We start from the raw sequence: 60,948 nt of genomic DNA, 5'->3' as shown, positions 1-60,948 counted from the left end.
ATGTGATGAAAGAAATAAAACCTGAAATAAATCATTTTTGTCTTTCATATGTAAATGCAATTAAGCCTTTGTCAAAGAACACTACTCTTAGTCTTACAATGACTGTGAGGGAATTTACTCGAAAAACCAATGTRTATGTCCCAGCAGTGTTGAGTTGTTCTCTTGATAAAACACAAACTCTTTATTGATCTGAGTTACCAGCCACATTGATTTGAGTAACATGGGTGAATACCAAACATTCACCACCTTGAAATTCTATCTACATGTTAATAAAAACACAACACCTCTGACATATCATTTACATTGTTCATGGGCATGGAGTGTTTAATTGAATTATTATCCAGGGTAGACAGAAATGCATGCATAATGTACTTTAAAAAAAAGTATGCTACGCTCCTTGCAAATGCTATGTTCCTTAGGCAAATGCTATACCCCTTACACTTGTCTATGAAAACACTAGACAATTAAACAATTTTCTAGCTCAAACAATGGATGTTTTACACTTGCCTCTATATAAGACGTAGCCAGAACAGCACAGATCACTGTTTCTTTCACAGTGCACAACACAACACAACAAGCCTACCRTTGGCTAAATTGTTTGCATTGACTCTTTATCAGAGAGCCTGTCTGACAGGCATTATAATAGAACCCACTTGAACTCTTCTTGAACATTTTTATAGTGCAGTATGAAGTCGTTTTTATTAGGGTACCCCCCCCCCCCAAAAAAAAAACAGGCGGTACCGTCTCCCTAATAATGTTCCTACCATGCCCCTTCCTTTTAATTTCTCCCTCTCCCCCTCTCTTTCTTCTTCTCTCTCTTTGTTTCTGTCTCTCTCCTCTCAGACATGTCTCTGTTAACCTTGGCCCTGATCTTCCCTGTCAGGAGCGGCCGCTCCACAGCCCCACCACTGCTTTGATTTATCAGAATAGACTGGACAGGACACAGGTCTACATTGGTTTACAGCCCTGCCCTTTTCACACTCAACTGTATTTATTTTGTAGGTATTATATGTTATACATTGTGAAAGTAGATTTGAACAGAAAATCTAAGGAATCTAAGAAGAATTCAGGATTTGGCTATTAGGGGAGAAATCACTCTGGTATGCAGTTCTTCTCCTGACACTTGTGTGGAGTGCCGCACCAGTGCACTTTTCACATGGGAGAAGAGAAGCGGCATGTGACATAAAATTGTCCTGTGATCATCACACATCAGTAGTGTTGCTTGATAGTCTACCACCTCTCCTGTATGAACCCGATGTAGTTGGAGTGATAATCTATGCCTCCTGGAATTTAAAGTACCTGGTACCTGCTGTGTGCTAACCCTTGTATGGTTCATTGTCATCAGGTTGGCTAAGGCTGCATAAGCCTTGTTTTTGTTCATGTAGCTTCCACTGCATCTCTGAGGAAGAAGAGCCTCTATAGGAATTATATGATTGCTCCCCATCTCTGAAATACCCATATCACACCACATGCAGGCTTCAGTGTTGAGTGCCTTTCTCCTTCCTCTTTCTCCCTTTCTTTCTTTTCTCTCTCCCCCTGTGAGAGCATCTGGGAGAGGTCTTAATTAACGAGTAACTGATCTGTTAATGATTCATTCCTGCTGAGCTCCTAATGAGAACGGAGGCTGGAGGAGGGGGAAGAGGAGGTGGAGTAGAGCAGGGGCTGTCAGCCCCAACCAGCTGATGATTAATACAGGGACTGCTGGGCTTTGTCTCCTGAGTCCTGCATGGTGTGCTACTGGGTTGACACATCCTCTGACACACACACCTGTGATCCCTCCCAGTCAAGGACACAGTGACTGCATTTGTTCTGAGCAATAAAAAGAGCTCTGTTTGTCAGGTCTTTCATTGCGTTAGCAACGATCCTCCASAGGTTTTCTGTGAGTGAATTCCGAAGCCATAAGAATATGGATTTTAAGCATTGTAAGAAATGCCTCATCAGTATTGTACTGATCACCAAATCCAAAATGACATCCAAAGGTGAAGGATTTTGCAGGGATTTGGCTTTTATTGTTATATTACATGGAACAACACCGTGCGCATACATAAGTGGAACAGGCAATTTCTCCTTTGTTTGTTTTAGCATTACTTTGGAATTTTGCAAGGATTCTGTGTAAAAGAAGAAGGAATGACAATAAGGCTGTTCCCTATAGAACATTTCTCACTTTGCACACCTTGTCAGCCTCACATACAAGACATACAGTATTTACCACTATGTGAGGTCATTGATAGGAAGGGTCAACAGTTCCCTGTTTTCTCCTACTTCCTTCTGTACTGCGACACTCAAAGGCAGATAGAAGGAAATCAAGAAAAGGCCACGGTTCCAGTGTATCATCTAGAGCTGTACCATACTGATTCACGCTGCGCAGCAACATTAATGTAAGCTCTCGGGATCAGGCGGCTTTGAGAGGCTACCACACTGCTATTGTACATTGTCTTTATCTTGTCTCCACAGGAGTGTGATTACATTTTACATTTGCAATTTTGTAATTTAGCAGACACTCTTATCCAGAGCGATTTACAATTAGTGCATTCATCTTAAAGTAGCAAGGTGAGACGACCCCCCCCCCCTTTGTTTTTACACTGCTGCTACTCGCTATTTATTATCTACAGTATGTATAGTCACTTTACAAATTACCTAGACTGTTTATACCTGGTTCTAACATGCAGTCTTTGTCCTGATCTTGAACACATTCTAATTGTGCCCACATTTTTATACAAGTGTAGTCGATTAAAGGACGCATTGTGATCTTGTCTGTTTACACTTAAAAGATCAGGTCAAGATCAGGACGAATGACGCATGTTAACGGCGGGAGCTGGAAAAAGACCTATCACTCCAGCTGGTGTGTGTGTGACCCATACTGTGTGTGTCACTGCCCTAGTTTCAGTGGATCCAGTGGGTATGTGGTTCTCCTGTGTGGACTGGGCAGTGTGTTCTTGTCACTCTGTTCCATCAGCACCTGAGCTCCCTGTTGTAGCCGTGGAGACCGAGGACAGTGTGACCTTCAGAGAGACAGGGATCAGATTAGAAACCCTAGGCTGAGAGACAGCCTTCAATTATACAGCTGAGAGACAGGGAATAGTGAAGGAAATTGACTTGCATTAACATGCATTGACATTGTCAGTGAGCCTGTGTGTTAGTTTGTGCGTGCGCAGGTGAGCGTATGTGTGTATGTGAAGAGGTTCGGTTGGTGCTAGTGAGATGTGTTTTTTCCTTGAGGATCCACAATCCCATGGGACTACTCTCTTGCCCTCTGACATTTTTCTATGGCTGCCCCAGCACCTGTCACCGTGGTGATAAGGGGATCAACATTGATTCCAATTACTGTTCAACACCTGGCTGGGATCAGTCACAGGTCATCAATATCCTCTATAGTGGACAGGGGATGAAACAAGGTTTAGATGTTCAATGAGATGATATACGACCACGGGGAGGCAGTGGATGGCCAGAGCAGTTGCAAACTCAGTTTTTACTCTGCTGTCACAAATATGTTTTTAATGAGTGTGCACCCCTGACTCCTCTGCAGAGGAGAGACAGCCCTGTTCTGTAGGTTCAGCCTGACCTCAATATTTTCTGAGAAGCAGCGGGGCTGAACAGACCTAAAATCACATACTGTAACGTAAATAACCTTCACCCTCTGCTCTACATCATCCATCTGTATGTAAGCCTGGTTTTCCTGCATAGAGGTCATTCCTGCTTCTATCCACAATACAAAGGGGGATATTAATTACTGGTGAAGCAACGACTTTCTTATAATATGGGAATATGTTTTTGTATGGACATGTCTTCAACAGACAAAAAAAAAAGAAACATACAAGAAAATGGGAAAGGACAAATAAAGAATAGTATTTACACCAGATAAATATTTATAGGTAACTGACAAAATAATGAAAACACTTAATGAGGGATTCAAAGTATATTGACAGCAGATACTTCCACATTCCCCTTGACTTTTTCAAAATGTTGTTAGGTAACAGCCTTATTCTAAAATATATATTTTTTATCCTCATCAATCTGCACACATTACCCCATAATGACGAAGAAAAAACGTTTTTTCAGAAAAGTTTGCTACTTTATTAAATAATAAAAAACATATCACATTTACATAAGTATTCAGACTCTGTACTTTGTTGAAGCACCTTTGGCAGCAATTACAGCCTTGAGTCTTCTTGGGTATGACGCTACAGGCTTAGAACACCTGTATTTGGGGAGTTTCTCCCATTCTTTTCTGCAGATCCTCTCAAGCTCTGTCAAGTTGGATGGAGAGCATTGCTGCACAGCTATTTTCAGGTCTCTCCAGAGATGTTCGATCGGGCTCAAGTCCGGGGTCTGGCTGGGCCCCTCACGGGCATTCGAGACTTGTCCCGAAGCCACTCCTGCATTATCTTGGCTGTGTGCTTTGGGTCGTTGTCCTGTTGGAAGGTGAACCTTCACCCCACTCTGAGGGCCTGAACGCTCTGGAGCAGGTTTTCATCAAGGATCTCTGTTATCTGCTCCATTCATCTTTGCCTCGATCCTGACTAGTCTTCCAGTCCCTGACGCTGAAAAATACCCCCACAGCATGATGCTGCCACCACCATGCTTCACCGTAGGGATTGTGCCAGGTTTCCTCCAGACGAGATGCTTGGCATTCAGGCCAAAGAGTTCAAGCTTGGTTTCATCAGAACAGAGAATCTTGTTTCTCCAGGTCTGAGAGACTTTAGTTGCCTTTTGGCAAACTCCAAGTGGGCTGTCATGTGCCTTTACTGAGGAGTGACTTCTGTCTGGCCACTCTACCATAAAGTCCTGATTGGTGGAGTGCTGTAGAGATGGTTGTCCTTCTGGAAGGTTCTCCCATCCCAACAGAGGAACTCTAGAGCTCTGTCAGAGTGACCATTGGGTTCTTGGTCACCTCCCTGACCAAGGCCCTTTCCCCCCGATTGCTCAGTTTGTCCGGGCGGCCAGCTCTAGGAAGAGTCTTGCTGGTTTCCAAACTTTTTCCATTTAAGAATAGAGGCCACTGAGTTCTTGCGGACCTTCAATGCTGCAGAAATGTTTTTGTACACTTCCCCAGATCTGTGCCTCGACACAATCCTGTCTCAGAGCTCTACGTGCAATTCCTTCAACCTCATGGCTTGGTTTTTGCTCTGACATGCACGGTCAACTGTGGGACCTAATATAGACAGGTGTGTGCCTTTCCAAATCGTGTCCAATCAATTTAAGTTAACACAGGTGGACTCTAATCAAGTTGTAGAAATATCTCAAGGATGATCAATGGAAACAGGATGCACCTGAGCTCAATTTCGAGACTCATAGCAAGGGGTCTGAATACTTATGTAAATAACGTATTTCTGTTTTTTATACATTTGCAAACATTTCTAAAAAACATTTTTTTGCTTTTGTCATTATGGGGTATTGTGGTTACCATGGCTATGCCCCCATAGGATGACAATTCCTCCATCCACAGGGCACGAGTGGTCACTGAATGGTTTGATGAGGATGACAACGATGTAAACCATATGCCATGGCCGTCTCAGTCACCAGCTCTCAACCCAATTGAACACATGGGAGATTCTGGAGCAGCGCCTGACACAACATTTTTGCCATTGCTTCCCTCACACAAGCTCGGCTTCACCAATTTGCTGCATATTCTTGGGTAATTTAAGGAAACCACACTGACAATACTCACCCAGTTTCTCCATGATTAATGCACAAGTTGATGTGCATCATTACATTTGACTGTTGTATTTACTGAGGTCACACCAGCACTATCTATGACCTGAGGATGAGGACCAACAAGCCATACATCACCAGATACACATTACACACATTACACTATGTGCTATGTACCTCAGCATAAAACTCCAGATCCTCCATCCAATCAGTCCATAATGAGGTGTTCTACTGGTCCATCACATTCACATTCACATTGACAAGTGAGATTGGAGGGGATTCACCACCCTCTCGGTGAGTCCATTGACTCCAGTTTGTTAGTCATTGAGTCCAGTGAGTGTCAGTGGGGTCCTCTGACACCTGTTTGTCTAAGGACTCACCTCTGAGCTGATGACAACACCTCCCTGCCAAGAAATGTCACCATGAAATGTCAGGAGCGGCTATCTGAACAGAGGAGAATGTCACATGCTGTCCCTGTCCTGTTGTGTTGAGCTGGAAGCCACACAGGAAACAGGGGGGAGGGGAAAGTGTAACATTCTGCTTTATAATGGCATCTCATTGTAATTGGCTGTCTGCCTTCCTGGCCAATGGTAGTCATTGGTCTTGATGGAAGCCTCATCAGACTGTATGATAAGGGAGCGGTTGTCCATGTTCCTTTCCCAGTCACTGTCAGTGGGACAGGTGTGGTCTTCACTGCCAAGGAAAACAAAGAGAGGGTACATAGCTCGGATAGTGCATTCAACACCTTCATGATTATAAAATGGAATCTGTCCCAGTTTCCGATCATTATTTATATTCTCTGCAGTATACAGACCAACCACAGTTATGTGTTGCGAGGTACCTGTGTTGTGCGTCCATGGCCATAGAGGTGTCCTCATAGATTTTCAGCATGGTTTCTGTGCGGTCATCATGAAGCTCTTTGGGCTCCTGAAATCTGGATTGACCAGTATTTTACTTGTTATATATTTGACATTGAATTTCTGTATTTTGTATCGATGGAGTTGTGGTTTGTAAGGGAACTGTATATCATTATTACCTTGGTTCTAGGCGCTCTTTAACCTTGGCGATAGACAGGATGTATGGTCCAATCTGTCGGGCGATGGTGGTCAGGTACAAGTTCTCCTGCTTCAGCTGCTGCAGGTCGTGGAGTTGTGCTAGAATGTGGTCGAACACAAATGCCATGTCAAAGTACAGAACAAAGCACATGCATCACATCCAAAGATGGGATTAGATCATGATGCATGTTACCAAGTCCACATGTACATACATACAACAGATGGATGTTTAGTTTATGGGTAAACCATACCTTCATAGATCTCCTGCTCATTAGTGACCCTCTGAAAGGTCTCCTCCCAAATCTAAAGGGAAATAATGTTTACTTCCTTTAATAAGGTCAAATCATTCACAAGGCCAAGTCATTCATGTGTACAAAACATAGGATATATTAAAGGATCTATAAGCTGCTTGACCTCCTTAACATATTGCTGGTGTTAGATATGGGGCCTGTGGATGTACCTCTTCAAACAGAGCCCTCATGGTCTCCACAGAGGAGTACTGGGAGGAGATCTGTCCGTCGATGTGCAGGGAGCGGTCCAGGATCTCCCCCATGGTGTCTGTGTTGATGAGGGAGTGGTGTTTGGTCAGGTCCCTGTGTAGCTCCTGTACCTGGTCCTTCATGTTTTGGATCTCAGTCTGGAGGGTCTGGGTCAAACACACATATGAATGTACGCACGCACGCACCAACACTGTCACAGACACCCTATCACAAGTGAAGTGGCCAAGTCACTCTACCCATAGTTGTTGTCATTGTGGTCATGTCACTCACCCTGTAACTGTTCTCATAGTTGCGGCAGTGCTCAGTGAAGGGTGTGTCGCCCCCCTCTGCCAGGAGGACCTTGGTGCAGATGTAGCGGTGGGAGGTGGACTTTCTCCCCGCGGCCGAGCCCAGGGGCATGTCACTGAGGGACGGGGAGCGGCACGACATGGAGAGGGGGGAATGGAGCCTGATGGTGGGGAGATTAAACCACAGGGCATCATTCATTGGGAAGCCTCGTTCTAAGTAACAGTTATTTATTTAAGGCTCTAATTATATACTTACATAAAGAATGAATCAGAGAGTACGTTTTACAGCCTATCTATCCCATTTTATATAAATATACTGTCCCTTAAGTTCAATATTATATTCAGGTCTTCTCACTGCTAATGTTCCAGAGGGAGTGATTCATAGTTGAAGCGTGCACCTCAAAACCATAACTCAACACAGGCTATTCAGATAATGGCATTCTGAAGACCATGTTTACAACTAACAATGTAAAACATTTGCTTGCCGAGTTCCAGTTCAGAAAATTACTTTGCTATAACATTTTGAACAATAGAACCATTGCTTCATATACTGTATTTGCAACAAATGGAAATTATAAATATTGTAGACTGTACTTGAGTCGCTTTTGAGACCTGGCTGAACTGGAAACATAAAATTCTCCCCGTCTCCAGTGAGCTTTAAGACAAAGAGACAACCAGGACAGACAGACAGCGGGCCCTGACCTGGCTTTCTCTCACTCCTTACCACCACAACTACCACTGGAGTAATAGATAGCTATTCATGTAATACTGTAGACCACTTTAACAGACYTTCCTAACACTCAATATTACAATTTTAACCCAATGTTTGCCATAGTTTATAATTGTCCATGAATGAGGGAGGGCTATGTATGTTACCAATGAAACACGGAATAAACTCTGGAATATATAACAGGTGGAAATATCATGAGCCAGTTAGTAAAGACAGATATTCTATAATTACAGAAAAGTTTATGGGCACACAACTGGGGAAGACATGCAGCTTACCTGGGCTCTGGAATGCTTTCAGTCCTGATTTCTTGCCTGGCACATGCCCTGATACAGCAGTAGAACTATCCCGAGAGTGAGTCTCTGATTGTTTGCTGTGAGTGTCTCTTTCTCACCCTGCCATACGCATTTAGTCCTCTGAGCATCCACTTGCTGCCCCCACCACTGATACCAATTTAAGACATTGGCAAAAGCAGTGACATCAGTGGCATGGAACAAATTGGCCCCGCCACTCCTGTGTGCCTAGCTACCAGATGAATCCTGGAGAGTTCTGTGAAATTCTGATAAAAATAGTGCCAGGCTGCTCAGTGCCGTCCCCACCCACTCCGTATCCTACATGGAGGGGCACTGGTTGGGAGGGTGGACTGTCAGTATGTTGGGGGTTTGGGAAACGGGGGAGTTACAGACCTGTGAACAGTTGGGAGTGATTGATGTGGAAAATTGGTCAGGGAGCATGCGTCCCTTGTGTCCACATGGACAGGGACAGAGTCTGCATCTGAATGAGTTTGTGAGAACAAATGGCTCCATTTTGAAAACAAATGAATCTCTATGTCTGTGTCAAATACCTACAACTATAGCTTACACCAACTAGGAATCAAGGCTCTGGAAGGGGACATTTTGATTCTGTTAAAACTCTGGTAACAGCTAAGCTCAGTGCAAGCTCAGTCCTTGAATTTGGGTCCAGTCATCCTCACTGTATCTTATACTTCAGCCAAATACATTGACACCCCAGTATGTGTGTGTATTGAGAGACATACTGTCATGTGTGTCAAGGTTTGCTTGGGATCCAGACTGTGTTGTGATATCCAGACAGACACAGAGCCTTGCTGGAAAAAGCTGTTTCCTGGAACCCTGGCTTTGCGCTGGTCACTCTGGCCCAGCCCACTGTAATCACCCGTATTTCTGGCACGGAAAGGACGGGACTAGCGCCCGCTATAACAGGAAGACCGCCACCAAAAAGGTGAGTTACGTAGCCTAAGCATGTCTGTGGCCAGAGTTTACAGGCAGACAGGATAAGTGACATAGTGGGGCTCATAATGGCGTCTCCTTCCCTCTCTCTGTGGTTATCACCATCTGCCAGTTGTGCTTCCAAGAATGGTTTATATTATATCTCATGTTTTAATCTAAGGAGATTTTCATATCTCATATTTTATATGTGCAAACATTTGGGTCCAGAGATTTGGTCTCATTAAAAAGCCCCACTTGTACACTGAAAGACAGAGATTAGGGAAGAATATTTTGCACAAGAGTTAAAGGCCAAGCAGACTCACAGGGCTGCAATACTAGTTGCTCCGGTAATGGAGGCTGGGCGGCGCTGTCCCAGCAGCAGTAGGGGCTCCAGACAGCGAGCAAACTCAACCCTGTAGTCTGTGTTAATCTAAGGGGAGAGAGAGATCATCTGGGTCAGAGCACCTAGCACCTTTCTTTGAAGGAAGAGACAACACATTTACTGTGTGTATAGTATTAAATGCAAATTCTACATGACACCCTTACAAAAAAAGATTTCAGTCAGTGTGCAGTATAACTGCAGTATGTTGCAAATACTGCATCCAAAATAACTCTTTTTTTTTTTTTACTGCAGTTAGTTACAGTGCAGTTAAACTGCAGTACACTGCAGTTATTCTGCAATTACTGCGTCCAAAATACCACAGACGACTGCAGTTACTGCACTTTTACTGCAGTTTCAAAACGGCAATAATTAGTAACATTGTTTTGTAAGAACAGCGTAGACAAGCCACACTCACTTTGCTGCTTTGCACTGGTCGCAGTTGATGAGGGAGCTTCACAATCCTCCTCAGCCTTTCCATTAGTTGCTGTGGAGGAGAGAGCCACCATATTTGATGCAAACCTCTGGTTAATTTACCCATTCTATCTTTGATTCTCTTCAGAATATAAAGTGCCAGTACTCACATATCCCATGTCCAGAAACTCAAACTTGTTGGCTGAGCTGAGAAAGGCTGAGCAGGTGACCAGGTGGCCCTTGGAGAGGGCATCAGAGAGGGTCATAGGTCAACCACACTGAAGGGCTCGTGAATAATAAACTGTTCAGGTAATAACGAACAATCTATACCACTGTCAAATGTATTTATTGGTAGCAACTAGGTAACAACTAGTTATTGGCCTACACTGTTAATTACAGGCCTGGGGATATAGAGATATGATGATCTAACCTGCAGGGTTGGCAGGAGGGCAGCAAGGTGTGAGAGCTGCTCCTTTAGCGCCTTCTCCTTTTCTTCATGTTGGCTACAAACACACACACAACATTTCCACTACACATCTATCACCTCGATGCAGAGGGTTATGCAATACAGAAACCCATACTTCATGTATCCAGGTCTTTATCTATGTTCTGCTCTCCGTAACAAACACATACACACCGACAGACACTGAGATGGAAACACACAGCCTGCCATAAATAGCCTTTAACTCCCTTCTGGGAATCCAGACAGTCACTGGGCCGCTTCCAGGCAGCGAGCCGAGAAAGATGGAGAACACGGGGCACAAAAATCTCAATGAAGATCTCTACACAATGCAACTTGATACACTCTCTCCCATACAGACTTCAGAGGCAGTAATGTTGCAGTCCAGTGGCCCCCAGGATCTAGCTTCCTGCTCCACTAGTTGTGATGGACTGCTACCAGAGAGTAAATATCAATACCAGAGGTTATCTACACATTTTCATTGATTAAATGTAACCGTGAACTGCAGCTGTGGACATGGAATGATGAGTAGTTGTGTTGAAGCAGTCCTTACTCTGTTTGCCTAGTCATTATTGTTTGAATTGTTTACTGTGAAGTCTATCTCATGGGGCCAAATAGAAACTAGCCTACACCAGGGTGTGACATATAACCGCTGCAATACACTCGTATTGGTAAATGAGATTTGCTAACTATGTACAACTGTACAATGTAAAGCACATTGAGGCCTAGGGGAAATTGCTAAATTCAATCCATGCCTATCAGATTGCCTATCCATAGTTTTTCTGGCATCAAAGCAACAGTTTCATAGCAAAGTAATGCAGTACCTTTGAGCCGCTCGCAACAGAATTTTCTTCCTCTCAGCCAGTCTTTCCTGTCAGATGAGAGCAGAGAAAAAGTTAACCAAAAGGAAAATGGATATGAAAACGTCTGCTAGTAGTAGGTCTACTGTGAAAAAGACTGTTGGCCTTGTTTGCCACCCTCCATTTTTGAAAATAACTGGGGATTTAACTTCTAATTTATTTCCTCTAAAATGTAATTTTGTGGTACACATTGTCTTGTAATTGTACCAGTATGGGTTTGGTCCATTCATGGAGTTTTTGTTGAGAGCTGAATACCCTTGCAATCTTTTAACAAAAAGAGCAAGAGAGTCACCCAGTGGTGAGGCACCATCATAGCATCTTCAAAGTTATATATTCCATGTAAAGGGCATATCACATATTCAAATGTGGAATCAAATTTATTGTGTTGSACTTAGATAGTTAAACTTCACAATGTTTATTTAATACATTCAAATCTCAATAACAACATAATCTTTTTTTTCTTCAGGTGACCTGAAAAGAGTCCTGTAGTGATGTCTTACCTGCATACTGGTGAAGATGTTGCAGATTGCATTCTCCTCTTCCTCCATATTGGAGCCCACTGCCCCTATCATGGCCCTCAGCATGATAATAGCCTCACGGGCCAATGTCTGCAGCTCCTTCACTGCCTACAGAGAAAGCAAGGCTCACACATGGTCATGGTATATATTCTCACTCACCTGTAGCTAAACCACACACATGATCATATGCTTTATCTCAAACTCAAGACCCACCCGGTATCTTTTCAAAATCGACAACATAAGCATCCTATATTATGTCAAGTAAAATATAGCATGGAAACAGAGTTGCCGAGGGAGATTCATACTAAGCCATGGAGTTGTGAGTGCGTTAGGGGAGAGTGGGRAATGTTGAGCCACCCTTGTTTATATGTGACCATACACAAAATGTATAATTTGACCAAATATTTAGGAAGAGGTCATCATTTCWTGGAGTCTGTGAAGGAAGAAACCACATTGAAAAAGTGGTAAGCAAACTTAGGTCCCCAAAAATGTATTTTCACCATGTCAAATGAGGTTTCATGATGCTTGTATCTAAAACAAAGTAGATAATTTAAAGATTGTTGTATACATCAGTTGGGGACTTGGGTTCTCTAAAAGCTTCAATATGAGGTCCTAAACCTAGCATGCTGTAGCTGTGTGGGCTAATATAAACTCAGCAAAAAAAGAAACGTCCCTTTTTCAGGACCCTATCTTTCAAAGATAATTCGTAAAAATCCAATAACTTCACAGATCTTCATTGTAAAGGGTTTAAACACTGTTTCCAATGCTTGTTCAATGAACCATAAACAATTAATGAACATGCACCCGTGGAATGGTCGTTAAGACACTAACAGTTTACAGACGGTAGGCAATTAAGGTCACTGTTATGAAAACTTAGGTCACTAAAGAAGCCTTAGGCATGCTGCAAGGAGGCATGAGGACTGCAGATGTGGCCAGGGCAATAGATTCCAATGTCCGTACTGTGAGACGCCTAAGACAGCGCTACAGGGAGACAGGACGGACAGCTGATCGCCCTCCCAGTGGCAGACCACGTGTAACAACACCTGCACAGGATCGGTACATCTGAACATCACACCTACGGGACAGGTACTGTATGGCAACAACTGCCCGAGTTACACCACCAGTGCTCAGACTGTCCGCAATAGGCTGAGAGAGACTGGACTGAGACTTGTAGGCCTGTTGTAAGGCAGGTCCTCACCAGACATCACCGGCAACAACGTCGCCTATGGGCACAAACCCACCATCGCTGGACCAGACAGGACTGGCAAAAAGTGCTCTTCACTGACGAATCGCGGTTTTGTCTCACCGGGGTTGATGGTCAGATTCGCGTTTGAGCGTTACACCGAGGCCTGTACTCTGGAGCGGGATTGATTTGGAGGTGGAGGGTCCGTCATGGTCTGGGGCGGTGTGTCATAGCATCATCGGACTGAGCTTGTTGTCATTGCAGGCAATCTCAACACTGTGCGTTACAGGGAAGACATCCTCCTCCCTCATGTGGTACCCTTCCTGCAGGCTCATCCTGACATGACCCTCCAGCATGACAATGCCACCAGCCATACTGCTCGTTCTGTGTGTGATTTCCTGCAAGACAGGAATGTGAGTGTTCTGCCATGGCCAGCGAAGAGCCCGGATCTCAATGCCATTGAGCACRTCTGGGACCTGTTGGATCGGAGGTTGAGGGCTAGGGCCATTCCCCCCAGAAATGTCCAGGAACTTGCAAGTGCCTTGGTGGAAGAGTGGGGTAACATATCACAGCAAGAACTGGCAAATCTGGTGCAGTCCATGAGGAGATAAACTGTAGTACTTAATGCAGCTGGTGGCCACACCAGACACTGACTGTTACTTTTGATTTTGAATTTTGTGTTTGAATGGGTTTAAAATGTAGTGGTAATATTTCATTCAATACAGCAATTTGTAGGGGGCTTATTGACACGTTCATGTGCTAGATGAACTATGAAACTGAAATTTGTGGCTTGCTAACTGGTTGTAGTTATACATGTGCCGATACATGTGCCGCGTTCAACCAGTTAGCAAGTTGGAAATTTCGGACTTTCCTAGTTCCTACTAGTTTGTGAACGCAGCATAATTTACCCTGTCCCGCAGCTCAACTTACCTCATACCCGGGACCACTTTTTTTGGGCCAACTATGTTTTATAAACTGTAATGTTTACATTAATTCTGATTATTTCCAGGCATACAGCACATCCTGACATATATGCAGATACACTATATATACACAAATTAGTGGAATTGGCTATCTTAGCCACACCCGTTGCTGACAGGTGTATAAAATCGAGCACACAGCCATGCAATCTCCATAGTCAAACATTGGCAGTAGAATGACCTTACTGAAGAGCTCAGTGACTTTCAACTTTCCAGTGATGTTGCCGATCAAGGACGGGTCTGAGGAGCTATTTGGCGTCGCAGMTAGCGAACCTGCTAGCTAGCAGGACATCAAGCTAGCGAGGTGTTCTTGAACTCAGCCCGCGACGCGGTTAGCCATTGTGGCTGGGACCGTGGATTGTCCTGAGTTTCTGGCTGTCTAGATCCCTGCTGTTTGTTGTTTTCAATTTTCCCCATGACCTGCCCTGTCTGGAACTGCGAGGAGTAACAGCCTAACATACGTTGCTAGCTACCATGACAAAGACCAAAGCCGGCGGGAGTACCGTTGAGGACAGTGCCAGTGGTGTCTCTCTATCACACGTGAAGGATCTTTTAAACTAACAAAAAGATACCTATAAGCAGTTGTTACAACAACAAGAAAATAGTTTAAAGTGTTTTGTCCAAATACTGGTGAATTCAACTAATAAAATAATGGTGACTTGACCAGAGAGGTCCAGGACCTGCAGTTCTCCCAGGGTCAGCTCGACGAGTTGAAACAGTAGAACGGCAAGATGACAGCAATCTGTAAGTCATTGAGAGAGGACATCAGTTCTGTGTGTGAATCCATGATAACAATGACAGATAAATTAGACTATCTCGAGGGACAATCAAGGCGAAACAACATGGTTGTGGACGGAATTGCAGAATCTCCACATGAGACCTGGATGGAGTCTGAGGACAAAGTGAGGGAAATTATCTCTGAGAAATTGAAGATCGACCACAGGAAGATTGAGGTGGAGCGCACCCACAGGATTGGAAAATCCACCACCAGACTCATTGTCCACCCTCTCTCCCAGAAGCCTGGAAGGGATGAGAGAGCCAAGCCTATGGGTTCGTAGCCTCAACCCCACAGTACACACACACACCAATTGATTAATGGACTGCTGAATGTATATTTTTTTCTCTTGCTTTGCTCTTTTCAATATTATGTCTATTTCTGATAAGCTACCCAGGAAAGGGCTGAAAATAGCCCATATTAATAWATGTAGCCTTAGAAATAAGGTTCATGAAATCAATAACTTGCTAACATAATATAACATTCATATATTAGCCATTTCTGAGACTCACTTACATAATTCATTTGATACATCAGTAGCAATACAAGGATATAACATTTATAGAAGAGACATAAATGCTTATGGGGGAGGTGTTGCTGTATATGTTCAGAGCCATATCCCTGTAATGCTTAGAGAAGATCTTATGTCAAGTGTTATTGAAGTGTTGTGGTTGCAGGTTCACTTGGCACTTCTAAAGCCTTTTCTTTTGGGGTGTTGCTATAGGCCACCAAGTGCTAACAGTCAGTATCTAAATAATATGTGTGAAACGCTTGATAGTGTATGTGACGTAAACAGAGAGGTCTACTTTCTTGGGGACCAGAATATTGACTGGTTTTCATCAAGCTGTCCGCTCAAGAGGAAGCTTCTTACTGTAACCAGTGCCTGTAATCTGGTTCAGGTTATTAATCAACCTACCAGGGTGTTTACAAACACTACAGGACAAAGATCATCCACATGTATCGATCACATTTTTACTAATGCTGTAGAACTTCGTTCTAAAGCTGTATCCGTACCCATTGGATGCAGTGATCACAATATAGTGGCTATATCCAGGAAAGCCAAAGTTCCAACAGCTGGGCCTAAAAGGGTGTATAAGAGATCATACAAAAGATTTTGTTTGTGACTCTTATGTTGATGATGTTAAAAATATTTGTTGGTCTGATGTGATTAATGAGGAGCATCCAGATGCTGCACTTGATGAAATGATGAAATTGCTTCTTCCAATTATTGATAAACATGCACCTGTTAAGACACTGACTGTTAGAACTTTTACGGCTCCATGGATTGATGAGGAATTGAAAAACTGTTTGGTTGAAAGAGATGGGGCAAAAGGAATGGCTAATAAGTCTGGCTGGACATCTGACTGGCTTACTTACTGCAAATTTAGAAATTATGTGACTAAACTCAACAAAAAGAAGGAACTTTATTATGAAGATAAGATCAATGATATAAACAATGATGGAAAAAAACTTGAGTAAATTAAATTATGGGCAGAAARACAAATTCAACTCCCATCTTTCATCGAATCAGATGGCTTAATCATCACAAAACCATTTGATGTTGCCAATTATTTTAATGATTATTTCATTGGCAAAGTGGGCAAACTTAGGTAGGAAATGCCCACGACAAAGAGTGAGCAATTATATTCATGCATAAAAAAAATAATAATGAAAGAATAGCAGTGCAAGTATGAATTTTGTAAAGTTAGTGTGGGAGAGGTGGGAAAATTATTGTTAACGATCAATAATGACAAACCTCCTGGCATTGACAATTTAGATGGAAAGCTACTGAGGTTGGTGGCTGACTCTATAGCCACTCCTATCTGTCATATTTTTAATCTGAGCCTARAGGACAGTCTTTGTCCTCAGGCCTGGAGGGAACCCAAAGTAATTCCGCTACCCAACAGCGGTAAAGCGGCCTTTACTGGTTCTAACAGCAAACCTATAAGCTTGCTGCCAGCTCTTAGCAAACTGTTGGGAAAAATTGTGTTTGACCAAATACAATGCTCTTTTTCTGTAAATAAATTAACAACAAACTTTCAGCATGCTTATAGAGAAGGGCACTCAACATGTATTACACTGATACAAATGGTGTACCGCAGGGCAGCTCTCTAGGCCCTCTACTCTTTTCTATTTTTACCAATGACCTGCCACTGCCATTAAACAAAGMATGTTTGTCCATGTATGCTGATGATTCAACCATATACGCATCAGCAACCTGTCACGATCGTCAAAATAACATTCGGACCAAGGCGCAGCGTGATATGGGTTCCACATCTTTTTATTTGTGAAACGCACAAAACAAGAAAAAAGCAAACGATACGTGAAGCTATGGAGTGCTCACAGGCAACTACACATAACCAAGATCCCACAAAACACAGTGGGGAAATGGCTGCCTAAATATGATCCCCAATCAGAGACAACGATAAACAGCTGCCTCTGATTGGGAACCATACCAGGCCAACATAGAAATAAAACAACCTAGATTACCCACCCTAGTCACACCCCGACCTAACCAAAATAGAGAATAAAAAGGCTCTCTATGGTCAGGGCATGACACAACCACAACTAATGTAGTCAATGAAACCCTTAACAAAGAGTTGCAGTCTGTTTTGGAATGGGTGGCCAGTAATAAACTGGTCCTGAATATCTCTAAAACTAAGAGCATTGTATTTGTTGAACAAGTTGAGCAGACTAAATTACTTGGCRTTACCTTACATTGTAAACTGTCACGGTCAAAACATATAGATTCAGTGGTTGCAAAGATGGTCATAAAGAGATGCTCTGCTTTTTTGATATCACACTCCAAAAAGCAAGTTCTGCAGGCTCTAGTTTAGTCTAATCTTGATTATTGTCCAGTCGTGTGGTTCAATCAGAGGGCTGATATAAATACTATGCTTGCCAGTCTCTCTTGGCTAAGAGTTGAGGAGAGACTGACTGCATCACTTCTTCTTTTTATAAGAAACATTAATGTGTTGGAAATCCCAAATTGTTTGCATAGTCAACTTACACACAGCTCTGACACACACACTTATCCCACCAGACATGCCACCAGGGGTCTTTTCATAGTCCCCAAATCCAGAACAAATTCAAGAAAGCGTACAGTATTATATAGAGCCCTTATTGCATGAAACTTCCTTCCATCTCATATTGCTCAAATAAAACAGCAAACTTGGTTTCAAAAAACAGATCAAGCAAAACCTCGCAGCACAACGCCTCTCGCCTATTTGACCTAGATAGTTTGTGTGTATACACATTGATATGTAGGCTACGTGTGCCTTTTTAAAAATCTATGTAGTTCTGTCCTTGAGCTGTTGTTATCTAATGATGTTCTGTATTATGTCATTCTGTATTATGTTTCATGTTTTGTGTGGACCCCAKGAAGAGTAGCCGCTGCTTTTGCAACAGCTAATGGGGATCCTAATAAAATACCAAAATACCAAGTGGCACCGTCATAGGATGCCGCATTTCCAACAAGTCAGTTCATCAAATTTCTTCCCTGCTAGAGGTGCCCCTGTCAACTGTAAATGCTGTTTTTGTGAAATGGAAATGTCTAAGAGAAACAACGGCTACAATGCAAAGTGGTAAGCCACACTAGCTCACAGAATGGGACCGCCGAAAAACCGTCCTCGGTTGCAACACTCAATACCGAGTTTCAATCTGCCTCTGAAGCAACGTCAGCAGAATAACTGTTCGTCGGGAGCTTAATGAAATGTGTTTCCATGGCCGAGCAGCCGCACACAAGAGTAAGATCATTATGCACAATGCCAAGCGTCAGCTGGAGTGTTGTGAAGCTTGCCGCCATTGGACTCTGGAGCCTCATTCTCTGGAGTGATGAATCACACTTCACCATCTGGCAGTCTGACGGACGAATCTGGGTTTGGTCGGATGCCAGGAGAAACGCTACCTGCCCTAAAACATAGTGCCAATTGTAAAGTTTGGTGGAGAAAGAATAATGGTCTGGGACTGTTTTTCATGGTTTGGGCTAGGCACCTGAGTTCCAGTGAAGGGAAATCTTAACACTACAGCATACAATGGCATTCTAGACTATTCACTGCTTCCAACTTTGTGGCAAAAGTTTGGGGAAGGTCCTTTGCTGTTTCAGCATGACAATGCCCCTGTGCAAAGCGAGGTCCATACAGAAATGGTTTGTCGAGGTTGATGTGGAAGAACTTGACTGGCCTGCACAGAGCCCTGACCTCAATCCCATCAAACACCTTTGGGATGAATGGAAGGTAGACTGCGAGCCAGGCCTAATCGCCCAACATCAGTGTCCAACATCCGTGCCCGACATCACTAATGCTCGTGACTGAATGGAAGCAAGTCCCCGCAGCATTGTTCCAACATTTAGTGGAAAGCCTTCCCAGAAGAATGGAGGCTGTTATAGCAGCAAAGGGGGGACCAACTCCATATTACTGCCCATGATTTTGGAATGAGATGTTCGACGAGCAGGTGTCCACAACCTTTTGGTCATGTAGTGTATCTTTGTTAGAAAGAATACTGATGCTGAACGTAAAAAATGGCTCAATATCTCCCCTACAGAGGAAAACTGTGATTTTCAGAGGTGGTGACTGTGACATATCAATGTAATCCCAGCTAGCGCACATTTGTCCTTGGAAGTTGTGGGAATGTATCTTTTTGGTTTCACATTTGTTATGGGAACAAAGCAATATGAATTCTGACATACTGTAGTAGTTACAATTTTGCATGTTCTAGGAACTTTATTTTTAGGTTGCAGGGAAGTTGTGAGAACATTTTACTCTGGTTCCTTGAGAGGTTTTATTAACACTGAGAACGGAAATTATAGGTTATTTCAAGGTTTTTGAATAACCTTCTTAAAACTTTCATTGAATGTTTCAATAAGACATTCAATAACATTGCTAACTTACTTTCAGTTAACTTGTTTGAACATATGGAATATAATTTCCTTAGGCATTAATCATGCAAACACATTTTATTTTGACATGGGATCAATGAGCTTCGAACATATAATCTTCTATTCTCTATCCATGGAATTAGTCCACTGTGCCACCAGAATGGAGCTAGCATACTGTATTTTTTTACACATACAAAGCTGTTCATTTCAGTCTATCCAAATAGACCCCATTTCAAAGGAAACAAGCACTCATTAAGATCAGGTGTAGTCAATTAGTGACTGCGGCCAACACACATGAACACACTTAAGATTGTTTTTATGGAACATTTTCTTCACGTTCTCAGAATGGAATGTATGTTTTTAAAGAGTAACTCTCACCCCCAATTTCAGCCTTTGCCCAATACCTTTAAATAAAATTAAAAATGCATTCTGGTGAGTTGTTGGTGGGGGAAATTGCTTATAAATATGAATTTTGGGGGTGGGTAAACCTAGTTGTACCTGATCCCAACACTTTATCACTAAAGCATACTTACCAGAAGTCCACTGGCACGTTCTGAAAATACAATTATGTGCATTGCATACAAAACGGCTCTGGACAGTTAGCTCACAGTGGCACAACGCCGAGTTCCTGACATCTATTGCCACTTGCGGTGTAAATTTGAATACCCCATGGGGGCAAATTCTTTTTTGGAAATGTGGGCTCACATTTATTGCGGTATTGTCACGTTCCTGACCTTAGTTCCTTTGTTTAGTCTTTGTTTAGTTGGTCAGGACGTGAGCTGGGTGGGCATTCTATGTTTTGTGTTTCTATGTTGGGTTTGTTGTTTGGCCTAATATGGTTCTCAATCAGAGGCAGGTGTTTGTCATTGTCTCTGATTGGGAACCATATTAAGGTAGCCTGTTTTCACTGTTTGTTTGTGGGTGATTGTTCATGTTCGTGTGTTCATCTGTTCTGTGTTCCCATGTTCAGGACTGTAGCGTTTTCGGTTCCTTCTGTCAATTTTGTTGTTTTTGTTCGTCATTTAAATATCCTAATTAAAATATGGATTATCATCACGCTGCATTTTGGTCCTCCTCTCTTTCACCCGAAGACAGCCGTTACAGAATCACCCACCAAACCCGGACCAAGCAGCGTGGTAACGGGCAGCAGCGACAGCACAGCGCAAACGTACTCAGGACTTCTGACATGGGAGGAAATCTGGACAGTAAGGGACCCTGGGTTCAAGCTGGAGAGTATCGCCGCCCTCGTGAAGAGCTGGGGGCAGCTAAAGCCGAGAGGCGGTGGTATGAGGAGGCAGCACGGAAACGAGGCTGGAAGCCTGAGAGTCAGCCCCAAAAATGTCTTGGGGGGGGGCTAAAGGGAGATGTGGCGAATGTAGGTAGGAGACCTGCGCCAACTTCCCGTGCTTACCGTGGAGAGCAAGAGTACGGGCAGACACCGCACGGTGTCTCCTGTACGTGTGCTTAGCCCGGTGCGGTACATCCCAGCCTCACGTATCGGCCGGCTAGAAGTGGCATCGAGCCAGGTGCCATGAAGCCAGCTCAACGCATCTGTCCACAGTGCGTCTCCTCGGGCGGTGTACATGGCCCAGCCTTACGCATGGTGTCCCGGTTCGCCGCACAGCCCAGTGCGGGCTATTCCACCTCGCCGCACTGCCTGGCTACGGGAGCATCAACCACGTAAGGTTGGGTAGGCTTGTGCTTAAGAGCTATCCAGCTAGCCTTCACGGTCCGGTATATCCGGTGCCACCTCTCGCCCCAGCCCAGTGCCAACACCACGCACCAGGCTTCCTGTGCGTCTTCAGAGCCCTGTTCCTCCTCCACGCACTCGCCCTGTTGCGTGCGTGTCTCCAGCCCGGCACAACCAGTCCGGCAGTCACACACTACAGCCTCCTGTGCGTCTCAGCAAGCCCTGTACGCCCTGTTGCTGCTCCCCGCACTAGCCTTGAGGTGCGTGTCCCTAGCCCGGTACCACCAGTTCCGGCACCACGCACCAGGCATACTGTGCGCTCAGCAGGCCAGAGTTTGCCGTCTGCCCAGCGTGTCTGAGCTGCCGCCTGCGCGCCGTCTGCCCAGCGCCGCCTGCGCTGCCGTCTGCCCAGCGCCGTCTGAGCGCGCCCGTCTGCCAGCGCCGTCTGAGCCGCCCGTCTGCCACGCGCCGTCTGAGCGCGCCCGTCTGCCGCGCCGTCTGAGCCGCCCGTCTGTCTGAGCCTTCACACGCGTCCGTCATCAGGAAGCCGCCAGAGCCGCTCGTCGCGTCAGGAGCCGCCAGAGACCGCCCGCCAGGCAGGAGCCGCCAGACGCCGCCCGCCAGTCAGAGACCGCCGCCAGTCAGAGCCGCCAGAGCGCGCCGCCAGTCAGAGCCGCCAGAGCGCCGCCGAGCCGACCAGACCGGGACCTGCCAGAGCCGTCAGTCAGCCAGGACCTGCACAGAGCCGTCAGTCAGCCAGGACCTGCCAGAGCCGTCATCAGCCAGGAGCTGCCAGAGCCGTCATTCAGCCAGGAGCTGCCAAGCCGTCATCAGCCAGGACCTGCCAGAGTCGTCAGTCAGCCAGGAGCTGCCAGAGCTGCCTATCACGCCGGCGATGCCGGAATTGCTCCTCAGTCCGGCTGCCCCTCAGTCCGGAGCTGCCTCCTCCGTCGGAGCTGCCCCTCAGTCCGGAGGCGCCCATCAGTCCAGTGGGGTTAATTGGGAGGTCGCCGTTAAGAGGAGGCCACGGAAGCGGGAATTAACTATGGTGGGGCCACGTCCAGCGCCAGAGCCGCCACCGTGGATAGATTCCCGCCCAGACCCTCCCCTATAGGTTCAGGTTTTGCGGCCGGAGTCCGCACCTTGGGGGGGGTACTGTCACGTTCCTGACCTTAGTTCCTTTGTTTTCTTTGTTTAGTTGGTCAGGACGTGAGCTGGTGGGCATTCTATGTTTTGTGTTTCTATGTTGGGTTTTTTGTTTGGGTTTGTTGTTTGCCTAATATGGTTCTCAATCAGAGGCAGGTGTTTGTCATTGTCTCTCATTGGGAACCATATTAAGTAGCCTGTTTTCACCTGTTTGTTTGTGAGGTGATTTTTTCTGTCTCGGGTGTGCTTTCATTGTCTGATCTGTGTTCCCATGTTCAGGACTAGCGTTTTCGGTTCCTTCTGTCAGTTTGTTTGTTTTTGTTCGTCGTTTAAATATCCTAATTAAAATATGGATCATCATCACGCTGCATTTTGGTCGTTCTCTCTTTCACCCAAAGACAGCCGTTACAGGTATTGTGTTGGGAAGAAAAGTGCAATCATCACCTTGCAAATGAAGGATTAGGGGCTCAATTCAATCCAACCCTCATTGCAGTATTTACGAAGTAACTATTTTTCCAGTGGTCAAAGTAACTCACAGACTGGTCTTGGGAACTGCATAAAAACCTACAACTACTACAGTACAAGGGCGACCCCTCTCACAGGTATGCTTTCACTTTTCAGAATTAGAAGTGTGTGGGCATGGGATAAATATTGTAAATTACATTATTAAAAATAAATAAAAGACAACTGCTCCATGTGGGATTAGAACTCATAACGACTAAATATGAGCCAACTGTTTTAGCAGACTGCGCCACCAATCAGACATTATGGTAGTGAAAATATAAAAATAATTGACAAGAATATCATTGTCATCTATTTCTTGTTTTGATCGATGTAGCTACGAATATAAACGTATAATTCTGATAGCCGACATGTTTTATTTTTCTTTGTAAAAGCACATAGATGTGTATGAAAAGATAAGCAAAAACTGTCAAAAACGTAAATGTGTCTTACTGCCTTTTGAATTTTGTGTAATGTCAGTAGTCAAGTCAAGGAAGYATCATGCAAAATATATTGGCAAACTCCACTAAGAGTACCAAAACCATTGCCAAATAAGGCGCGCTGTCATCTGCTTTTTTAGTAAGCCTTGAGGTGGTACCACCCAGAACATCTAGAAGGGAGTGGATTTCATACAGAAGCCCTCCCTTGAGATAACGTAGAGGTACCTTCTCAAGGTGCAGCTAGATTTACTACTAATTTACTACTAATAGACAAAATAAATATATACAAAATATCAAAATGAAGACCAGAATTGACGTGTTTCACGATAACTAAAACATCTGGTTTTCTGTGTAAAAAAAATAAAAATCATGAAAGTTACTCTTTAAATAACATTCTTAGAACGTTCTCTGAATGTTACTAAAGTTTTCTTGACGTTTTTCTTGAACTTTTCTTAACGTTTTCGGAACAATTTTAGAACATTAGCTTGAATAGAACCATGAGGAAACCTGTAGGAAACATTATGCTGAAGTACTGAAATTCCCACAGAAGAACATTGTTTCTTAACTTTCTCTGAACTATTTACATTATGCTGAAGTACTGAAATTCCCACAGAAGAACATTGTTTCTTAACTTTCTCTGAACTATTTGAGAACATTCCCAATGTCAAACCAGTTTGAGAACATTCCAAGAGCATTACCAAAATTGAAAGACCATGTTTGAACTTTTAGGAAATGTTCTGTTAAAGTAATGAAATTCTAAGAAAATTGTTTTTTTGTCAAATTCATTAAATATGCTGAGAATGTTTCAAAACCAAGCAACTACCCTGCACCATTCCCAGAAAGTTGTGGAAGGTTGTATGCAAAATAACCATAGGACGCTCTCACCAAGCTCTAAGAAACATGTAGTTCTCAGAATGTACACAGGCATTGAGCATGTTGCTCTACAAAGGAGAGTATGTAACATCGAGATCCTACTACTACGGAAGGATGCCTACTGGATATCCTGTTTAAAAACATTGACCTCTAGTGGTCTGAATATTGACTTTGATTTCAGCAGTGGTGGGAAAAGTACCCAGTTGTGATACTTGAGTAAAGGTATATATACCTTAATAGAAAGTTACTCAAGTAAAAGTTAGTTAGCCAGTAAAATACTACTTGAGTAAAAGTCTAAAAGTATTTGAATTTAAATATACTTAAGTATAAAAAATAAATGGAATTGCTAAAATAAATTTAAGTATCAAAAGTAAAAGTATAAATAATTTCAAATTCCTTATATTAAGCAAAGCAGATGACACTTTCTTGTTTTTAAATTGTACAGATAGCCAGGGGCACACTCCAACACTCAGACATAATTGACAAATTATGCATTTGTGTTTAGTGAGTCCGCCAGATCAGAGGCAGTAGGGATGCCCACGTGTTCTCTTGATAAGTGCGTGAATTGGACAATTTTCCTGTCCTGTTAAGCGTTCAAAATTTAACAAGTACTTTTGCATGTGAGGGAAAATGTATAGAAGAAAAAGTACATTATTTTCTTTAGGAATGTAGTGAAGTAAAAGTAAAAGTTGTCCAAAAAATAAATAGTAAAGCAAAGTACAGATACCCCAAAAACATACTTAAGTAGTACTTTTAAGTATTTTTACTTAAGTACTTTACACCACTGGATCTCAGGCCCTTCTAATGAACAATTATATTTTCTATGAACAAGTCTTATAAATTAATATATTATTTCTACAGCTTATCCACGTACATCCAATATGTTCCCCCTGTTGATGATGCTTATTATGCATTATGGTTGAACCAAAATATTACATGTAACAAAAATTGAATGAAATTGGAAACAATTAAATATATATGTGAAATTCAATGAAACAATCATGTATGTTGATGATAATCTTATGCTAATGATAACAATAGCCTAATATATTCAATATGCTGTAAACTATTGTCTTTTAACAGTTTCACAAAATTAATTATAATTAACCTGATAATTATGACACACCCCTCACTATTGTAATTGGTTGCACTAATTGCACTGTTTTGTCTACATAACCTGGTTCAAGCATTTATGACATCACCCTGAAGAAGGCACAGTGATGCCGAAACATTGATGGTTTACCCAATAAATACCTGGAGTTTATACATAGAATGTGCAACTCTCTTTGTTTTTCTAGCTGGGATAACACACAATGTATCTAGAAAACAAAAGTCACAATTCACCTACCAGCACTGCCTGGTCTAGTATCTCACAGCCTTGCATGTATGCTGTCTCAATATCAATGCAGTGTATCCGGCTCTCTCTGTGGAATTTAGCAGAAACATCAATTAGCTTTACTCACAGTGTTCCTGTCTGAATCTGTGGCGTCGCTGTAGTAGGAGCTTCACTCACACTTGCATGTCTCTGAAACACTTGATGCAGAGCATCGACCTCTTCTCTGTGGAGAACATGATGTAGGGCTCATCGTGGAGAGCTGTGGAGACAAACATTATGTTAGACCATCACTATCACATCACTGTTTCCTTACAATAACATAATCATCCCGTGAACATGTTGACAATTGTGTCAATAGGTTAGGTAACACTTAATTACACATTCACTTGATGAAGGTTATTCTACATGTGTAACTAATGATGTTATTATTACACATTCTCTTGTTCCACTATATAACTAATGTTTTGTAATTACACATTTGAAAGTCACCTGTGAATTACCATGTTAATAACTCAAACCAAAATCTGATCTTGGTACATGTAACTACACGGTTCCACTACCATTGAATCCACATGTAATACCAGGGTTGATAAATAGCCTAGGACCTGGTAACAACAATTGTAACAAGGCACATTAACTACTGGCCATTTTCAATTMGTTTATTTCTATGTTATGACCTGGCACAAAGGCTATACTGAATCAAGTGTAATGCAAGAACATTGTAGTTACATAGGATATACTTGTAGTTATCATGTACCTACCCAGGAGCAAGCAACTGAATGTAAAGTGTAGCCCAGTAGGGTATAATCTTTATAGTTACTATGCAGTTACAATGTAATAACCTTTGCAGACAATAGGCTAACCAGGATAAATTAGGAGACAGGAGAACATTAGAATGAACCCTTTTACAATATAACCATCTTTAACAACCAACTCTGTAATTACAATGTTGTTACAAGGGATACACATGTATTTACAATGCACATACCCAGGAGCAAGCAACTTAATGTAAAGTGTAAGTACACAGTTCTTTCTCAAAGATTGTTACATTGTATAATGTAACTAAAAGGCTTATACCTAATGTTTTCCTGTCTCTTAATTTCTCCTGGTTAGCCTAGTAAAATCTATGTTGTTAACAGTTATTACTGTGTTAGTTACGTAGTAATAGGGGAAACTTAATGTAAAGTGTTACCATAGGTTATTATTAGATAACAATGTAATTATAGCTAGAAGTCGCTGAGCACTTGTTGTAGTGTGAACATAATACAGGTGGTACTCACAGCACATCCGGTGGCACACTTTGGTGCGTTTGGCCAGGAACACAATCTCATGTTGGGAGAACATCTTGGCCTTGTGTGTGGAATCCCTGCAAGCTCCACACAGGGGCTGGCTACACGTGTTACAGTAGTACATTGGCCCTGTGTCCTATAAAAAACACACACACACACACACACAATATGATCCATGATAATAAATGCTCTCTATTAAGATCTATAGCATGGTTTGTTAGAGTTATTTCTGTTGTGAGGTACCTGGTTGTTGCTCTGCTGATCACAGTTGGCACACTGGACTGTCTCTTCACAGTCATCAGTAGCGTTATCAACCAGGAACTTCAGCAGACGGTCCTCTGGTGGGAGTGCATTCATTCCTTTTACAACTGATGGGTATCTGTGACACAGATGGATCCAGCAACAAAAGCACAGTACAAATGTTTTATGCAGTGCTTCGTTCTAATCTTTATTTCTCGCTACACTGATCATAAAAAAGTAGTGAGTTGCATTCCCAAGGCTCTCCAGCAGATGGTGCAACATATCTAATCGCAGAAGCTTTGCTAACATATTCTGAATTCAGTACGTGGCAGTACTTTTTTACTACAGGTAGGACAAATGGCATGTCATAAACATGTCAAACAATAATTCATTTTAGAGTTCCAATATGCAAGCTCTAACATTGACCTGGTTCTAGCAGTATTACAGGGGTGACCAGGGATGTTCTCTTAATAGGTGTGTGAATTAGATAATTCTCCTGTCCAGCTAAGCATTAAAAATGTAATGAGTACTTTTGGGTATGACGGAAAATGTATGAAGTAAAAAGTACATAATTTTCTTTAAGAATGTAGTGAAGTAAAAGTTGTCAAAAGTATTAATAGTAAAGTACAGATGCCCAAAAAAAGTCATTTTACTTAAGTACTTTACACCACTGCCATCCACTCACTCAAGAACCATGTAATCTCGGGAATTTGCTACACTGCTATTAGTAGCACACAATAGACCCTGTTGCTATGCAAACTAGATAAACATTGGCGAGGAGGGAAGAGAAATCCTACTGCCTCTGATCTGGCGGACTCACTAAACACATGCTTCGTTTGTAAATGATGTCAGAGAGTTGGAGCGTGCCCCTTGCTAATCCGTAAATAAAAATAGGAAAAGTGGCCATTTGGTTTGCTTAATATAAGGAATTTGAAATTATTTATACTTGTACTTTTACTTTTGATACTTAAGTATATTTTAGCAATTACATTTACTTTTGATACTTAGGTATATTTAAAACCAAATACTTCTAGACTTTTACTCAAGTAGCATTTTACTGGGTGACTTTCACTTTTACTTCAGTAATTTACTATTAAGGTATCTTTACTTTTACTCAAGTATGACAATTGGGTACTTTTCCCACCGCTGATGGTTGGAAGTACTGATGAAAATAGCAACAAACAGCACTTCCGTATTGCCCATGCACAGGCCACAGGGCCAGGGGGACCTGCAGGGAGACAGTGTGCCCACTGGGTTCTCTCCCCTCGGAACACACTTCACTCTACTACACAATGGTCCACTCCATAGATCCATCTGCTCACTCCTGCAAGCTCTTCAATACCTGCAATGAGAGGAACTCTGGTATAAATTATGCCTGGTCGAGAGCCACAGGGAGCCATTTTTAAATAGGGAAACCGCCCCATAGTAGTCGTACTCGTACCAACTATGTTTTATTTAACTTATCATCTTGCATGATCGGATGTGATCCAGTGTTTGGTTTCATCCCAGATATGTAATCACAGAGCACACAAGGAGACCTCGGGTTCTGGGGGGACAATGCAACTGCAGAACAAAGCAGCAACCATAGCAGTTGTGGGCTCGGGCAGGCAGGGCAACAAAGCCCCTCTGGACCACTAGAGATCTACAGGGACAGATTTAGCTGTAGGCTTTGATACTATCAGAACCCGCAGAAGCGATAATCTTACAGCGAGTTGTAAGATGATTTTACAGTCTGATGACCTGCGGTCATCCCCTTTCTCCCCTACAAAGAAAATCCAACTTAACCCAGGATGTTTCTAAATTACCCAATGTCAGAGGAACGATTTAGACAGAAATGATTTCAGCAATCTACTGTTTGTTTGGCATCACGTTGGGGAGTTGATCAGGGGACCTCAGGATGTATTCAGGAAATGGACTGAAATGACTGATCATGTCAGTCCCGTGTGGCTCAGTTGGTAGAGCATGGCGCTTGCAACGCCAGGGTTGTGGGTTCATTTCCCACGGGGGGACCAGGATGAATATGTATGAACTTTCCAATTTGTAAGTCGCTCTGGATAAGAGCGTCTGTTAAATGTAAATGTCAGCTGCATACTGTCCCACTGGGCACAGATGACAATTCAACATCTACTCCACATTGTTTCAATGTAATTTCATTGAAATTACATGGAAACAACATTGGTTCAACCAGTGTGTGCACATTGGGGTATCTGTACAATGCAGTGTATCAGTTTGGCTGTAACATCATCCCCAATGTGTTGCTCATCACTACTTGATCCAGTGATCTAAATGGGGTTGCCACCACTTTTCTTTGTGTATCTGCTTGTGTTTTGGGTTTGAAGATAATCAAAGATAAGTGATAAGTTCATATGCTGAAAACTCTTTAGTGATAGAAAAGGCCTAATCTAAGATCAGTTTTATTTCCAGTATAATCTTTTTCCTGGAGAAGTTTTGTTCCACATAGCCGTGTGCTCTTTGATCAGTGAGAGCTAATCCAGAGGGCCTTTAGGTAATACTGTTGGCCATGACTCATTCTCCAGTAGGGGATAAAATGGATAGGGCACTGTGAGGTCACATTTAATTGCCCTGAGCTCCCGGCTCCATTGCCAAGATGCCTGTGTAGGTTTTGTTGTAGTGTGACTGCATTGTGGCCTTAACATGGTGCTAACTCAGAGCCAGGGCTGACCCTGCAGCTGTCCCAGCCGCTCAAAACCATCCTGCCCTGGTCGGGCTGGACCAGGTCACTCTGAGCCATAGTCCTTAGCAGACTGCTTGACTTCATCCACTAAGGCTGGTATTGATTGTAAGGATAGGTGAGTCCCTGTCATGTTTTCCATTCATGTGTAGATCAGAGTTGGCTGTGCAGTATGCATGCTCTAAGCGCCCTGTAGAACTGGAGAGTTACACAGATTCTTAAGGGGATTCCTCCTATTTCATAGCCAAGACTGAGATGCAATGCCTTATGCTCAAACCCAATGTTTAAACAAGTAACAAGTAACTATAGGTCACCACAAAGATACAAATGTGGTTGGTGGCATTTTTTTAGTCTTGGACTAACAATAGTATCAAATCAAATGCACAGCTTGTGTATTCAGAAAGCTTCTTTCAGTAAGTTAAGTTCCTTACCCGCAGAGGGGGCAGTTGAGACGGCTTTCATTGGCTCTGTCTTGTAGGCAGCGCGCACAGAAGATGTGGTAACAGTCTAAGAGGCATGGGTGCTGGTACTGCTCATGGCACAGGTGACAAAACAGGGGATGGACATTGGCACAGTCCACTCCACACAGATTATCCAAAGGAGAGAGGACACCCCCTGCCATCTACAGAGAGAGTGTAGTGACAGTGAATCCCTTAGGATTAGCCTTTTAAAAAAAAACTAAACTGACATTTAAAATCAGCCACAATGTAAGTAGGACATCATGTTTGACTTCACATATAGAGTTTGAGATCATATAGATAATTTTTCAAATGGAATAATGTGATGCAGGACTAGCCTGGGTACCAGTCACTTTCTGCTAACATTCCACTCCTTGTACCCCGTGTCAATGCCAATGACTCAGAGTACAAGAAGTGGAACTGGAACATTAGCATTAACACACTGGTACCAGGCTAATGCAGTACATAATACTCCCATAACTTTAGTCTAATTTAGTTGGAACAGTTATGTTAGAGAGAACTTCCCTCTTTCACTTACCTTSCCAGCCATGGTAGAAGTCCTCAGTGCTGTGATGAAAAAACACACATGATGTCACATGAAAGTTCTATTGTTTTGTCATATTAGTACTTCTATTGTAGCCTACTGCTCTATATGTCCAACCAAACACAAGGCACCCCCAACAGAAGAGCTCACTGTAAACGTGTAGTGGATGGAGTCTGTTCCTACATATGGACAGCACGGAGCGCTACTGTCTTACCTTTCAGTGGTACTATCAACTACCCCCAGCAGGAATGACAGCAATGCAGAAACTCTTCTGGAGTGGCCTGGTTGAGCCCTGACGCCAGGCAGCTGACTGCTCCCCTAGCCAGCAGCCATTCTGCTCACAGAGTGGGGGACTGGGGATGGGCCAACGGTGCAACCATACTGTCACAGATGACAAAAGGGAAATCAGATATTGTTGCCTTGTCAGCAGGGGAAAAATCCCCCCAATATAGAATATTCTCCCCTTAGTTAACCAGGAATCAGGGATTGAATGGGTATCACCACCAACACCTATGCTGCAGTCTCAGAAATATTGAAATGAGGGCAGGCTTTTTGACTCAATTGTAGAGAGAAGCTATTTTCTTTTGGGCAACAACAGGATTTAGAGGATACCTGTAGCCTAGGCCTGTTAGGCCTGTTGAAGTTATACTAATTGTCAATAATAATTGTTGAATTGGACTACCTTCAAAATGGTCTGTAGCCAAAGTGTAGAACAATTATTAAACTGTTTTTGCCCAAATACGTATACCTCAAACTGGGCATAGAATATCTCCTGGATGAATCTATCACAGATTCATGGATTTCATATATTTATGTAGACCGGATATAGGACTTAGCAAACCCTGCCTCTTCCTTTCTGGACAAGAATCGCCGGCCAACATGGCTCCGATTGTGAGTACTCACGTTGAAATAGGTTGTATAGCTAAGTATATCACTTTTTGTCTGTCGTTTATTGTAGTTAATGTTCACGTAATAAATCCACATTGAACTGTGTTTCCAAAGAAGAATTGTAGCACCAATTGATTGCTTTGTTTACCAGTTGGGCCTGCACCCATTGAACCACGTTGTAGCAATTTAGCTATAGTAGCTAACACAGCTAGCTAGTTGGCAAATGCTAGTAGTAACCGTGAACGATGGGTGGCTAGCCAGCGGGAAATACACTAGCTTAGAAGTTAGCGTGAAAATTATAGTCCCATTACTGACCGTTTGAAAATATGTTTAATCAAATGTTTTACCAAATTGATATGCTAAAGTCTCATCGTTAGTTTACACACATCACGAGCAAACATTTCCGGACCAGTTTGATAACACAAATCAATCAAGTTAGCTCATTTCAAAAGAATCTAGCACGTCCGATACTAAAATGACACAGTATGGTGTCCCATTCAGTATTTATCATGTTGTAGTTAATAACGTTAGACCCTCTGCAATGTCCTGACAGAAGAAGCAGGTCGTCAAAAAGACCAAGACGGGTGGCAAGAAGAAGAAGCAGGCCCTGAAGTTCACCCTGGACTGCACTCACCCAGTGGAGGATGGCATCATGGATGCTGCCAACTTTGTAAGTAGCCTATGTTAGAGAAAAAAACATGCAATATCCTATTAAATGTCTAACTGTATTACTAGACATGTTACATATTTTTTTAATTTAACCTTTATTTAATTAGGCAAGTCAGACAAGAACAAATTCGTATTTAAAATGATGGCCTACCAGAAGGCAAAGGGCCTCCTGCGGGGACGGGTGCTGGGATTAAAAGTAATAATATTGGACAAAACACACATCAGGACAAAAGACAACGCAACGCTACATGAAGAGAGACATAAGACAGCAACACATGACAACACAGCATGGTAGCAACATGGTAGAAGCACAAAACATGGTACAAACATTATTAGGCACAGACAACAGCACAAAGGGCACGAAGTTAGAGACATCAATACATCACATGAAGCAGCCACAACTGTCAGTAAGTGTGTCCATGATTGAGTCTTTTAATGAAAAGATGGAGATAAAACGGTCCAGTGTGAGTTTTTTTTGCAGCTCGTTCCAGTCACTAGCTGCAATGTACCCATTGCATGTCACAAATTAGCCTCTTAGTTCCAGGAGACCTGTACACATGGGCAACCGTCGCTGTAGGCTACGTCCCATATCCCCGAAAGCATATTTACCAGCCCTCTGGTTGACCTATTTCTAATCAACTTTTCCGACCACCGAAGACAAATTTATAATCCGGGATGCCTTACCAGTCAGTACGGGTTATAAATTGTGTGAAAAGAAACATTTATATCCCACTTCCTGAGTTTACCGAATACACTCTTATCTCCATAAAGGTGCGCTTCCATCTGGGATCTAGTATGGAGTGAGTGTACTTCGTAACTACTTCGTAACAATTTTATTTAAATGTTTGTTTTACCATAGTTTAAACATTTTATAACCCTTACCGACTGATAAGGTATTATAGATTTTCCTTAAGTGGGGAGGAAAGTTTCTCGGAAATGGGTAAGCTAGAGGGCTGGTAAATATGTTTTCTAGGCTTGGGCAGTATACTGTATATACGGGGTGGTTTTTCAATACGTTTTAATATTTTCAGCTATTTAACTAAATTTACCTGCAGTCAACTTGTGCAATGCGTTAGGAGATAAAGCAGAGTGCGTTGTTATTTCACCTGTTATATTATTTTACATTGTGAAGCTTAGTTCCCCAGTAAAGTTGAGCCAGTCACGTGTTTGTAAATAGCACATCAGTAGAAAGCGGGAGCAGGATCATCAGAGTCCAGGGGTCGCGTTTTTATATTGAAAGTCAAGTGTTTTTTTGTTTTGTTTTTGCTTCGATTGGGTGATCAGGGACGTGCAAGTATAGTTTTCCTTCACGGAAAACACATTTGGCATAAAATAGCTTAATTTTCATCAGACGAAAATGAAATAACTGGCAACCACAGGTAAATGAGCTCACAATGAAAAAGAAAGGTCTTATTTGCAAATAATTATGCATGGTCATCATTTTCCTAATATTTATGCCAGTCATAGAAAGAATGTAGACAGCTACATGTCCTAATGTTTTGCTTAAAGTTGATCTTGCATTTTACCGGAGAAAAATAGGCTTATTTAGAAGTGCAACTGAAGCACAAACTTAGTCTGATGCGGAGCAGAAATTACAATAAGAAGCATTTTACATCTGTGTTTACAAAACACAGCATGATGTTTCTTATTGGTTTTAACTAACTAATTCCTGCGTGAAAAATACAGATTCATGCGATAATACGACCTCTAGTTTAACTTTATCAACTCAGCAAAAAAAGAAACGTCCTCTYACTGTCAACYKCGTTTATTTTCAGCGAACTTAAAACCTCTGGGATAGGGTTCCAGCTAGTGGGACAACTTCCGGTGAAACTGGAGGGTGCGCAATTCAAATGAATAATCATAACAATTATGGATATTAAACATTTATGTACATACAAGTGTCTTATATCGGTTGAAAGCTTAAATTCTTGTTAAATTGTTAATAATTGTTAATAATTATAGCGTCCCAGCTATAACATGTAGTGTTGTTTTGTTAGATAAAATCCTTCTTTATATCCCAAAAAGTCTGTTTAGTTGGTGCCATCGATTTGAGTAATCCACTCGCTCAACATGCAGAGAAAGGAATCCAAAAATCTACCGCTAAACTTTGTTAAAACAAGTCAAAATACGTTTCTATTGACTCCTCAGATACCCTAAAATGTAATCAAACTATAATATTTCATTCGGAATGAAGTATGTTCAATAGGAAAACGGTGCGTTTTCTCTTCATCGCTCGCCCATACACGAATTTCCAAGACTGTCCCTGTAGTAAAACTYATTATTCTTACTCGTTTTGGAAGAAACCAGCCTGAAACCTTGAACATTGTGTGCTGACACCCAGTGGAAGCCATAGGAATTGCATACTGGGAGCTAGATTTAATTATTTCCCTATACTTTCCATTGTAAGAGCATGGGCTCTTTTATTCTGTTTGGTTTTTCTTTGGATTTTCTCCTACCATATCTATTGTGTTATAGTCTCCTACATTATTTTAACATTTCTACAAACTTCAAAGTGTCTTCTTTCCAATGGTACAAATGATATGCATATTCTGGCTTCAGGGCATTTAAAGTAACAGGCAGTTTACTTTGGGCACGTCAGTCAGGCGGAAATTGAGAAAAAAGGACCCTAGCCCGAAGAAGTTTTAACACGTTGAATCTTGTGATGTTCATACACATATTTACACTACTGACACAAACTGAACAAGTTCCACAGACATGTGACTAACATAAATGGAATAATGTGTCCCTGAACAAAGGGTGGGGTCAAAAGTAACAGTCAGTGTCTGGTGTGGCCACCAGCTGCATTAAGTACTGCAGTGCATCTCCTCCTCATGGACTGCACCATATTTGCCTGTTCTTGCTGTGAGATATTACCCCACTCTTCCACCAAGGCACCTGCAAGTTCCCGGACATTTCTGGGGGGAATGGCTGTAGCCCTCTAGTCCCAGACGTGCTCAATGGGATTGCGATCCGGGCTCTTCGCTGGCCATGGCAGAACACTGACATTCCTGTCTTGCAGGAAATCACGCACAGAACAAGCACTATGGCTGGTGGCATTGTCATGCTGGAGGGTCATGTCAGGATGAGCCTGCAGGAAGGCTACCACATGAGGGAGGAGGATGTCTTCCCTGTAACGCACAGCGTTGAGATTGCCTGCAATGACAACAAGCTCAGTCCGATGATGCTGTGACACACCACCCCAGACCATGACGGACCCTCCACCCCCAAATCGATCCCGCTCCAGAGTACAGGCCTCGGTGTAACGCTCATTCCTTCTACGATAAACGTGAATCCGACCCCTGGTGAGCAAAAACCTCGACTCGTCAGTGAAGAGCACTTTTTGCCAGTCCTGTCTGGTCCAGCGACGGTGGGTTTGTGCCCATATGCGACGTTGTTGCAGGGGATGTCTGGTGAGGACCTGCCTTACAACAGGCCTACAAGTCCTCAGTCCAGTCTCTCTCAGCCTATTGTGGACAGTCTAAGCACTGATGGAGGGATTGTGCGTTCCTGGTGTAACTCGGGCAGTTGTTGTTGCCATCCTGTACCTGTCCCAACAGTGTGATGTTCGGATGTACCGATCCTGTGCAGTGTTTGTTACATGTGGTCTGCCACTGCGAGGACGATCAGCTGTCCGTCCTGTCTCGCTGTCTTAGGTGTCTCACAGTACGGACATTGCAATTTATTGCCCTGGCCACATCTGCATGCCTCCTTGCAGCATGCCTAAGGCACGTTCACGCAGATGAGCAGGGCCTGGGCATCTTTCTTTTGGTTTTTTCAGTCAGTAGAAAGGCCTCTTTAGTGTCCTAAAGTTTTCATAACTGTGACCTTAATTGCCTACCGTCTGTAAGCTGTTAGTGTCTTAACGACCGTTCCACAGGTGCATGTTCATTAATTGTTTTATGGTTCATTGAACAAGCATTGGAAACAGTGTTTAAACCCTTTACATTGAAAATCTGTGAAGTTATTTGGATTTTTACAAATTATCTTTGAAAGACAGGGTCCTGAAAAAGGGACGTTTCTTTTTTTGCTGAGTTTATAAGTGGCTGAATTTAAGGTGACAGGGTGTCATACTGTGTTAGCTTTCTGCAGTGTTTGAGAAGGCAAAGCCCTTTTGGTTAATTTATTTGTACAGCTGCTGCTGCTGCTGACTTGATTTCCTTTTTTTGTTTTTTTGTCCTCTGTTTTCAGCCCATCTGCTCCTCCCCTCTCTGAGCCCGTTGCCCTAGCGACTCCACACACAGTGTGTAGACATGCTGCTGGAGAACCAGTACGGCATGCGTCAAAACGTTGTTCATTTGCACAATGTCTCTCGTTCACATTAGCTTGTAAATGTCGAAACTCACCAAAAATGACATTCGGTAGCTCCTATATATGTATAACTTTGAGCGGGATTGCCTGTCTTTGCAATTCGCTTGCGCTCGTTGGCCTATTTATTTTTCGAGCGTTGGGCCAGTAACCGGAAGGTTGCTGGATCACATCCCCGAGCTGACAAGGTAAAAATCTGTCTTTCTGCCCCTGAGCAAGGCAGTTAACCCACTGTTCCCCGGGCGCCGATGACGTGAATGTCAATTAAGGCAGCCCCCCGCAACTCTCTGATTCAGAGGGGTTCGGTTAAATGCGGAAGACACATTTCAGTTGAATACATTATCTAGCAGCCTTCATGCAAATTCACTATTACTAGCGCTAATTTTGTTCAAATTCTGGTAAGACGCCCAATGGACTTTTTTTGCGCCCACTTATGTACTAAACCGCTAATACCGTAAATGCTGGGGTAAGAGAAGGACGATATGAAAACCTGGATACCGCCCAACCCTAATGTTTTCAGGCATACGGGATGTAACCTTGAGTGACTGGAGCCCAATGTGTACAGGTCTCCGGGAGCAAAGGGGCTAGGCACATGATTCCTAATCCAGATGTCCCTTATCTGCATTATGCATATATTATGCATTATTACTAGGCTATGTCTTCAATTTAGTACAAGTGTAATGGTTAGTGTGGTTCATACTACTGATATTTTGCAGTTGGTGTCACACAGCACACACACACCAGATTTCAGGAAGAGAAAAAAAGGAATTAGTAAATTAAGTCATCCTGAAAGTTGCAATGACATTTGCACTTGTTTTTTTTCTTACTAGCACTGCTTTTGATGATTGCTGCTGTATTGAAGTTTTAGTGACTGTGACCGTAGTCTCGTGTAGCCACACCTCCAAGTCAGTTGTTATGCCTCTGGAGGTCTGTAGAATTTTGTGTAAGTCGACTGCTCGAATGGTCTGCCAGCTTCCAGCAGATGTTACATTTCAAGACCCATACCCCCATATGCCTGTAGAAGGGGTGCTGCGTGTAATGTTTGTCACTGTTTTCCGACCGGGTAGGACACATTTTGCAGAGTTGTTGCGTATGCTAGTTTGCAACGTTGCAGAAAACCTGGAGAAAAACGTAATTCTGTTTTGTACTCAATACTTTTGTACTCTTGGCCATCCTCACGCACTGTTGCGCCTATGGCACTAATCTAGTGGGCACCTTTTTAGAGATCTGCACAAGCAAGGGATTTGATTGGTTTAACATGTTGTGAGGTGTTAATGATTTACACTGGGTTTCCACCCCATTGTAGCTACTTTCTGCCATTGAATTCAGGAGGCTTTCTGATTAGGGAAGCCTGATTCTAGACTAGGCTACTATAACTATGTGGTTATCGTACATAACTACCTTAATTAAAATTCACAAACTGTAAATTGCTACTAGAGTCAGCTAAATGAAAATGTTTCAAATGTAAATTATATTCAACTTATGGTTCTCATATTGACAGAATATTTGCAGCAGTATGTAGCATTCATTACAGGTAGTATTCAGTTGGGATGGTTCCATGTTTGTCCTAAAATCCACCTTTGGCCTCGTCTTCTACAGGAACAGTTCCTGCAGGAGCGCATCAAGGTCAACGGTAAAGCTGGGAACTTGGGTGGTGGCGTGGTGTCCATTGAAAGGAGCAAGAGCAAAATCTCTGTGAATTCTGAGGTGCCATTCTCCAAAAGGTATGTTTGAATTAAATCTTGATTTAGCTTATGAATTGCCCTTGTGATGTGGTGAGCAACATCATCTTCCATTTTTTATGTTGTGTTGTCTGATGGTGGTACTTGGTTTGTGTCCACAGTTATGCATGTATTGCATTTTCACCTGTTTTTATTAGGAAGGTGGAACTGTCCTTTGCTTTCAGTTGTGTTGTGGTATTGCATTTAAGAAGGCAGCAAGTAACATGGCACAAATAGTTATTTTCTCATTGCAGTTTTGCCATCGATGTTGGGCTTTGATTGGCTTTCTGTTGTCTTACCTGATGGACAATCTGGAGAAAATCCAAAGTCTAATTCATTGTTTGAAGGAGTGCTTTGAAGTGATTATTAGTGTTTCACATAAAATACTATCATTAGACAGACAGATCAATATGAGTAGAACAAGTTAAGAGAACGCACAATGTTTATTTTTGACTTCAGTCAGCTTTATTTCCACAAGGGGATGAGATGCTGTGATCTGATCGAGGTCTTTCGTCAGTCTCAAAGTAACATTGTTGTTTCCAAGTCACCATGTACCCTCTTAGACATTCATGGATTCTTAAGCACCTTCTGAAGCAATATTTGGGCCTACATGGCAGGAAATTATGGAACACTAGCAACACCCTGCCCTTATGGGCAGTAAATAATTGGCATTTAATAATTTGATTCAGTGCAATCTCTTCCCCCTCAATGTTTTTTTGTTGTTGAGCTTTTCAGTCTCTGGATATGCCATTTTATATTTTAACTTCGTAGTTTTTAATATATATATATATATACCTTATATAAAACTCTTTTTGTATTTCCCGTGGGATCGTGGCACTTGCTTTCTCTGAAATGCAATGTTTATAATCAAATTTCCCCCTCCAGTGTGGGCCTAGTGCTTAATTGATTCATTATGAACCTTTATTTTGTAAGGGTTTGAGAGTTAGATTGGAGGGCAGGGGAAAAACAAAAAAATTGAAAATAAACAAAAATACAAAACACAGCTGAATATGAAGTGGCCATTGGCATGTCTCTTGACGGCACTYGTGAGCCTAAAATGAAGAAAATCAGCACAAAATTGTAGAAGCAAATCCCGTCGTAATTTTGTGGCTTAAGCCCCGAATCACATGGCAAGCAGTGTTTTTAATAATGTTTTTTTATGCACGAAAACGAGCGTGTTTGAAATGGAATGCACAGGACTAAATGAGATAAAACAGACGGGCTGTGAGCGTCAACGGCATCACGCGCGTATAGCTTGTCAAAGTATGACGCCAGTCTATTGTTCTTGCGTCTACGCGGCACAATGCTGTTAAAATAACAGGATACATTTACAGAAAAGAAATGTATAGTTGGTCTACTTGGTGCCTTTTAGGCTACTACGATTTTAAGATAATACAACTGTTTATTATGGATTTTCATGACAATTATGCTGGTTATGCTACGCGGTCTGTGAATTAACACTCGCAACTCTCGCACACACATTTCACGCCGTTGACGGATGTCTCCCCGTGTGAATTTGTCTTTACGGTATTATAATATAGATGTTGCAGTACAGGCAGGGAAGCAAACGGGGCTCTTTTTAAAACAAGCCTTTTTACATCTGTACCCTCCACATAGATCCCTGGATGTATCCCTGATCCTTTTCTTCTGATATGGATAGGTTCAGTATTTTGAACAGATTCACTTTGTTGGTGAGGTTTACACAGTTGACTTAAGATGTGAATGCCATTTGACTAGCATTAATGCGTGGTGATTTAGTACATCTAGGCTTTATGTAATGGGGGGGTCAGGGTTTAAGTTATACATTGACTCTTGTAGATGACTGAAGTGTCTGGGGGGTGCCTGACGTCTATCTCTGACAGTTGTTGGGGGTGTCTCGCATAGAAATGTTAAATTCTTAGGTGGGATCCCTGATTTGTTATGGGGGTGCCAAGACCTGCTCTAAATTGAACCCGGAGAGTGCATTTTTTGGGGGCGGGGTGTACATTGCAGATTGAACGGTTAAATATGGAGCTGATGATTTGATGTTCTGCAAGTTATATTGTCTGTTCTATCTGAACGTTCTGTAATGTTGCACCCTCCGAAATAAACCACAGGCCTAGCCTGATAAGTCCTCAAAATGTAATGTAATTTTCAATGGTGTTTTAAATTGCTGACACTGCCCTTCTATGTGCCAGGTACTTGAAATACCTGACCAAGAAGTACCTGAAGAAGAACAACCTGAGGGACTGGCTGCGTGTGGTGGCCAACACCAAGGAGAGTTATGAACTGCGATACTTCCAGATCAACCAGGATGAGGAAGAGGAGGAGGACGAAGATTAAATCCATGCTTTCTTTTGTCAATAAAGTGTCTAAAGAACAAAAGCTTCTCCCATGGATTTTATTTGCTGATTTGGGACTAAATCTGCATAATGTTTGGAGATCATTGTAACTACTCTTGCAATGAGCTGGTTAGACTTGAAAACCTGTATTCTTTATAATGTGAGGATGAGTTCTGTGCTTACAAGTTAATGTCATGTGCACAAGTACAGTGAAATGCCTTTCTTACAAAATCTAAACCCAACAATGCAGTAATCAATAACAATGTAGTAGTAAAAATAACAATGTAGGAAAAACACAAGATGTATAAGAAGAACACCCATAAAGTAAGCAAGCATACTATATACAGGGTCAGTCACTTCTAGTGCCATATTTACAATGTGCAGGGATACTGCAGTGATAGAGGTAGATATGGGTAAGGTGATTAGGCAACAGGATTTGATAAACAGAGTACCAGCAGCTTATGTGATTGGGTGTGTGTAGTMAGTATAAATATGCATATTATGTGTGAGCAAATGGAGTGTGTAGGGCCCTTTTGAGTGTTCGTAGAGACGATGCAAAAATAAAATTGTCTAGCCATTTTGAGCAGTCATGGCTTGGGGATAGAAGCTGTTCAGTAGCCTGTTGGTGTCAGACTTGCAATGGTACCGCTTGCTGTGATGAAGTGGAGAGCACAGTCTGTGGCTGGAGTCTAAGGATTTTCCGGYCTTTCATTTCATGCCGCCTGATATAGAGGTCTTGGATGGCAGGGAACTCGGCCCCGGTGATGTACTGGGATGTCCGCACCACTCTAGGCCCATGTCAAACCTTTACAACCTGAGGGGGAAGAGTCATGGCTTCTTCACTACTGTGCGTGTGTGGATGAGGAACTTGAAGCTCTCCTTTATACAGGCTTCCTTCTTTTCACTCTGTCAATTATATATAGGCTAGTATTGTGGAGTAACTACAATGTGATTGATCCATCCTAAGTTTTCTGTCACAGCCATTAAACTATTTTAGTCACCATTGGACTCATGGTGAAGGACATCTGTGTCTTTGTAGTGGCTAGGTATAATGATATACCATCCAAAGTGTTATAACTTCATTCTGCTAAAAGGGATATTCAATGTTTGCTTTTTTTGTGCCCTTTGCGAGACATTGGAAAACCTCCCTTCTCTTTGTGGTTAAATCTGTGTTTGAAATTAAGTTCTCATCTAAGGGACCTTAAATATAATTGTATGTGTGGGGTACAGTGAGGTAGTCATTAAAAAAATCGTTGTTACACACAGTGAATTCATGCAACGTATGAGACTTAAGCACATTTTTACTCCTGAACTTATTTAGGCTTGCCATAACAAAGGGGTTTAATACTTATTGACTCATGACATTTCAGCATTTCATTTTTTATTTGTGAAAATTTTGAAAAACAATTCCACTGACATTATTGGGTATTGTGTGAAAAAATAAATTTAATACAATTTWAAATCCGGTCTGTAAGACAACAAAATGTGGAAAAAGTCAAGGGGCATGAATACTTTCTGAAGGCACTGTAAATGCAACAAGTACTGATATTGTGTCTTATAAGGTCCTAAACGATCAAGGTCCTAAACGATAAAACCGGCATCGATAAAAGAGTACTGTGCAGCCGTCTACATCGACCCGGCCAAGGCTTCTTATCAGCAGACTCAACAGCCTTGGTTTCTCAAATAACTGCCTCGTCTGGTTCACCAACTACTTCTCAGATAGAGTTTAGTGTGTCAAATCGGAGGGCCTGTTGTCCGGACCTCTGGCAGAGTCTATTGGGGTGCCACAGGGTTCAATTCTCAGGCTGACTCTTTWCTCTGCATATATCAATGATGTCGCTCTCGCTGCTGGTGATTCTCTGATCCACCTCTACGCAGACGACTCTATTCTGTATACTTCTGGCCCTTCTTTGGACACCTTGTTAACAAACCTCCAGACGAGCTTCAATGCCATGCAACACTCCTTCCGTGGCCTCCAACTGCTCTTAAATGCTAGTAAAACTAAATGCATGCTCTTTAACCGATCGCTGCCTGCACCTGCCCACCCGACTAGCATCACTACTCTGGACGGTTCTGACTTAGAATATGTGGACAACTACAAATACCTAGGTGTCTGGTTAGACTGTAAACTCTCATTCCAGACTCACATTAAACATCTCCAATCCAAAATTGAATCTAGGATCGACTTCCTATTTCGCAACAAAGCCTCCTTCACTTATGCTGCTAACATACCCTCGTAAAACTGACTATCCTACCGATCCTTGACTTCGGCGATGTCATTTACAAAATAGCCTCCAACACTCTACTCAGCAAGTTGGATGTCGTCTATCACAGTGCCATCCGTTTTGTCACCAAAGCCCCATATACTACCCACCACTGCGACCTGTATGCTCTCGTTTGCTGGCCCTCGCTTCATATTCGTTGCCAGACCCACTGGCTCCAGGTCATCTATAAGTCTTTGCTATGTAAAGCCCCGCCTTATCTCAGCTCACTGGTCACCATAGCAACACCCACCTGTACCACGCGCTCCAGCAGGTATATTTCACTGCTCATCCCCAAAGCAAGCTCCTCCTTTGGCCTCCTTTCCTTTCAGTTCTCTGCTGCCAATGACTGGAACGAATTGCAAAAATCACTGAAGCTGGAGACATTTCTCCCTTACTAAATTTAAGCATCAGCTGTCAGACCACCTTACCGATCATTGCACCTGTACACTGCCCATCTGTAAATAGCCCACCCAACTACCTCATCCCCATATTGTTATTTATTTTTTGCTCTTTTGCACCCCAGTATCTCTACTTGCACATCATCATCTGCACAGCTATCACTGCAGTGTTAATGCTGAATTGTAATTATTTTGCCACTATGGCCTATTTATTGCCTTGCCTCCCTAATCTTACTACATTTGCACACACTGTATATAGATTTTTCTATTGTGTTATTTACTGTACGTTTGTTAATCCCATATGTAAGTCTGTTGTTGTTTTTGTCATACTGCTTTGCTTTATCTTGGCCAGGTCGCAGTTGTAAATGAGAACTTGTTCTMAACTGGCCTACCTGGTTAAATAAAGGTTAAATAAATAAAAAATAATAGCACACAGCACAAAGAAAACAATTTAGACATTTATGGTCTGTTTACATATATTTTAGAGGCTATTTATACAGAACATGTGTATAAAACCGGTATAAACTGTATTTATAATTATATTAAAATATTTTAGGTTGACAATTGTGTTACACAATTTCTGATACACATGCCTTTTACATAATCCAGAACAATCTGGATTATGCCTCTGCCATTCATTCCAATTAGACTGGTTTGGATTTCTCCCTGGCTGCCATTTTCACCCAATTCTAGAACTTTTAAGTTTTATGACAGCCCCTCAAGTAATTCAATGACTTTTCGAATCTGCTTTCAAATGCAGCGCTTCTAAAAAATAAATATTGCACGTTTCCTTTGTTTCATGTGGTCAATCACATTCCTCTGGAGTTGCCTGCTTCAGTGACTGAGTCTATTACAGATGTCATTCCCGATCCCCCCTCCACTGCTGTGGATTCTGGGGGAACCCTCTCCCTGGCTCGGGCAGTCTATGCGACTCCAGCAGAATCGCCACGCGGTAGTGAGCCTATGTTGCTGACAGGACCCAATTCCTCACCGCCACCAGATCATGCCTGCCTCTGACTCTCAGCCTGTCCCTGAACTAGGGGACCCTCCAGCAGCAACAGACCTGTCTGCTGCTACCTCTGATGAGCGGTCCAGCCCTGACCTGGGCCCATGGGAAGACCTAGCCACACCACTATCGCCAGGTACTGACAGTACTGCTTCACCTGACCCATCCACAGCCCTGGGTCCCATTTGGGGTGTCCAGGATGCCTCTGTCCGATCTCCAGTCCTGGTCCTGCTGCTGCTGGACTCAACCCCCGACGTGACTGTGTGAGACACACCAGACCTAATCGCGGACTACTACCCAGACTTCACTCCCCAGTGTCCTGTCTCAGAGGCACTATATATTCCTGCTCCTGGGGTCCGAGCTGATCCACCATCTGCCCTGGACTCACCAGCACTGCCTTCTGATCGGGGGCCTTGCTCTGGGGCCTGCCCTGGGCGACTTGCCTGCCTCAGTTTGGGAACCGTCACAGCCAGGCCTTCTCTCCTCTACTGGGGCACAGCAAGCCCCTGTGGGGGAACACCACCGCGCTTGCTCCCCGCTGCTGGGACCTGCCTCAGTTGGGGAGTCGCTGCTGCTGGGCCTGCTCTCCTCCCTGGACATGGGGGCACTCCTGGGCCGCCTCTGTGGGGGAGCCCCCCCAGCACCTGACTTGCTGCAGTGGGCTGGCCCTACTCTGAAGTGCCATCAATATGGACAACCTCAGCACTCTGTCCCCTGGCTGCTCCTTGCCTGCCTCTGATGGGGTGGCGTAAATATGCTGCTCATATTTAGGGGTGGCTGTTAGGAATTCCCTGCCGGTGACTTATCAGCACCTCACAGCCCCTTAGCTGCACTATACTTTGTAGCCTGAGCGTCTACGGGGTACCATAAACCTGCCTCTCAAACTCTTTCTGACCTTTGTGACCTGTGCCATGATAGGTTGCTAGGTAGGTTACTAGGTTGACTATACAGGCAACACAATACCTCCAGTCTCCCTCAAGCAGTGGCAGAGAGCAACATCTCTGTCTCTGCCCATCAACAACTGGACTCATTCATATCTCTGAACTTGTGAGATGGGATGGGTGCCCAAAGTGAGTTGTATTGACATTTGTATATTGTTCTTCATAGTTAGTTACTACTATTGCGTATTTTATGTTGCCCCTCTGTGTTTACTGTTTTGTATAATACTCTGCAGATAGCATATACAATCTAAACAGTCYTTTGCCATTTATTACTGCTCTATTCTGTATCTTGATTGGTGCCCTGGTATATTCATTCAGTATGTGTGTATTCATTACCTCGGTTTCTGTACATTACAGAACCATTACCTTTCCTACAGAACCATCCCCATGTACATTCTCATATGCATCCCCATATTCATCTTCTCCTGTGTGTGAATAAAGTTCCCTGTGTGTGTTCACTCTTTGGCTGCTTTATTCCCCTCTATCTGGGGGCGGTGTCAGTAGGTCACAAACCACTAAAGTATGTAGAGCAGGTAGGACCTGCTTTCAGTAGGAATTGCAATTCGTAACATACACTAAGTGTACAAAACATTAAGGACACCTACTCTTTCCATGACAGACTGACCAGGTGAATCCCGGTAAAAGTTTTGATCCCCTATTGATGTCACCTGTTAAATCCTCTGCAATCGAGATGAAGGGGAGAAGACAGCTTAAAGAAGGATTTTTTTTTTTTTTTTATCCCTGAGACAATTGAGACATGGATTGTGTGTGCCATTCCAGCCTGGTCTCATAGACTAGACATAACATAGTAAAAGTAAATCCGAGACACTGGAATTAGTATAATATGTTACATTTGATGTGGTTATATAAAACAGAAGGTTACTTAAGGCAAAAACTAAAGGAGGGTGGTTAGTCGGGGGTGGATAGGTGAGCGGGCATATAACACGAATGCCTAGCAACCAAAAGTTGCATGTTCAAATCTCATCAAGACAACTAGCATTTTAGCAACTTTTCAACGACTTACTACTTGTTAGCTACTTTGCAACTACTTGGCATTGTAGCTAAATCTAACCTTAAACCCTTTAACCTAACTCCTAACATTAACCCTAACCCCTAGTCTAGCTAACGTTAGCCAGCTAGCTAATTTTAGCATTATCCACAACAAATTGGAATTCCTAATATATCATACGTTTTGGAAATTCGTATCATATTGTACATTTTGTGAATTCTTAACATATTGTTCGAATTGCAATTCGTAACATATGAGTTGTAATTTGTAACATATCACACAAAATGGTTGATGGACATCCACAAATGAATACATACCATACGCGACGTAGCGTATCATACTAAATGGAGTGTCTCGGATTTACATACAGAATAATATGAAACAGGGTATGGTAGTAGGTGTCATGCGCACCAGTTTGTGTCAAGAACTGCAACGCTACTGGGTTTTTCACACTTAGCAGTTTTCCATGTGTAGAATGGTCCAAAGGACATCCAGCCAACTTGACACAACTGTGGGAAGCGTTGGAGTGAACTCAATATTAGAGAAATCAAACTGGATAGACATCAGAAATAGAGGAAGGCCAGTACTAAAAACAAACTAAATATAACTATTGTAAAATGGATTGTGTCTGTAAATTGTGTATAGTATGTATAAACTGGAAGTAGAAGCCGAAGTGTTATTGTTTATTAGTTTTATCCAATTGGGGGAGGGGTGGTAGAGTTWGCAGGAATAAAAAAGGAAGGTATATATTTTTTTAAAGTGTATGTGTATATATGTACAGTGGGGCAAAAAAGTATTTAGTCAGCCACCAATTGTGCAAGTTCTCCCACTTAAAAAGATGAGAGAGGCCTGTAATTTTCATCATAGGTACACTTCAACTATGACAGACAAAATTAGAAGAAAAAAAATCACATTGTAGGATTTGTAGGATTTTTTATGAATTTATTTGCAAATTATGGTGGAAAATAAGTATTTGGTCAATAACAAAAGTTAATCTCAATACTTTGTTATATACCCTTTGTTGGCAATGACAGAGGTCAAACGTTTTCTGTAAGTCTTCACAAGGTTTTCACACACTGTTGCTGGTATTTTGGCCCATTGCTCCATGCAGATCTCCTCTAGAGCAGTGATGTTTTGGGGCTGTTGCTGGGCAACACGGATTTTCAACTCCCTCCAAAGATTTTCTATGGGGTTGAGATCTGGAGACTGGCTAGGCCACTCCAGGACCTTGAAATGCTTCTTACGAAGCCACTCCTTCGTTGCCCGTGCGGTGTGTTTGGGATCATTGTCATGCTGAAAGACCCAGCCACGTTTCATCTTCAATGCCCTTGCTGATGGAAGGAGGTTTTCACTCAAAATCTCACGATACATGGCCCCATTCATTCTGTCCTTTACACGGATTAGTCGTCCTGGTCCCTTTGCAGAAAAACAGCCCCAAAGCATGATGTTTCCACCCCCATGCTTCACAGTAGGTATGGTGTTCTTTGGATGCAACTCAGCATTCTTTGTCCTCCAAACACGACGAGTTGAGTTTTTACCAAAAAGTTATATTTTGGTTTCATCTGACCATATGACATTCTCCCAATCTTCTTCTGGATCATCCAAATGCTCTCTAGCAAACTTCAGACGGGCCTGGACATGTATGGCCTAATGTACGGGGGGACACGTCTGGCACTGCAGGATTTGAGTCCCTGGCGGCGTAGTGTGTTAACTGATGGTAGGCTTTGTTACTTTGGTTCCAGCTCTCTGCAGGTCATTCACTAGGTCCACCCGTGTGGTTCTGGATTTTTGTGATCATTTTTACCCCACGGGGTGGATCTTGCGTGGAGCCCCAGATCGAGGGAGATTATCAGTGGTCTTGTATGCCTTCCATTTCCTAATAATTGCTCCCACAGTTGATTTCGTCAAACCAAGCTGCTTACCTATTGCAGATTCAGTCTTCCCAGCCTGGTGCAGGTCTACAATTTTGTTTCTGGTGTCCTTTGACAGCTCTTTGGTCTTGGCCATAGTGGAGTTTGGAGTGTGACTGTTTGAGGTTGTGGACAGGTGTCTTTTATACTGATAACAAGTTCAAACAGGTACCATTAATACAGGTAACGAGTGGAGGACCGAGAGAGCCTCTTAAAGAAGAAGTTACAGGTCTGTGAGAGCCAGAAATCTTGCTTGTTTGTAGGTGACCAAATACTTATTTTCCACCATAATTTGCAAATAAATTCATAAAAAATCCTACAATGTGATTTTCTGGATTTTTTTTCTAATTTTGTCTGTCATAGTTGAAGTGTACCTATGATGAAAATTACAGGCCTCTCATCTTTTTAAGTGGAGAACTTGCACAATTGGTGGCTGACTAAATACTTTTTTGCCCCACTGTATGTTGTATTTATGAATGTTTATATATTATATATATATGTGTGTTAATATATATATTATATATATATAGCCGAAGTCGGAAGTTTACATACACCTTAGCCAAATACATTTAAACTCAGTTTTTTCACAATTCCTTACTTTTAATCCTAGTAAAAATGTCCCTGTCTTAGGTCAGTTAGGATCACCACTTTATTTTAAGAATGTGAAATGTCAGAATAATAGTAGAGAGGAATGATTTCATTCAGCTTTTATTTCTTTCATCACATTCCCAGTGGGTCAGAAGTTTACATACACTCGATTAGTATTTGGTAGCCTGCCTTTAAATTGTTTATCTTGGGTCAAACGTTTCAGGTAGCTTCCACAAGATTCCCATAATAAGTTGGGTGAATTTTGGCCCATTCCTCCTGACAGAGCTGGTGTAACTGAGTCAGGTTTGTAGGCCTCCTTGCTCACACACACTTTTTCAGTTCTGCCCACACATTTTCTTATAGGATTGAGGTCAGGGCTTTGTGATGGCCACTCCAATACCTTGACTTTGTTGTCCTTAAGCCATTTTGCCACAACTTTGGAAGTATGCTTGGGGTCATTGTCCATTTGGAGACCCATTTGCGACACAGCTTTAACTTCCTGACTGATTTCTTGAGATGTTGCTTCAATATATCCACATAAATTGTTATAGCCATCTATTTTGTGAAGAGCACCAGTCCCTCCTGCAGCAAAGCACCCCCACAACATGATGCTGCCACCCCGTGCTTCACGGTTAGAATGGTGTTCTTCAGCTTGCAAGCGTCCCCCCTTTTTCTCCAAAACATAACGATGGTCATTATGGCCAAACAATTCTATTTTTGCTTCATCAGACCAGAGGACATTTCTCCAAAAAGTACGATCTTTGCCCCATGTGCAGTTGCAAACCGTAGTCTGGCTATTTTATGGCGGTTTTGGAGCAGTGGCTTCTTCCTTGCTGAGCGGCCTTTCACGTTATGTCGATATAGTTTTTGTTTTTACTGTGGATATAGATACTTTTGGACCTGTTTCCTCCAGCATCTTCACAAGGTCCTCTGCTGTTGTTCTGGGATTGATTTGCACTTTTCGCACCAAAGTACGTTCATCTCTAGGAGACAGAATGACTTCCTTCCTGAGTGGTATGATAGCTGCATTGTTCCATGGTGTTTATACGTGATACTATTGTTTGTACAGATGAACATGGTACCTTCAGGTGTTTGAAAATGCGCACAAGGATGAACCAGACTTGTGGAGGTCTACAATTATTTTTCTGAGGTCTTGGCTGATTTCTTTTGATTTTCCCATGATGTCAAGCAAAGAGGCACTGAGTTTGAAGGTAGGCCTTGAAATACATCCACAGGTACACCTCCAATTGACTCAAATGATTTCCCAAGCTGTTTAAAGGCACAGTCAACTTAGTGTATGTAAACTTCTGACCCACTGGAATTGTGATACAGTGAATTATAAGATTAAATAATCTGTCTATATACCATTGTTGGAAAAATGACTTGTGTCATGCACAAAGTAGATGTCCTTACCGACTTGCCAAAACTATAGTTTGTTAACAGGAAATTTGTGGAGTGGTTGAAAAACGAGTTTTAATGACTCCAACCTAAGTGTATGTAAACCTCCGACTTCAACTGTATTATTATATATATATATATTATATATTATAATATATAAATAATTATAATATATATATTATATATATATATACTTGTGGGTATGTGTATGTATGTTTATATATATATATATATAGATATATATATATTTACCAAAAACATATATGAGGGATTGGAAATTATGCAGACAATTACATTGATGGAAGCAACAATCTATCCTCAATATTAAAGCTGATCCACCCCCTAAAAAATGTAATAAATTAACATATCATACGAAGGTGGGTGATAGACATCCACAAGTTAATAAATACCAATACAAAGCGTAACATTTCATAATAATTTGTGGTTTCCGGATATAAATGTACTATGTTATGTCTACCACTGAGTTCAGGTTGCAGCGTAACCTTGACAACTGTTCTAAGCAATCAACACAGCACTGGCTGCGCACTTGCAATTTCGTGTAGGTGAAAAAGCAAGTAAGTTTGTTGAATGCATGCATATCTTGACTAAATAATTGCTAAAACAAAAGGAATAATATATTTGAAATTGCCAATTCAAACAAGTTTAGTGTAGGTTGCAATAATTTCACGAACGAATACCTTCTCTGTAGAATATTACTTTGTAACATTGACTGTTCAACATGCGCCGCCTTCAAATCAAGATGCAATACAATGTAGCCGAAATGACCGCTACATCTAACAAACACTTTTAATGTCTATGGTAACAAACATATTATCGTTGCCCTTACATCAGCGAGCTGTTTGCATCCTATATTTAAAAGTTTAAATACGAATGACCCACATTGCCTCAAGTTTAATAATGCCAATAGATAGATTAACTTGGCTTTATGATTCTTGCCATTGTCATAATAGCCTACGTTTAATTAAAATATGCAATTTTGGCGATTATTCAAACCAAGTTGGACTTAGATTGTTTTACAACTGGATACATTACACTGCATCAAATCCATTTGAGACGAAATGCGAAGTGGGGGCTCAGGAGGGGATTGAGTGAAGTGTTTTCCCCATATCCTGGTGTAACCTCAATTTCTACAGACTTGCTTGGGAAAACGGGCAAAGAGACAGACGGGAAGAGATGCACACAGTGACATTGCTACTTGCAGCCCTGCATACGACTAGTAAAAGTGGTAACTAGGGGAGCATGACTTAACTAGTTGTGGTGAAATTATGGGATGGATTGTCATGGCAACAGACCAGACGTCACAATCTGGGCATGTGTGTTCCAGTTTTGTCTCTTTCTTATTTTCAGACTGGAGGACTTGGATAGAGAAGAGTGTAAAAGGAAATACATGTTTTCCTACAAAAAGAGGGAAGTCATCATTCTTGGAAATATACATATATACATTTTATTTACACAAGACCCATATAATTATTTTCGGAGAAGCAATACGAGGTGAACAGTGGCTTTTAGAGGGTTAACTTTCAGTTAATTCTCAGGCAAGAGGTTTTTGGTATGCGATAAAGATGCCTGGGTCGTTAAGCAATGAAGACGAGGGACAAGAGGACATGGATTTTGAAGACGAAATACCAGGTGAGCGAGCGAAGTAAGGTGGGGGGAGTTTCTGCCCGTCAGATATTTTGCGCTGCTACGCCTAGTTGAATGCGGGAAAAGGGCTTGTCGTACTATACGTTATAGGAGACAAGAGGGGTGGGGTGCAGTAAGCGTTTCAATTTTTGCACAACCCGTTGTTTTCCTCAGGGGCACATGTCTGCACTTGTCGCCACTGTGTCATCTTCAAATATGATATAGATAGACGAATGAAAAGCCACCATATGTGGTACTGAAATGAGCCGGTCCGAGAAAAGGGGGACAGCCTAGAATCCGTGCATTCTCGAGATTTTTTTAAAATTAAAAGCTCAGATGTTAGGCCACCGATCTCCATTTGACTTTGATTGCGATCAGCATATATCCTACATTTTTCTTTTTAGAATTAGGCACATGCACACCATTTTATTCGTGCTGTTTTGAGGGTGCGCCCTTTTATTTTGCTGTTAGGCAACAATGTAATATTTTTTTTGTGTTTCCATTTGAGGTCAGAAGTTTCACCTCACACGCTGTGACAACTGAATAAAAGGTATACGTTATTACTAAATGAATGTCCATAGACTGTCCAACTCTCCCTGGTGATGCCCCATCATCAAAATTGAACAGCTGTGTCCCAATTGTTTTGAAGCTCTTGTCCAATTGATTCGGTAGTGGCCACAAATGTGCTGGGCTGTGACTGAACCCACGTGTACCAGGAAAACACTGGTTAGGGCAACTGTCCTGTTGATAAGTCAAGTGTAATCAAACTGATTGTGGCCGTCAACCAGCACAATGGGTTGATACTCTCCACACATCCATCATACTAGTTAATTGCACATGCCATTTTCCACAATGGTGTCTTTGTTACTGCATATTTGAGTAATTTAGCAGATACCCTTATCCAGAGCGATTTACAGTAGTGAGTGCATTCAGTTTTATACCTTTTCATACTGGTTCACTGTGGGACTCAAACCCACAACCCTGGTTTTGCAAGCACCATGCTCTGCCAACTGAGCCACRCAGGACTACTGCTGTGTTAGTCTTTCACAGAATATGACTGTGAAACAAAACTAATAGGCCTGCATATTTTAATGCACTCAAGACCACGTGAATCCTCCAAAGTTAGAATGGTGAGAGCATGGTGGATGAAATCTGTAAACCCATCAACTCATGTGGTCATCTGCAACAGGACATGCCTCTTATTTACACTGCTAGTCAAAGAGAGTGTCTATGTGGCCCCTGAGCCTGGTTCATAAATCTCTCCATCCATGGCTGTCAACCAGGTCATACATCTCTGGGGAGCCAGTTGCTGAGCCAGGGGTGAGGTGATGAAGTGCCCTACAGCAAGTGCCTAAGTCAGGAGCCTGCCTTTTTATACCACCATGTCAGTTCAGTAAATAGAATCATACATTCATAGTTTTCTCGTCCAGCTAGTGCCAGGCCCCAGATGATTTACTCCTGGATTAGCAGCCAGGGCAGACCAATATGCCCTCCTGCCCTCATAGCATTTGCATTAGCCTATTAGTGTGAAATGGTTGGCTGGTTATGGCACCAGTTTATCATGGTGCAATAAAGACATCGCATTAGGCCCTCCTTTGTAATGTATTGTTTTGTATGTTAAATATTTTGCTTGAATTTCATGCTGTTTGCTTATAAGAGTTTTATGCACTGTGGATAGTTGGGGGTTTGCATTTGGCCTGTCATTGATACCAAAATGCCCGTGTCTGAGCTTCTTTCTGATAGTAGCCTATGGAATCAATACATGTACATTATTATGTTACATTTAAAATAGTTTCCAACAACATTTCTGACTTTGGAACATACAGAAAAGGTTAATGAATGTAGTCATGGGTGTTATGGAGCAAACTGACTCACAAAATATTTTTTTTTTGTATTGGTACAATTTAGTAAAGAACTGGTTATCTTTAGAAGGGGGGAGTGCTCTGTGATTTCTGTACATGCAGTCTGACAGCTGCAACCTGAGGGATAAAGCAATCACTATGCATATCCCCAATAAGCAACAACTAGTGGTTAAAAAGGAGGTTAATTGCATACAAATAGCTATGGAATGTGTTAATAAAGAAATCTTGCTCCTGTTATGTTCCAGTTGGTTCTTCGTATGTTTTAGATTTATTTTCCCTGAGTGTATCAATCAGTTCTGTTCTATAATTGTGCATGTAGCATCTCCCTAACCATGCATGTGCCTGATGCTTTGATGAGAATGTTCTTCATATAGAGCCAGCCAAGCTTGACAGCAGTCTAATGAACTTCAGGTTTGGCAAGGGCCCTCCACAAGCCATGGAGGGAGAGCTGAGGACCCACAGTACAGTAGCTTCTACTGTTTGCTGTCACAGCCATACACTCCACCACTCACTGCCTCAAACTCATTGTTGTCCTTCCCATTGTCCCGTTCTTGGTCATGTCACTAGCGCTGTCCTTGTGTCTCAGTTTTACCTTTTGATACTGCCTCTGACATTTCTCTTTGTCTTGTTTCCTTTTGAAATTGTTTCGTCCTTCAATGAAATTGAAAGATTAGCATGGGCTTTTGTGCGCCTACTAAAGTCATCCCTGATTGGTGGGGGCTATTTCTGGAGACTCCACTGTGAAAGCTGACACCATTTTTGTCCATCTGTGTGTGTGTGTGCGCGCGTGTGTGTAATGTTTATCCAAGTAAATGTGTGTTTTATGTGTTTACTCTGTCACACTTGTTACCACTGCATTTTTGTTCAACTGCACATGTATGTTCTAATTACACTGTCATAATAATATCCTGTGATCTCATAATATTTATGGTGCATGAGAAAGAATAGCAAATCACAAAGGAGCTGTAATGTTACATCAGCTGCCAGATTATACCCTGCCACCACCAGGCTTCTGCTGACTTTCCCTAAATTGACCCACAGTACATCTAACTCACTCACACACCATCACTCTGTACCCTTAGATCCTGACTGCACTGCCACCATTTATTATCACTAACTCCCAAGACCCAGGAGCAGGAAAGTGAGCTCACAGTCAATGACTACTACTCTGATTCTATCATGAAGTCATACAGTCCACAATTCAGAATGCTACACTATAACAGCATATCCGCTACTAGAAAGACCAACTTCAAATCAAATGTTATTGGTTACACACACATGGTTAGCAGATGTTACTGCGAGTGTAGCGAAATGCTTATGCTTCTAGATTCGACAGTGCAGCAATATCTAACAGGTAATATCTAACAATTCCACAACAAAACCTAATATCTAACAAATTCCACAACAAAACCTAATACACAAAATCTAGTAAAGGAATGGGATAAGAATATTTAAGTATAAAATATATGGATGAGCAGTGACAGAGCGGCTAAGATGCAATAGATAGTAAAGAATAGATAGAAAAGGATACAGTATACATTATATACATATCAGAGGAGTAATGTGAGATATGTAAACATTCTTCAAGTGGCATTATTAAGGTGACTAGTGTTCCATTTATTAAAGTGGCCAATGATATCAAGTCTGTAGGTAGGCAGCCGCCTCTCTGTGCTAGTGGTGGCTGTTTTACAATCTGATGGCCTTGAGATAGAAGCAGTTTTTTTACTCCAAGCTTTGGAGTAAATGCGTGTGAGGGTGCCTTTGTGTGTCCTAAGACATAAGTAGAGTGAGCTATAAACACCCTCTCAATGATGGGAGAAGCCTGAAGTCACTCTCTTCACATTGGCGGTCAGGGCACCATTAACTGAGTATTTCCATAAGGAGCCTGTCAGAGAGAGTGGCCTAATGCGTGTTCCTGTAAATGCTGGACTTCTCAGGAATGAGAGGGTCATGAATTTCCCTTCTAATGGAGCGGTCCGGTGGCCAAGCCCTTGCATGAAGGTCAGAGCGGTGCTGCCTGCCCCCCGTCCACGCTTCAATGTGGGCACAGTGTGCCAAGTGAGGCTGCAGTCTAGTTCAAACTGGGCCTGGTGCCAGCTGTCCTTTGCCACATGCCACAGTGATCCCCCTCATCACCCGGTACGAAGCAGCCACCTCTGGAAGACATCACAGAGCATTAGAACAATAGCTGCCAGAATGCCAGAGGCTTCTCTCTGGGATCACACACTTAGATGTGGTGCCTTAAATACATTTTTACATGTGCAGACATAATGTGTTTGTCTCAATTGCATTGATGGTAGTGGCCATTTCTGGTCAACTTGGTGGTAAATAATGGCGGGTGTCACATATCAGCAAGGAGGAGAATTAGATGTCTTGAGATGGAAACAGCAGATTTTCGCTCTCAACCTTCCTGTAGGTCTTAAATAAACAACTGCATTTCTTGTCATCTCAGCCAATTTTATCATGAGTGCATTTGAAAGAGCTGTAACATTAGCTGAGTTGTCGTAATTATGACATGCCTGGCAGGCTGCAGACATAGATTTTATTTAACACTTCATTTTTTTTCTCTCAAAAAGATAGAGGTTAAAATGATTGACACCTCTGTTGTCAATACCTTTCAATACCTCACTTTGCGAGGATAACAGCACTGAGCCTTTTTCTAAAATATTTTATGAGTTGGAGAATACATTGGGAGGGATCTGAGACCATTCCTCCATGCAGAATCTTTCCAGATCCTTGAAATCCTTTGTTTGTGATTATGGCCTGCTCTCTTTAATTCAAAACACAGGTTTTCAATGGGGTTCAAGTCTGGAGACTGAGATGGCCATTACATGTTGATTTTGTGGTCAATTAACAATTTCTTTGTGGATTTTGATGTGTGCTTGGGGTTATTGTCTTGCTGGAAGATCCATTTGCGGCCAAGTTTCAGCCTACTGGCAGAGGCACCCGGGTTTTTTGATAAATTGTCCTGGTACTGGGTAAAGTTCATGATGCCGTTGACTTTAACGAGGGCTCGAGGACCAGTGAAGCAAACTAGCCCCATAACATCAAAGATCCACCACCATATTTTACAATAGGTATGGGGTAATTTCCTGCTTATGCATACTTATATGATGCCACTCAACACTGGTGTGCATGGCCAAAGAGCTCTATTTTCATAAAGTTTATACAGGCTTTTTTTCTCATCTTTATCAAGGCTGCCAATAATTTTGAACCTGACTGTGGCTCAGACATGAAAGAGCTCCCAGTGTGAGGTACTGCAGACATGTTGACCTAATAACTATAGAGCTGGCACTACCCACACGTCATTTAAATAAAATTACGTTGAACCAACGTGGAATAGACTTTGAGTGACACATACAGCACCAGTCAAAAGTTTGGACACACCTACTCATTCCAGGGTTTTAGTAGCCACCCCTTGCCTTGATGACTTTGCACACTCTTGGCATTCTCTCAACCAGCTTCATGAGGAATGCTTTCCAACAGTCTTGAAGGAGTTCCMACATATGCTGAGCACTTGTTGGCTGATTTTCTTTCACTCTGCAGTCCAACTCATCCCAAACCATCCCAATTGAGTTGAGGTCGGGTGATTGTGGAGGCCAGGTCATCTGATGCAGCACTGCATCACTCTCCTTCTTGGTCAAATAGCCCTTACACAGCCTGGATGTGTGTTGGGTCATTGTCCTGTTGAAAAACAAATGATAGTCCCACTAAGCGCAAACCAGATGGATGGCGTATCGCTGCAGAATGCTGTGGTAGCCATGCTGGTTAAGTGTGCCTTGAATTCTAAATAAATCACTGACAGTGTCACCAGCAAGGCACCCCCACACCATAACACCTCCTACTCCATGCTTCACGATGGGAACCACACATGCAAAGATCATCCGTTCACCTACTCTGCGTCTCACAAAGACACAGCGGTTGGAACCAAATATCTCAAATTTGGACTCATCAAACAAAAGGACAGATTTTCACCGGTCTAATGTCAATTGCTAGTGTTTCTTGGCCCAAGCAAGTCTCTTCTTATTGGTGTCCTTTAGTAGTGGTTTCTTTGCAGCAATTCGACCACGAAGGCCTGATTCACTCAGTCTCCTCTGAACAGTTGATGTTGAGATGTGTCTGTTACTTAAACTCTGTGAAGCATTTATTTGGGCTGCAATTTCTGAGGCTGGTAACTCTATTGAACTTATCCTCTGCAGCAGAGGTAACTCTGGGTCTTTTTTCCTGTGGCGGTCCTCATGAGAGCCAGTTTCATCATAGCGCTTGATTGTTTTTGCAACTGCACTTGAAGAAACTTTCAAAGTTCTTTGATCTTCATGTCTTAAAGTAATGACGGACTGTTGTTTCTCTTTGCTTATTTGAGCTGTTCTTGCCATAATATGGACTTGGTCTTTTACCAAATAGGGCTATTTTCTCTATACCACCCCTACCTTGTAAATACAACTGGCTCAAACACATCAAGAAGGAAAGAAATTCCACAAATTAACTTTTAACAAGGCACACCTGTTAATTGAAATGCATTCCAGGTGACTTCCCAAGCTGGTTGAGAGAATGCCAAGAGTGTGCAAAGCTGTCATCAAGGCAAAGGGTCGCTAATTTGAAGAATCTCAAATATTAAATATATTTAGATTTGTTTAACACTTTTTTGGTTACTACATGATTCCATATGTGTTATTTCATAGTTTTGATGTCTTCACTATTATTCTACAAGGTAGAAAATAGTAAAAATAAAGAAAAACCCTTGAATGAGTAGGTGTGTCCAAACTTTTGACTGGCACTGAATGCGCCCAGTGGGTAGCTACCATGATGTATGTTTAGGAGAAAGACTCAATCTAAATCAAATCAAGTTTTATTTGTCACATGCACCAAATGTAACTGGTGTTATACCTTGAAACGCTTGCTTACGAGCCCTTCCCAACGATGCAGAGTTTATAAATAATAATACAAATAAAATAGTAACACAAGAATAATACCATAAAATACATGAGAATGGAACTATGTACAGGGAGTACAAGTACCAGATCATTGTGCAGAGGTATGAGGTATTTGAGGTAGATATGTACATAAAGGCAGGGTAAAGTRACTAGGCTGGGTAAAGTGATAGATAATAAGAGTGAAATATAGAACAGAGTAGCAGCAGCAAACAATTACTGTAAAAGTGTGTGATTGTGCGTGTGTGTGTAATGTGTATGTACAGTGCATTCGGAAAGTATTCAGACCCCTTTACTTTTCCCACATTTTATTCTAAAATGTATAAAAWAAAAAAATCCCCCTCATCAATCTACATAAAATACCCCATAATTACAAAGCAAAATCATATTTTATTTGTATGTGTATATATGTACAGTGGGGCAAAAAAGTATTTAGTCAGCCACCAATTGTGCAAGTTCTCCCACTTAAAAAGATGAGAGAGGCCTGTAATTTTCATCATAGTACACTTCAACTATGACAGACAAATGAGAAGAAAAAAATCCAGAAAATCACATTGTAGGATTTTTAATGAATTTATTTGCAAATTATGGTGGAAAATAAGTATTTGGTCAATAACAAAAGTTTATCTCAATACTTTGTTATACCCTTCGTTGGCAATGACAGAGGTCAAACGTTTTCTGTAAGTCTTCACAGGTTTTCACACACTGTTGCTGGTATTTTGGCCCATTCCTCCATGCAGATCTCCTCTAGAGCAGTGGTGTTTTGGGCTGTTGCTGGGCAACACGGACTTTCAACTCCTCCAAGATTTTCTATGGGGTTGAGATCTGGAGACTGGCTAGGCACTCCAGGACCTTGAAATGCTTCTTACGAAGCCACTCCTTGGTTGCCCGTGCGGTGTGTTTGGATCATTGTCATGCTGAAAAGACCCAGCCACGTTTCATCTTCAATGCCCTTGCTGATGGAAGGAGGTTTTCACTCAAAATCTCACGATACATGGCCCCATTCATTCTTTCCTTTACACGGATCAGTCGTCCTGGTCCTTTGCAGAAAAACAGCCCAAAGCATGATGTTTCACCCATGCTTCACAGTAGGTATGGTGTTCTTTGGATGCAACTCAGCATTCTTTGTCCTCCAAACACGACGAGTTGAGTTTTTACCAAAAAGTTATATTTTGGTTTCATCTGACCATATGACATTCTCCAATCTTCTTCTGGATCATCCAAATGCTCTCTAGCAAACTTCAGACGGGCCTGGACATGTACTGGCTTAAGGAGGGACACGTCTGGCACTGCAGGATTTGAGTCCCTGGCGGCGTAGTGTGTTACTTCTGGTAGGCTTTGTTACTTTGGTCCCAGCTCTCTGCAGGTCATTCACTAGGTCCCCCTGTGTGGTTCTGGATTTTTGCTCACCGTTCTTGTGATCATTTTGACCCCACGGGGTGAGATCTTGCGTGGAGCCCAGATCGAGGGAGATTATCAGTGGTCTTGTATGTCTTCCATTTCTAATAATTGCTCCACAGTTGATTTCTTCAAACCAAGCTGCAGATTCAGTCTTCCCAGCCTTGTGCAGGTTTACAATTTTGTTTCTGGTGTCCTTTGACAGCTCTTTGGTCTTGGCCAATAGTGGAGTTTGGAGTGTGACTGTTTGAGGTTGTGGACAGGTGTCTTTTTATCTGATAACAAGTTCAAACCGGTGCCATTAATACAGGTAACGATGGAGACAGAGGAGCCTCTTAAAGAAGAAGTTACATGGTCTGTGATAGCCAGAAATTCTTGCTTGTTTGTAGGTGACCAAATACTTAATTCCACCATAATTTGCAAATAATTCATAAAAATCTCTACCAATGTGATTTTCTGGATTTTTTTCTCATTTTGTCTGTCATAGTTGAAGTGTACCTATGATGAAAATTACAGGCCTCTCTCGTCTTTCTAAGTGGGAGAACTTGCACAATTGGTGGCTGACTAAATACTTTTTTGCCCCACTGTATATAT

The 60,948-nt window shown here is 42.3% G+C and overlaps 3 protein-coding genes across 6 annotated transcripts in view; 2 read left to right on the top strand and 1 right to left on the bottom strand.

Moving 5' to 3' along the window:
• Nucleotides 1-292: 292 nt before the first annotated feature.
• LOC111969997 (RING finger protein 207-like) lies at nt 293-31,461 on the bottom strand. Of its 3 annotated transcripts, none has more exons than XR_002878064.2 (19): nt 31,096-31,286; nt 30,531-30,721; nt 27,411-27,546; nt 27,159-27,303; nt 26,056-26,137; nt 25,891-25,966; nt 12,061-12,186; nt 11,525-11,571; nt 10,671-10,743; nt 10,411-10,479; nt 10,245-10,313; nt 9,771-9,877; nt 7,478-7,655; nt 7,168-7,353; nt 6,959-7,010; nt 6,689-6,806; nt 6,494-6,586; nt 5,830-6,345; nt 293-3,002 (listed from the first exon to the last, which is right to left on the bottom strand). XR_002878064.2 is itself a non-coding variant. In XM_023996463.2 (19 exons), exons 2-19 carry the CDS (start codon nt 31,105-31,107, stop codon nt 6,195-6,197), a joined length of 1,911 nt encoding a protein of 636 aa, XP_023852231.1. In that variant the 5' UTR covers nt 31,108-31,124; nt 31,316-31,461; the 3' UTR covers nt 293-6,194. The 3 variants fall into 3 exon arrangements, 2 of the variants coding, with proteins under 2 accessions (XP_023852231.1, XP_023852230.1); XM_023996463.2 differs by adding an exon at nt 31,316-31,461 and having other exon boundaries at nt 293-6,345; nt 31,096-31,124; XM_023996462.2 differs by having other exon boundaries at nt 293-6,345.
• A 423-nt stretch (nt 31,462-31,884) lies between these two features.
• On the top strand, nt 31,885-41,048 carry LOC111969998 (large ribosomal subunit protein eL22). Its single transcript, XM_023996464.2, has 4 exons — nt 31,885-31,992; nt 32,543-32,659; nt 38,563-38,687; nt 40,862-41,048. The coding sequence occupies exons 1-4, from the start codon at nt 31,897-31,899 to the stop codon at nt 41,004-41,006; spliced, it is 483 nt and encodes a 160-aa protein (XP_023852232.1). The 5' UTR covers nt 31,885-31,896; the 3' UTR covers nt 41,007-41,048.
• A 10,674-nt stretch (nt 41,049-51,722) lies between these two features.
• Nucleotides 51,723-60,948, top strand: part of LOC111969995 (chromodomain-helicase-DNA-binding protein 5-like) — a 41,594-nt gene continuing 32,368 nt past the window's right edge. For both annotated transcript variants that reach the window (XM_070445598.1, XM_070445599.1), the window contains exon 1: nt 51,723-52,169. In XM_070445598.1, coding sequence (XP_070301699.1) covers nt 52,103-52,169 — 67 coding nt within the window. In that variant the 5' untranslated portion in view covers nt 51,723-52,102. The remainder of the gene's footprint in view (nt 52,170-60,948) is intronic.

The sequence above is a fragment of the Salvelinus sp. IW2-2015 genome, linkage group LG11 (genome assembly GCF_002910315.2).
Source record: "Salvelinus sp. IW2-2015 linkage group LG11, ASM291031v2, whole genome shotgun sequence".
Taxonomy (NCBI): domain Eukaryota; kingdom Metazoa; phylum Chordata; class Actinopteri; order Salmoniformes; family Salmonidae; genus Salvelinus; species Salvelinus sp. IW2-2015.
The sequence above is the reverse complement of the archived record's forward strand: the minus strand, read 5'-3'. Positions and strand labels throughout refer to the sequence as shown.

Excerpts from the sequence above, each read along its gene's own strand:
- LOC111969998 (XM_023996464.2), top strand. The coding sequence starts at position 31,897 with ATGGATTTCATATATTTATGTAGACCGGATATAGGACTTAGCAAACCC. Across the intron at positions 31,993-32,542 it reads CGGCCAACATGGCTCCGATT|AAGAAGCAGGTCGTCAAAAA; the intron begins GTGAGTACTCAC and ends ATGTCCTGACAG. Across the intron at positions 38,688-40,861 it reads GAGGTGCCATTCTCCAAAAG|GTACTTGAAATACCTGACCA; the intron begins GTATGTTTGAAT and ends TCTATGTGCCAG.